This window comes from Miscanthus floridulus, chromosome 3 (assembly GCF_019320115.1).
Source record: "Miscanthus floridulus cultivar M001 chromosome 3, ASM1932011v1, whole genome shotgun sequence".
Classification (NCBI taxonomy): domain Eukaryota; kingdom Viridiplantae; phylum Streptophyta; class Magnoliopsida; order Poales; family Poaceae; genus Miscanthus; species Miscanthus floridulus.
In genome coordinates, this window is record NC_089582.1 from 47,786,925 (window position 1) to 47,859,013 (window position 72,089).

General features: G+C 45.9%; 1 pseudogene; it reads right to left on the bottom strand.

The window, feature by feature from the left end:
* Positions 1 to 2,574: 2,574 nt before the first annotated feature.
* On the bottom strand, positions 2,575 to 32,872 carry LOC136543689 (cytochrome P450 87A3-like; annotated as a pseudogene).
* Positions 32,873 to 72,089: the final 39,217 nt, after the last annotated feature.

Below are 72,089 nucleotides of genomic sequence, written 5' to 3' on the forward strand. Positions count from 1 at the left end.
GACGTTTAATCCATTTAGGCGAACACTGATCACAATAGCGCGGTTCACCAAGGACTGAAAGTTAGGGTAGGTGTTGGACATCAGCTGGAGCTGTAGTCCATCATAAAGTCCCTTGAGGAAGCGGCATTGCTTCTCCTTATCATTAGCTACATCATTTGGAGCATAGCGTGATAGTTGCGCAAACTTGTCACGATACTCTGCCACAGACATGGATCCTTGCTTAAGGGACCTGAATTCCTCCTTCTTCAATTCCACTAGTCCATCGGGGATATGATATGACCGGAAATTGTCCTTGAATTCCCACCAGGTGGCAGTAGGAGCATCGTTGTAGCGTCCATAATGGAAAGAATCCCACCAATCCTGACCTGCTCCCTGAAGTTGACCAGAAGCATACAACACCTTCTCAAGGTCATTGTATTGTGCTATGTTAAGTTGTTTTTCCACAGCACGCAACCAATCGTCTGCCTCTAAGGGGTCTGAGGTGTGGGTGAACACCGGAGGGTGACCCTTCATGAATTCTCCATGCTTGCCTCTGACCTAAACAGGCGGTGGTCCTCTTGCAGGTTCGTTATCCAAGCGTTGCATCATGGCTTGCATCAACTGCGCTTGCATTCCCATTAATTGCTCCATAGTCACTGGTGGCGGTGGTGGTGGATTTATGAGAGCATCACGTCCATGACCACGGCCTCTGCCTCTTCCTCCTCTTGCGGCCATCTGCTTTCCAACAAATGCGCAAAATTTTAGAGATTTCTAAATTATAGAGAACTTATAAAAGATAAGGAACAACGCTGAGGAATTTCTGGACAAGATTCAAATACAGCAGTTCAGTAAATCTGTCATAACTTGAGTTTCACAGACCCAACAGATGTGTACCAAGAATGGTTAGAAAGCTTAGGAGATCAGCTACAACTTTTATTTAGAACACTTTTACAGATTCTGATATATACATGGTCAAAAAACAGAGCTAAACCGAATCTGTTCTGGGTTCCAGTCTGCGTAGGAACATCAACTTGTGACAGCTAGATCTCACAAACCTGAACAGATATTGATGTGATTCCAGAGACATTTGAAAGATACAGAAGTCTAGATATCTCCACAGAAATTTCAGAATTTTTGGCAGCCCAGATTTCGAGATACAAGATAAAGAACACAAGTTGCTCCAAAAAACAGCACAACAGAGATAAGATAAAGCAACCCCTTTGCATTAAGATCTCATCTAAACTTAAGGTTCAAATCCATGGAATTTGTGGACATGCCCACAAACTTCGAGCAATCAAACAAATTCCAAATCATCCAAGTTCACAATTAAAAACATCTAATCACTAAACTTCACAAGACAAGACAAGACTAAACATGACTCATGAACTAACAACATCATAGCTTTAAACAAGGCACCTAACATCTATGGGGCAGTGTCAATCATGGTGAACGATCGGGGCTTCTTCTTGTAGATCGGTGGCAGCCCAAGTTGAGCACGTAGTTCATCAACTTGCTTCTGGAGGCGCCTCTCGGCCCTCTGTGATGCACACAGCTCTCCTTTGACCTCTTCATCTACCCCCTGCATGGCATGGACATGTTGCACAGTTGCTTCCAGAGTTGGATCACTTTCTGGTGGTGCCAGGACCTGCCAATTACCCTCATGATCATTGCGAGGAAGGAACCTAAAATGATCCTCCTTCATGGCCTCAAAACGACGACCATGGTAGTAGATGTAGGCGTCCTGCGCTGCATCTTCCATGCCATCCAATGCATGGGCCCGTCTGGCAGTGGCACTGTGGACAGTCTCCACCTCATGTGCATTCTTGATGTCATTCTAGGTGGTGACAACCAGCTCTACCTTTCAAAAAGTTGCCTCCAAAGGGTGCTGGTACTCCACACAGTAGTAGTTGATGGAGGCGTGTAGATCAGTGTAGTAGTCATCCAGCACATGAGTAAGGAGGGTGTGGTAGTAGGCTGTCTCTGGGGCTTGCTTGAAGTAGTACTTGCACGTCCATCCCATCTCCTCATCCACCACAGGGACAGCTGGGGATGGCACAGGCGTAGGTGAAGTAGCTGATGACTCCGCTGGTATAGCTGCAGCAGCATAGACAGGTGCAACGGCTGGAGTGGGAGCAGGTGCTGGTGCAGGAGTCAGGGTAGCCATCCACTCCTCATCATCGGAGATGACCACAATCTCCTTCTCCACCTGTGGAGCACGAGGGGTGAACATGGCACGGTAGCCTGCAGTGCTGAGACGGGCGGTCTTCGGGTTACGAGACATCTATAGATTTAGAGTAAGATAGAATTAGAATCAACAATTTTATATAATAGATTAAGGTATGAAAAACATAAATATTTTAATAAAATAACAAGAATGAGACAGTAAGCAAGAAACCAGTGGAGCAAAGATGCTAAAACGGCCATTTCTAACTAGGCTTGCGTCCTACAGTCAACACGGCTCCGATACCAATTTGTCGCATTCAATTTTATCCTTAAAATTGGGTGTGACAGTATATATGTATATGCAATATTCAAACTGCAATAGAGGCATACTATTGTATCCCCATATCACACTACATTCACCCAAGATGGTACATATAGTCCATATGCTCATTCATCAATTTTATTACAATTAGGACCTTGGGAATAGCTGAATGCGATAGTCTTGTAGGAATACAAGGTCCGAAATACGAAACTTTTGACCTCCATTGATCTCCTTCCATCTACATGACCAGAAAAAGGACATGAATAAATATAATACCTCTAATTCCGACAAGACAGTTGAACTAATTATATTGCAGGAGAAGAAAACTCTTGTCTAAGACATCAAACAAAAATGATCAGAGGTATTAATGCACTTATAACACCAGCAATAACAAATTAATGGAAGGAATAGCTATGTTTGTATCTGTGGTTGATGTAGTCCCATGCGAGTTCCATGTGACATATTGGTTGAGATAAAGGTTGCACAATGTTTTCTCAAGGACACATATGTGTTTATAACTTTGTATGCATTTCATCAAAATAGTAACTTTGTATGAAACATAAATGTATATTGTAGTCAATATATATTTGTACCTGTATTTTGTGACTAATTCATGGAGGAACATTGCCATCTGAAGCTTAGTGAGGTCAGCACCCATGCAATACCTTGCACCATCTCCAAATGGTATGAAATTCTTCATTAAGGAGCTCTCATGGGGCCTCCTATAGATTTTAGCAGTGCATTTATCCATGTTCAGAACTATTCCAAAGTTAAACAACTGCTATCTAGGCGCCTAGTTAATTATTTCATGGTTTAACACATATTTGTCAGTGTGGGTACATATAAAGTTAAATTTGCACTGTTATGATATTCAGAAGAATTTCTAGGTTTTGTTTTTGGTGATGTTGTGGCATAATCATAGATAATATTCTTCTGAATTGAACTAGACTGTCTTTGATATTTTTGGGTTATGTATAAGAGTTCATATATGTGATAAAATATGCTTATCAACTCCTCAAATACTAACTGAAATTGTTTTACCTTAAACATGAGGATGAAAATGACATAGGGAAGCGTCAAGGTGATCTATTTATTCTATGTATTGATCAAGTTAGTAAAATATATTGATCATGCTTGACAAATAGGGTTAGGATAAAAACAAAAATGTGCCTTGTGACTATTGACTAATACTAAAGGATACATATATGGATGAGTAGCATTCCAATCATTTTGCACTTCCTGTCTAACATATATTCATCAAAATCAACTTGATAGATCTTGTTTATTCGGTCTATACTCTTGTGATGTAAAAGTGTAATTTAAGTAGTGATAAAGTCTAAAGTTTTTGACCCTTTAAGTTCCTTCTCCATTCACCTTTTGTGAATTTATTTTTTATTGATATGGTAAATTTCAGTTAGCATCCAATTTCCCATTTCAAGGTTGATGCACCCATAAAATTTACACAGTTCAATGGACGGAGTAGTTTATTTTAAGAAACACTCACTAACCTGCCATCTCCATGGATTAAAAGTGAGTGGATCTTTGAAATTTGAAGGATGTAGATGAACTGCCATGGGGTTTATCAAGACCAATCATCCCTCTGGAATTGTGTAGCCTGAATCATGAATATATTAAATGTCAAACGGTCTATATACCTAAAATGGTAACGAAAATGAGTGGATATCCGATGTGGGCCCACTAGAAAAACTTCAGCCATAATTAAATATGGTTTCTTTTGTTAATGAAGAAACTGAGTTTATTGTCATGCAGGCCATATATCACAGGGAAGACAAAGATACCATTCACTTGGACATCCTTCAATGTCTTTCTAAAAATTCCGGGAGCATGGCTAGTTGCACGAACTATCTCATTGATAACCTTCAGATGGAAGAAATTACCAGCTTAAGTTAAATAAACCAATGCATATGAATAGTCAATTAGTGCACTATGAAAGATGAAAAATAATAAAACTTGGAGAAAATTACCAACAATAGCTATCTTGTGTATGGTATTTTGATGCATGTAAATTATGTTAAAGCTCATGAGTTTCTAAGAGCCACTATAACGTAGACAAAATCTTGAGGTGGATTGAAATATTATTGTTTATGTTTTATTTTGTTCCTACATGTAGATGTGTCACACCTAGTTTTAAGAACAAAACTGAGTACCAACTATATGTGTACCCAGGAAGTCAAATCACACATATAGCGATAAATTACAATAGTATCAAAAGACAATGCTTTATTACTTAATGAAAAATAATATAATATTATCACTTACATAAAAACAAAGCTTTCATCAAAGTAGCAGAATCATAAATTCTAATCTTCAAGCGAAGCCTCTAAACACTAGAGGGACGGTCGACTGGGGGTATGTATGCCTAGCACTTCTCAGAAAACTCACTAGCTCCATCATCTGGTACCCATCCAGGATTTTCCAAAATTTGAATGTAAAGCAAGCGTAAGTACATGTCGTACTCAATAAATATAACATGGGGTTTATGAGGCTCAAAAGATTAACACTGGTTTACTGCGATTAGCTTTTAGTGAGTCACAATTTTAAGCAATTGAGTAGCATCAATTTTAACATAAGCCCATAAAACACATGATCAGGTAAACATGAATAATGAATAGCATAAACAATTAACCATTAATGATCATCTATTATGTAAAAGTTCCAAGGCCGCTCGTGACCGTGAGCACGGCTGTTATAACAGTTTTACACTCTGCAGAGGTTGTACACTTTCACTGTGAGTCATGGTACCCATATGTCCGGGTTTATAACTCCCAAAACACTTCCAAGGTGAGCAGGCAGGGGTCACTATGAAGTCTTTCAAAGGTTCGTCTAACAAGTTAGGGCCGCTAGGATTCTAATTGGCAAACAGATGTAGAGCTTCCCTTCCAAATGGCACATTCTGCGCAGACTATACACATAAGGGCAGAGGCTGTACTATACCTGATTCGTCAAGCCCCTCTTGCGTCATAAAGGTAACCACTAACAAGCTAGAAAATGTCCTCATACTTGACTAAAGCTAGAGCCATATGGCCCTCATAGTTGTACTGTAAGTCCCGGTGATCACTTACAGATAAGTCCTTAGGGAGAGGAATCTAGAGCATCTGGAAAGTAGCCAAACACTCCAGCCCCCTTTATGCAATGTTGCTAAAAAGTCATCTTTTAGTGTTTATTGCATATACCATTAGTCAAGTTACAAGATCATGGTCTTTAATTGAGCGCTAGCATCATACTACCCAGTGCATAAACCCATAGGTAACAAGGTACAAGTACAAAGCTAGGATATCCTTAGTGGTAGACACATGCAGTATGAATTAAATAAAATTAATGGTGAATAGGTAACAAGGATGATCCCATGCTATACTTGCCTTTCACTTGCGTTACAACTAATGGTCAACTTCTCGTAGAACCTTAGATCTTCTGTTCTTTCGGTCTCCAGTGCTTAAGGATAGCTCTTCTACTCGCATATCATAGCACACCAATAAACATACAAGCAAACAAATAGAGATAACTAAGAGCAGTATACCACACAAGATGAAACAACGTACTAAAAGAAAGCTAGGTGCTACGGTCGCAAGATCATAAGAAACGCCGAGAACGGAGCTACGATATAAAAGAAACGACTACCGAAAAATTTATATTATAAGAGAAAAAACAACTAAAAGCTTGATTTGTTTTAGTTAAATAAACAAAATCATAGAGAAGTTATTAATTCAGATTAGACAAATCATGATTTAATTTAAAAGCCAAGTTAAATCTAGTCATATTTTACTTAAAAATATTGTTGTATATTAAGCAAATTAAACACTAACTTTGCCAAATAAAAGGATAGGTGAAACACCTACTTGAACTGCATATGATGCGTGGTTTAAGCTAAACAATTTTTAAATCAAAAACACGTTGATGATAGCAACTAATCATATTAATATTTGTATATAAAACACCATATAGAAGCTATATTCTTTTAATTATGAAACTAATTGCATTAGCATTAATTAATTTAATATTTAAGTATGTATGGAGAAACATGTGACAAGAAAGACATTGACACTAACATATATATAGATCGCGTCGATACGAATCTAACGCAACTTGAACAAAGCAAAACGGAGTTAAAACGATCTTTGTGTGAAGGATTAGAGGTCCAAAGGACCCATGAGCATATACACGTACATCGACTCTGCAGATCACGATGTCTGATATATGGCTCCATGGTGTGTAGATGTAAACAATGAATTTCTGGAATTAAAACATAATATAAGTGGAAAAGAATTGTTTACTGTGCAAGCAAGATATAGGGCCTTGTTTAGATGCCATCCAAATTCTAAGTTTTTTCACTCTCTCTCCGTCACATCAATTTTTAGCCGCTTGCATGGAATATTAAATGTAGGTAAAAAAAATAACTAATTGCACAGTTTAGTTCGAAATCACGAGATGAATCTTTTGAGCCTAGTTGGTCCACGATTGGACAATATTTGTCAAATAAGATGAAAGTGCTACTATTTATCGGGTTGAAATTTTTTCGCAATCTAAACGAGGCCTAGGTCTGATATCAATATAAAACAGTGCACGAGGACCGTGGCGTTGGGCACTGAACTCACCGAGAGCCAAAACAATATCTGTTTTTGCTGCAGGACGCAAATGTTGGGCGACGGCGACTTGCAAGATTAGGAAACATGCAACTCGGCTTGCAGGCAAGCACGTCCTGACTTGCGGCAGCCGGCTGATTTTGTTGGAGGAGATGGATGGATGGACAAGCAGACACGGACCAACGCAACACGCATGGGACAGCCGTACGACCACCTCACACAAAGACCACATCAACGTGAGAGCGAGCTGACAGATGAGAGTTAGGAGAACAGGTTGACAGATATAGGCTCACCAGGTACAGAAGCGGACGACAATGAATGGGAGCACTGCCGGTCTTATAGAGGGGATAAGAGCGATCGTGAAACTTGAATACCCGGTGGCGGTGCTTTGCCAAGCGGTTGATACATATTCATTGGGAGGAAAACTCTCCACATCTACATCAACTGGCAATATAGTACTAATTAATTAATGTTACACTGTTCACTTTTACTAATAGGCATAAATAATCATTAAAGCCCATTAGTAAATAAATGCATTAGCCTTTGAGATCACGAGCTTTGAGCGTTGGGGTAAAATGAGAGATCTTATTATTTTCGGAATTAATTAATTTCATGAATAAAATAATTCTAGAAAAGTCCAGAATTGCTTTTTAAGCCATGAAAAATACCCCGAGGTCTCCGAAAATTTGGTAGAAATTCTCTTAGACTTTTTGGAACATGAGGTAGACAAATAAAGTATTTGGGGCTAATGAAAAGATATTTTGGAGAATCTACAAATAGATTATACTTGCGGAAAAGTGGGAATAAGTTCTGGAAGAAGCAGGAAAAAATCCCGAGAAGTTTTGAGAGATGGGTTGATGGATGATGAACTCAAAGGAATGATTTGGAGCAGAAGAAAAGGATATAGGGATTCTCCAAATGAAAAGATTAAGATCGAGAGAGCAGGAATTTGATTAAAGAAAAAGATTCGATTACAGAAAAAGACAGAGACACGGTGGAGAAAGACAAGCAACTTACTAAACGTGTTTTGAAAATTTACGTACTCACAACACACCAAGTCAAGCAACAGAAAACATCACAACAACAAAGCCCTTCGGATTATTTTAGAAAAAAAATTTGAAAATCACATTTTTTTACATCTAAAATTGTGGAAACTTAAAATAAAATTGGAAAATTTTATCTTAATATTGAAATCATTAAAGGGGTGTATGGTTGCTCCTCCTAAATTTTAGTCGTTGTCCCATCGGATGTTTGGACACATGCATGAAGTATTAAATATAGACTAATTACAAAACTAATTACATAGTTTGCGACTAATTTGCGAGACGAATCTTTTGAGCCTAATTAGTCCATGATTTGATAATGTTTGCTACAGTAAACATATGCTAATGACGGATTAATTAGGCTTAAAAAAATCGTCTCGTGGAGTACTGACGGATTATGTAATTTATTTTTTTATTAGTATCCGAACACCCCATGCAACGTCCTCCCGACACACCTCCTAAATTTTAGTAGCGGGATCCAAACACCCCCTAATTTTACTTAGTGTTCTCTATGTACAACCCAAATTTCCAATTTTGGGGTGTGACAATATGTGAAATAGTAGTGTGACGAGAACTTCAATAGTGCTAATCAGGGTGGTCAAATTCAGGTGTTACCCCACATTGAATTAATAATGGCATCTCAATTCTGTAGTATGCTAATGGCACAATAATGTTATGGAGCACGATATTGAACAAGCAAAAAAACATGGAAATATTTTGTTATGCATTTGAGCAACTCTCATGATTTAAAATAAACTTCCACAAAAGGGAGCTATTTTGCTACGAGGAGGCAAAAAAATTATATGGAACAATACTCATAGATTTTTGGCCATGGTCTTGGACAATATCCTTTTGGTACTTAGGCATTCCAATGAATTATAGGAAGTTAAAAAACAAGGAATGGAAAGCCATTCAAAAACATTTCGAAAACAAACCTAAGCAACTAAAAACAGAAAAAATTGTCTTATGGCTGCTGACTAGTATTGGTAAACTCTTTTTTTGAACAACCTAGTATTGGTAAACTCTGTTTTGAGCAATTTGGCTATGTATATGATGTCTTTCATTGGAGTACCAAGGTGTATTCTTATTAAGAAGCTAGATTTCTATAGATCTAGTTTTTTTAGGCAAGGGGGTGACCACAAGAAATATACAGATTAACGAAATATGGGGTATTTTGTCTTCCAAAGGAGCAAGGCATTTTATAGGAATTACAAATACTGAAATACAAAATTTCTTTGTCCTTAACAAATGGTTGTACTATTGGTGAAGATGGAGCTTGGAAAAAATTCTAAAGAAGTACATGAAAAACAAAACCTTGGGAAAAAATATTGGAACGTGGGAGATTTACATTTTTGGTCAGGCCTTATGAAGGTCAAAGACTACTTTCTTGGAGTTACCTTCCTTTAACCTTCCGAATGGTGCTCAGATTAGTTTTAAGACTAGAGGACAAATGGTTAGGAAATTTACTCTCAAGGTGAGTATCTATCTTTATATAGTATTACAAGAAAGAATTATATGTAAGTTGCTAAGGATTTTAGTGCCACGCTTATTAAATTACAAAAGTGGAATGAGTTGTCACAAAAGAGTAGCATTTAAGCAATTCGATGACCAACCTGATTCTATCAAATGGAGTGTTACAAGCCAAGGGTTTTTACGGGATGTATAAGGTTTTAGTAAACAAAACTAAAGTGCCTTTAAATAAATCAATTTTGAACCTTTAGTTACCATAAAAATTAAGATATTTGTTTGGTTCTTAATAAAGGTTGTCATTCTAACAAAATAGAATCTCCTATAGAGAATTTGGAAACATGATGACAACTCTTGTTTTTCTAACAATAAATAAAGAAACCATACAGCAATTGTTCTTCAATTTTCATGTTGCGAGATTTATTTGGATATTGCTTCAAGTTGCATTTTACTTAAATATGGAACAATTTCTTTAAATATGGAACGCTTTCTTGCAAAAGTGAACCATATATTGCAATCTCAAGTTCGTGTGGGAGAAACAATCCTTTGTTCTATATGGCTATCTAGAAATGATGCAAATTTTGATAATTAAGTTCTATACTCTATTTACATGTTATTTTTTAGGGCTACTCATTGGTTGTAGTCATGGTCCATTCTACAGGAGGAGGAAAAAACCGACATTGAAATGGGCAAGTCGAATTTTGGAGATTGCAACAATGGAGATCTTCGCCAAGTATGGCTAGCTGTCTTCTAATATGCTTAGTGCTTAGTATGTTGGTCTACGGTTTTATTTGATTTTTGTGAACTCTTCAAATCCAGCCGTAAGATGAAATGTAATAATGAATGGTTGAGTAGTGCAAAACTCTTGCAAAGGCCATAATATAATTTCCTTTTTCTATTTACATGTATAACAAGTTCACCAAAAAAATCGATATCAGTATTCCTTGAGTCTATAATATTTGCATGAATGCATTTCCCATTGTAAGAGAGAAGAAAAAACTGAACTTAAGAAGAGAAGAGTATATATTACTCCTAAATGGCACAAAGACTGACATCAAATATATCTTGCAAAAAGCCAGAATGTTAGTTTATGGATCTATATATAATTAGTGTATTGTATTGATAAAAGAGCTCATGAGCATCTAAATATTTATAGCATAATAATATCGGTTTGGGGCAGTTGGAAACGGCAGTCGGTTTGGCTTGTCACTCGCACACGAAACCATGGTAGGTTTAGGCTGCTCCCATTTTGCTCACCGCTACTATGGGAATCGCTTCCCACCTGCGTAATCTTGTACCTCCGTAGCTCCCTTCCTCTCAATGAAATACGGTCAAAATTGCACACGTTCGCGAAAAAAGCATAATAATATCTGATGGCAACAGAATACAAATAAATACATCACAGACAAGTTACTTGATTAGTGAATTTCATCGATTTGCACTCATCCCATGTGATTTTAGGATTCATCTCTTCTCGTTTTTTCAGTATTGCCTCGTGCTCCTCCTACAAAACAGCAAATTTATTTCCTGACAGCCTGTACCAAGTCAACTAGTACTCTTGGAGATATGCTAAGTACTGAATCGTAATTGGATCCTAGTTGTAATAACTAAAAGCTAAAAGCGTTAAAGTTAGATTTTTGCAATTGTAATACAAAATAAAATTGATACCCAGGGCTTCCATAAATGAAAATTATAGAATAAAAAAGCTTAAGTATTTCCTATTGGAAGAGGTACCAACCGTGAGTGCTTCCATGACATTTGGGTTTTCTGAGAGAAATTTCATGCCTAGGGCGAGGGTTGTCGGTGCTAATGCAATGCCAGCAAATATGAATCCTGCAACTGCATCCACCATGAAGTTCTCGTCTACTAGTGCTTCTCCACTCTGCAGATCTTCCGCAACTATCTCCAAAAAGTCCCTATTTTGTCTTTGTGGTGCACTAATCCGTTGTTTCAGCAAGTCTTAATGACCTTTTGCACGTATTTTCTTGCCTGTATAAGTGTCAATGGATAAAGCTCGCAAAAAAAGTATCAATGGATAAAGTTACACCGTCCAATATAAGAAATCTTGACACAATATGAAAAAGTTCATCGTTTCTTGGGGACGTGTCGATAGAATGTCGTCGGCAGTCCTCCGAGGGATATCCCACGAAGGTAGATTGATCGGCAGAGTAGCGTGAGATCAAGAACAAGAAGGCAACAGAGACACACGGGTTAGACAGGTTCAGGCCGTCAGTATGACGTAATATCCTACTCCTGTGGTCTGTTGGTTTGTATTAGCTATCGTAGATATTATGTGAGTTTGGAGGGGGTCCCTGCCCGCCTTATATAGTCCGGGGAGCAGGGTTACAAGTCTTTTAGATCTGAGAGATAACCGAAAAGTAATAACTGATTACAAGAATCTTGGAATCATACATATCCTAACAGATCTCGTAGTATCTTCAGGATATCTTCCAGATGTCTTGCGGGAGGCGCCGAGTAGAGTCGTTCCCCGCAAGGCTTCGTCTTGTGGGCTGGGCCGTCCCTGGGGCACAACCCATGTGGTCTGTCGTGGGTATCCGGGGTCGTACCCCCCACAGCTAGTCCCTGAGCACCTTGTACCCGTTGTGTAACGCCGTCTTGAGCTTGTCCAAGCAGGTGCGAACAAAGCCAAGCAGTTAAACTCATGGTCCGACCACCATGATGAGTTGCCGAGCAGTTGTGAGCAGTTGCCGAGCAGCATGAACCGTAACCGAGCAGCATAACCCAAGTACGGCTTGCCATAAGGGTGTAAGGAGCTCAAGTTCAGAATCGAAGATTTCTTCGCAATGGACCAAGTGTGCCCACTTAGAGTCTGACCACGAGAAAAGGAGATAGTCTTTTTCAGCTTCAAGAGACGTGGAGTCTTCCAGATTCAAGCAAACACTCACCGCTAGGTGAAGTGTGCCCACTTAGTCCCCGAGCCTGACAGTAGATGACGTAGTCATGTGGTGCTAGGGTCCAAAGTAGAAGAACAGTAAAAGACCAGCCGAGCAGGCAGCCAGTCCCCGGGCGTAGCCCCGAAATGAGAAAGAGCACATTCACCGCAAGGTGAAGTATGCCCACTTAGTCCCTGAGCCTGACAGTGTGCTAGGGTCAGAAACAGAAAAATAGTAAAAAGATCAGCCAAGCAGGTAGCCAGTCCCCAAGCCGTTTGCGGAGATATCTGAAAAATCCAACCGCGAAGAAAAAAACCGGAGTAATGGTTGTACAGTAACTGTTACTGAGCCTCAATAAATGGCGGAGAAGTCAGCGATTATTCGACGAGTGATAATCAACGGTGGCGATAAATGAGCGACATGGGCCGCGGTTGCGTGAAAGCCTAGGTTATGGCCCATTAAGCCGCGTCGGAGAATTTAGAGAGGCACAAATCGCGGGAACGGTTTCCCAAAAACCCTCGAATGCAAAAGGGTGGGGAAAGTGCTTTATAACTGCGCCGCCGCATCCCACGTTACCACCTTTGCCACTTTGCCATTTCGTCTTGATCCTCAGCCCTCGTGTTTCTAGATTCACATCCACATTTGCTTCCGCCACCAAACCCCAATCACATATGAGAGATGACGCCAAAGAAGGGAGCTACCAAATCAAAGAAGACAAGCCCCAAGAAGGTGAGCGCCGGCGCCTAGCATGACCAAGAGTGGGCGCCGTCGTGAACGGGAGAGGCGGAGCTTAACAGATTGGTGGAGGCTGGCGTTCTTCCTGACCGTGCTACCGCCGGATGGCGGCCGGCCCTCGGTGAATCCTTCCCAACACCTCATACTGATGAAGTGGTGGTATTCAAGGATTATTTCTGGCGCGGGTTGGGATTTCCTATTCATCTGTTCCTCAGGGATCTATTGGAGCTCTGGGTGGTTAGTCTGTGCAACCTCCATCCCAATACCATTCTGCATATCTCAATCTTCATCCATTTCTGTGAGACATATCTTAGAATCCTCCCCCACTTCAATCTCTTTCGTCACCTATTATGGCCGAAGAAGAGAGGCGGTGGTGGTTCCAAGGTGGTCGGCAGGGTGTACCTTTAGCTATGTGATGGGATGGCGGGCGAGTACCTTACTGTGCCGCTGAACACATAAGTGAAGGGGTGGAACGCCAGGTGGTTCTACATGAAACAGAGCCACCCAGCCGTCCGCTGTGACGCCGACAACATCCCAGAGAGCCAGAGGAGCTGGTCAGAGACGTCGAGCAGCACTGATATGGAGCAAGTGAGGGAGCTCCTTGCCTTAATAAGGGGCGTGAGGACCAACGACGGATTGGTAGCGGCGAGCTTTATAGTATGCCACGTGCAGCCCTATAAGGGGAGGGCGCACCCAGCCTTCAAGTTCAAGGGGAAGACCGATGGTACTCGGGAGAGGCCAGAGATGCTATCGAGGGATGTTGTTGAAGGGCGGGATGCAGAGCTATTCGCTCTGTTTGCCTCATTCAACATGTCAGGGTATACGAAGCCCTTTAACTGCAAAAATCTGCCTCCTCAGGTAAATATCTCAGTTGTGTATTCCTAATGCTTTTTATCCTTTGTCATTGTCGAGCAGTGGATTGATTCACTTATGCGAAGATCCACTCGTAGGATAGGGTGGTGTACTTTTTAGGTGTGCCGAGGGGCGATTGGTCGCCAGCAATGGATGCACGACCACTGGTTCAACCTGAAGAAAGTGTCGTCGGCGTCTCTTCGGAGTCCAGAGGTACGGATGCTGGTCGAACAGAGAGTCATCCCCCAGTGTTGGAGAAAGCCTAGGGGAAGAGGGCAGCGGCAGATGAGCCGCCCCAAAAGAAGAGGAAAACAGTGGCTGCTGCTCCCCTCAAACCAGGCAACATCTCACTTGGCGATGATCAGACCACTCGAACACGAAGGACCGCGGTGTTCGATTGGTCTGATGATGACGAAGTTCCGATGGCTCCTCCATCGAGCATGAAGGAGCCTTCGCGCAGCACGTGCGTGGATGATCAATCAAGGGGAAGCGAAGAAGTCCTCGAGCAGCAGACGAGGGAAGTCCCCGCACAGTAGACGACGGGAGTCCCTGCGGGGCAAGCGACGGAAGTCCCTGAGCAATAGGCGAAGGTAAACCCGGAGCAGCAGGCGGAGAGGGTCCTAGAGCGGTAGGCAAAACAGAGGTCGACTGTGGAGGAGGCGGGACCTCCCCCCCAGAGCACGGGAGCCGACCCCACGGCTGCGCCTGGGGGCTCGGGCAGGCACCGCCGATTCAAGAAATTGAACCGGCAGACCAAACCATAAATACCCTTGTCTTGGAGTTACTTTGCTGTAGTTTCTTAACTTTTTTGGTGACTGACGAGCTGATCTGATGTAGTGCAAAGCATATAGAGGATCTGACCCCGCTAGTCCAGACTGTCGAACAACCAATGGCTGAACCCGGGGTGGAGGCAATGCCGGTGGCTCCCGTCCTGGAGTCCCCGAGTGCTCGACAGCCGGAGGAGGAGTCAACCGCCGCTGCTGGCGGACTTGGCGACAGTGAACAATTAGCACCAGCAGCAGACGAGTCGGCGATGATACCCAAGGCAACGGCGGGAACCGTCGGGTTTTTGGGAGCAGAAGCTGGAGTTGCTGGCGGTGTGCTAGAGTTTGGGGCAGCAAAGCCGATGGCGGCCGAGGAGCAAATGGCACCCCCTGAGGCATCACTAGGGATGGTCGGACCTGCTGTCCGGCCACAGAGCCCCCCGATGGTGCCTCAAGCTACGACGGAAGAGGACGAGGTGGAAGAGATCGAGCATGCTGAACCTCGACTCTAATCCGTCCGAATCCTCCACAAGCGCGGCGACGAGGTGGTGGTTATCAAGGAGGAAGACACCACTAGGGAGATGAAGAGACTGAAATCCACCATCGCTAGAGTAATGAAACAAATCGAGGTCAGTACTACATCTAGAATGCTCGTCTATGATGTTGGAGATCGAAGTTCGTCATTAGCATTGTACGTTTACAGGGGATAACTCAGACTGCCGAGCAGCGACACCAGCTGATAAAGAGGATGGAGCCCCTCACCGAGGAGAATGAGAAACTCAGGGAGGCGATGAACCTCTCGGATAGAAATATCCAGAAGGCCTAGCGCGAGCGAGACCTTGCAGAGTCCAACAAGTGGGACCTAGAACATCAGAGGGGGGGGGGGTCCTGTCTGAGCAACTGGCGGCTGCGTTCGAGCAGCTACGAAGCAAGTCCGAACAACTGGCCACTGTCTTCGAACAACTGAGGGGTGCCTCAAAGCAGTTGGAACAGAAATCCAAACAGCTAAGAAGTGTATCCGAGCAGAAAGCAGGTATGGTATATTGGCGAATGTACTTTGTATTGCTGAACAACCATATTTTTGGTGATAACTATTGTGCTTGTAGAGCAAGACATGGAGCTTAGCCAACTGTGCCAAGCCATCGAACAACTCCGACAGGAGAAGGCGAAGGAGTCAGAGCAAGCAGACAAACTGTCCGAGGAGCTGAAAGGTGAATACCTCCTAGTCAGAGTTACTGTTGAAGCAATTTCCTTGTATGATGGAACATTGTAACGCTTGCAGGCTACCGTCATAAAGCCAAGGCACAGTTTGATGTGCTAGTGCAGGAGGCCAGGACCCAAAGGGATAACTTCGATGCTATAGTCGCTGCAATTAAACCGGTGCTCGACTACGTCGACCTAGAACCGTCTCCTTAGCTTGTCAGTAGGCGGCAACGTTCGGACACCATCATCTAGAGGTGCAAAGCGGCATGGGAGAACTTCAAGATCTTCAACCGTGATGCCATTGTGACCGTCGCTACTCACGCCCTTGTGGTGGTTCGGTCCCACTACCCAGCCATCGACCTTCAGGCGATAGGGGGCGGGTTCACCGAAGGGCTGAGCGAGGTGGGGACCCAATAGCTGGAGGATGAGGTGGAGGACGCAGCGAAGAAGCTGGCCGGTGATATAGACTTGTTCGGCGAGACGGACGGTGATAGCGGAGCACAATGATCTGCTCAGAGGGTATTGTCCGTAACATCTTTAGAGGGTAGTTAGGATGCGTGAGAGCACAGAAAACATTTATGTATGCGTATAAATGTTATAAAGTGCATGTGATGCAGCTTGACTGTATTTGTGTCGAAAAATCGTTGTAGTAATAGCCCTAATGCAATTATACGTAGTATAAGTAGCATCCGAGTAGTTAGTTCATTACTAAGCCCTATGGCCTCGGCTAGCCCATAGTCTATAACGTCGAGCGTGGAGCCCATGGACATGTAGGAGGAACAGGCGTGACCAAGGAATACAGCCAACCACCCATAACGTAGAGCGTGGAGCCCATCGCATGTGTAGAGAGAGATTAGAGATTGGGTCTTCTCCATAGAGCGCAGAGTGGAACGTGTGCTGCTTGGTGGCTGGCGAAATAACTTGGAGATAAACGTAGTATAAGTGGCGTCCGAGCAGTTAGTTCTTTTCTGAGCTCTTGGCCTTGGACAGCCCATAGTCCATAACATTGAGCGCAGAGCCCATGCACGTGTAGGAGGAACAGGCATGACCAAGGAACCGCATCCGACCACCCATAACGCAGAGTGCGGAGCCCGTAGCACGTGTAGGGAGAGATCGGAGACTAGGTCTTTTCCATAGAAAACAGAATAGAACGTTTGCTGCTCGCTGATCGGTGAAATATCTTCAAGATTTGGAGAAAAATCTTCGGCGATTTGGAGAAACACGTGGCGAAGTACGTTGGTGATTTGGAGAAAACATGTTCGGCGATTTGGAGAAAACGTTTTTGGCGATTTGGAGAAAACGTGTTCGGCGATTTGGAGAAAACGTGTTCGGCGACTTGGAGAAACTCGTTCGGCGAAAATGTTGGAGATTTGGAGAAACGTGGTCGGTGCAGTTATGGCGATTTTGTTTTGGAGTTCGTCATGGAGTGGCGTAGAGCTCGGCGACCGTAAGTGGAGATTTAAACCGTAATAGAGAAAAATGGAGACAAATTATGGAGACCAAAACTTTATTCATCATAAAGTGAAGAGTACATATCTAGGGCATTTCAAGGATAGAAACATATGAGGTGCTCGATGTGCCAAGAGTTAGGAACATCGATTCCGTCTAAGTCACATAGGCAATAAGACCCTAGTCGGGTAACCTCTTTGACGACGTAAGTCCCTTCCGAGGGGGAGGAGAGCTTGTGCATCCCTTCGGTTTTTTGTTTCCTGCGGAGAACGAGGTCGCCGACAGCAAATGAACGACATTTAATGTTGCGGTTGTAGTACCTCCTCAAGCCTTCTAGATACTTGGTTGTGTGAACGCAAGTGATTAGGCGTTCTTCCTTGGCCCTATCAACGCCCTCTGTCTGAACAACTGCGGCTTTCTCTTCATCATAATTCACCACCCTAGGTGCTCGGAAGGCAATATCTACTGGTAGTATGGCTTCTGAGCCATAGACCAAGAAGTATGAAGACACACCAGTGCTGCGACTAGCTTGAGTGCGCAGTCCCCAGACTACAGCTGGTAGCTCCTTGAGCCATCTGCCCGAGTGCTTTTCTTCTTTCTGATATAGCCGCTTTTTGAGGGCATCAAGGATCATGCCGTTAGCTCGTTTGACCTGGCCGTTGGCTCTAGGATGGGCAACAGAGACGTATTTGATGGAGATGCACTGGTCCTCGTAGAAGTCCTAAAAGTGATGGCTGGTAAATGTAGTTCCAAGGTCGGTGATGATGCTGTTCGGGAGACCAAATCTGTGGATGATGTCTTCGAAGAGCTCGACTGCTTTCTTTGCAGTAGCCGAGATGAGCAGTTTATACTCGATCTACTTGGAGAACTTATCAATGGTGACATATACATACCAGAAGCCACCTGGCGCTGGCTTAAAAGGACCAATCATGTCCAGTCCCAGCATGCAAAGGGCCAAGAAGTTGGAATGGTCTACAGCTCTTGTGCCGGCACATGTATTTGCTTGGCGAAAAATTGGCATCCTTCACAACATCGGACAAGGTCTTTTGCATCGGAGATGGCCATGGGCTAGTAAAAGTAGCTCAGAAAGCTTTGCCGACTAGTGTTCTCGAGGCCGCGTGGTTGCCGCAGGAACCAGAGTGAATTTCGAGAAGTAGCTTCACTCCGTCTTCTTGGGTGATGCATTTTTGCAGAATCCCTTCCTTGGCACTTTTCCTCATCAAGTTGTCGTCCACCAGCACGTAATGTTTGCTTCGACGGATTAGGCGTTCGGTTTTAGTCTTATCGGTGGGTACTTTGGCGCTGGAGAGGTACTCGATGAACTGTTCCCTCCAATCAGTGGCCGGCAAAGGTACCATAAGTACCAACTGCTCGGCGAGGGGAACTTTCTGAATTTCCTTTTCTTCCTTAATGGATGACGCTAGAAGATCTTGAATGAAGACCCCCGGTGGAATAGCGGCGCGAGAGGAGCCTAACTTGGACAAATGATCGGCGAGTTGATTTTGATTGCATACCACATGGTGGTACTCGATACCATAGAACTTCCCTTCAAGCTTCCTGATTTCGGCGCAATATGCATCCATCTTCTCACTGGAGCAGGACCTGTCTTTGTTGAGCTGGATGATGACCAGCGCGGAGTCCCCGTATACCATGAGGCATTTGACACCGAGCTCAATGGCTATACGGAGTCCGTGGAGACATGCTTCGTATTCAGCAGCGTTGTTGGAGGCTGGAAAGTGTATCTGGAGAACGTATCATAGTTTATCCTTGGTCGGTGTAATGAATAGGATGCCCGCACCAGCACCATTGATGTTAAGGGCGCCGTCGAAGTACATCACCCAGTGCTCGGGGCAGGTGGCGGCGATGGGCTCTTGGATCTTAGTCCATTCAGCGATGAAATCAGCGAGCGCCTGAGACTTGATGGTAGGCCTGCTTCTGAATTTAATGGAGTAAGTGCCAAGCTTGATAGCCGACTTGATGAAACAACCATTGGCCTCTTTGTTGCGGATGAAGTCCCCCAGAGGGAACTCGGTGACCACGTCGATCTTGTAATACTCGAAGTAGTGATGGAGCTTGCACGACGTGATCAGGACGGCGTACAGTAGCTTCTGGACCTGAGGATAATGAGTCTTGGGCTCGTTAAGAACCTCGCTGATGAAATATATCAGACGTTGCACCATATAGGCATGCCCGGCCTCCTCGTGTTCGACCACAATGGCTATGCTGACGACACGAGAAGTAGCGGCGATATAGATCAAAGGGTTTCGTCTGGCCGTGGCACCGTCATGATCGGAGGCTTTGTTAGGAACAATTTGAGTTGCTCAAAAGCTGTGTCTGCCTCCTCCGACCAGGAAAAGCGCTCGGAGGCCTTGAGGAGTTTGAAGAAAGGTAGACCTTTTTCACCGAGGCACAATATGAAGCGGCTTAGGGCAGCCATGCAGCTTGTAAGCTTCTGTATATCTTTGACACATGTTGGCTGTTTCATGTTGGTGATGGCGGAGACCTTGTTAGGATTGGGCTCGATGCCTCATGCGCTGACAATGTAGCCCAGGAGTATACCGGATGGAACTCCAAAGATGCACTTTGAAGGGTTCAGCTTCCATCGGTACCTTTTTAGGTTGGTGAACATTTCTTTGAGGTCGGTGATAAGATCATCAGCGGTCTTGGACTTGACGACCACATCATCGATGTAAGCTTCGATGTTGTGGCCAATCTGTTGATCGAGGCACATCTGGATAGCCCTTTGATAAGTCGCCCCGGCGTTCTTGAGTCCGAAGGACATGGTGGTGTAGCAATACGAACTGAAGGGCATGATGAACAACGTCTTGATCTAGTCTTCTTCCTTGAGGGAGATCTAGTGATAGTCAGAGTAACAGTTAAGGAAGGAGAGCAGTTCGTAGCCGGCGGTGGAGTCTACAACCTTGTCTATCCGAGGCAAACCAAAGGGGTCTTTAGGGTAGTGTTTGTTAAGATCAGTGTAATCAACGCACATTCTCTATTCTTTATTCTTTTTTTGAATGAGAATAGGGTTTGCTAACCACTTAGGATGATACATTTCTTTTATAAATCCGACAGCTAAGAGTCATTTTATTTCTGCCCTAATAGCTTCTTCTTGTTTGGCACAAATCGGTGGAGTTTCTGCTTGATCGGTTTGGCGGTCGGTGAGACATTCAAGGAGTGCTCGATCTTCTCTCGTGGTACCCCTGGCATGTCTACAAGTTTCAAAGAAAACACATCGGCATTGGCACGTAGGAAGGAGACGAGCGTGCTTTCCTATTTGGGGGTCAAGGTGAGCCCCAATCTTCACGGTCTTGGAGGGGTCGTCGAGGCCAAGGCTGACCTCCTTTATTTCCTTGGACTTGGTGGAGGCACGGGGAGGCTCCAGCTCTGGGATCTCCATGTCGTCGGCGAGCAACGTCTTGGCTTCGGTGACCACACTGGCCATCTGGATGGAGAGGTCGATGGCTTCGGTGAGGGCATGACTCTCCGTCTCACAGGCGTAGGCGATGGAGAGGTTGGCCCACAGGGCCAGAACTCTTGCAGGCGAAGGAATCTTCAGCACCAGATACGTGTAGTGTGGTATAGCCATGAACTTGGCTAGAGCTGGCCGACCAAGTATGGCGTGGTAGGCAGTGTTGAAATCGGCGACGTAGAAGTTGATGTGCTCGACGCGGTAGTTGCTTGCCATGGCGAACTATACTGGTAGGGTGATCTCTCCAAGCGGTTTGGAGGCCCTGCCAGGTACCACACCCCAAAAGGAGGAGTCGGAGGGTGTGAGATCTGCTAATCCAAGGCCTAGCTCCTTTAGGGCTCCGGCGAAGAGGAGATTTAGAGAGCTCCCACCATCGACGAGCACTTTTTTGAAAAGCACCTTCTGGATGGTTGCGTCGAGGACGAGGGGGAAACACCCTATGTAGGGAATGTATGCCCACTGGTCGGCCCTGCTGAAGGTGATGGGGACCTCGGACCATGGGCGATAGCTGGGGTTGGCGGCGGCATCCTCCATAGTGATGGCGAGCACCCAACGTGCAGCGAGCTTCCATTCTCTTCTACTCTCGGTGGAGACGAGGCCCCTGAAGATGGTGGCGACTACCTTGTCATAGTTTTGGAAAGCATTGTCATTGCCCCCAGGTGGTCGGTGACCTTCGGCTCCATCATTGGCGTCGTCGTCCAGCTTTTTGTCCTGGAACTCCTTAGCCAAACCAAGGCAATTCTTCATCTTATGCTTGGCGTTCTTATGGAGAGGGCACGGGCCATCGAGGATCTTCTTGTACTGCTCGTCATAGTTGCGCTTGGCGCAAGGTTCATTGACGACAGCGACAATGTGGTCTGGCCGGCAGCGGTGATTTTGACCAGTCTTGGGTCCTTCTAGCTGATCATGGCTGCTGTCACGATGGTAACTGCGATCGTCGTGGCGTCGGTCGTTGTGGCGGCGGTCATCGGGGCGGTCATCGTAGCAGCGTGTTGGGCGATGAGTGCCCGCATCCTCTTTGAAGCGCACCTCGGCTTCCTCGGCATTGGCGTACTGGTTGGCGGTTGTGATCATCTCGCCGATCCCAGTGGGCGGCTTACGGTTGAACTTGGAGCGAAGCTCGTGGTGATGGAGTCCTCGGATGAAGGCAGTGATGTCCTCGGCTTACGTGATGTTTAGAATAGAATTCCTCATCTCAAAAAAGCGTCGGATGTAGCTACGAAGGAGCTCGGATGGCTTCTGGTTGATGCGGTTGAGATCATGCTTGTTCCTGGTCGTGTACACGTAGCCATATAATTGTCGGTGAAGACTTTTTTTAGCTCTTCCTAGGATCCGATGGAGTCTGGGGCAAGGCTAGTGAACCAGTTCATGACGGTTGGCACGAGCATGATGGGAAGATAGTTTGCCATGACACTGCTATCTCCTTCGGCGATGCGAATAGTAGTGACGTAAGCCTGTAACCACTGTGTTGGATTCATCCTCCCCTCGTAGGGCTCGACCCCAGTGATTTTGAAACCACGGGGCCACTGAAGTGTTCGGAGCGCCCTTGTGAATGCCAGGTCCCCTCGGGGTTGTCGGCGCCATCGTCTGCAGCGTTGCCACCGGCGAGTGGCTCGAGAGCTGAGTCTGGGTTACTGTACTCTTGCTCATACTCCTGGCGGCGGCGTACTTCGTCTTCATGGCAACCAAAGAGGCGTTCGTCGATACGTTGTCGTGCATCTCAGAGATTGTTGAGGTGCACCTGGACATCCTGGTCGACCTCCTGGTCATGTTGGCGGTGATGTTTGGCGTGGTTTCCCCTAGTTCCGCCCTAGAGGGGTTGCCTATCGTCGCGGTGCTGGTCGGTGAAGCGACTTTGGTGGCGATCGGTTCATGTGGCGACTGATCAGCGAATTGAAGTGGTGGAGTATGAAGGTCTCTGATCCTGGCAGATCTCATTGACCTGGCAGTGTGTCGCTTTAAGCATGGCAGTGACCTTGGTGAGCTCGGGCGTCTGCGGGAGGCGGGCGAACTCGTTGGCGGCCACTGCCAGATTGGCGCTTGGAGTCTTGAAGACATCGTGGCCGTCAACGCGGAGAAACTCTTCCTCGAGGTTGCGTTGGAGTGGTACTCCTTGCGAGTCAAGCTGTTGCTCGGCCCTCGCAAGGACATTCTCGTTTGCTCGGCGTTGTGTGCGTTTGACGTTCCAGTTCTCACGAGCGGCGTGTTTCTTCTCGGTCTCGCTGTTCCGAGGGGGGCTATCGATGCTGACGTTGAAGATCGCGCCACCCCGGAAAGGAGGGAGAGGAAGTTGCTCGGTGAAGGTTTCGGCGATGGTCTCCGTAGAGCCTTGGGACTTGGAGTCTGGATTCTCCTCCGGGATGGTCTGGAGGGACGCTCCAAAGCATCGGCTGACATGGAGCATGTTGACGGCCGACGGAGGTTGGTCGACGATCTGGTCGGCGAGAGGATGGATGTCTCCCACCTGGTTGGCGAATTTACCCCTTAGGGCGTCTTGGAAGGTGGTGGCGGCGTTGGCGAGCCCGAAGGGCAGAGCCGCAACTCCTGGAGTCTTCCGAGCAGCCTCCGGCAGATCTGGATCGGTGGGTGGTCGGCGTTGGACCAGTGTCCAGAGCCGATTTGGCGATGGAGAGACAATCGGCGAGCTTCAGACCAACCCGATCGATAGATGCGATCAGATCGTCATTGTTAATCTACCTCCCCTGGTAGTGAGGAAGCGAGTGGCGAGTCGTCGATGAAGGCGACCTCGGAGGCGGTTCCGAGATCAGATCTTCTATCGCAGGTGCGGGGGTGATCGACGCAGAATTGATCTGTGCCAGCTCAAGGAGCTCTCTGACTCTGTCGACGTTGATGATCCACGAGATCGATCCGACCGTGAAGATCTGGCTGGGCTGCGGGAGGGACGAAGAGCCTGCGGAAAAAGCCATCTTGTTCGACAGGGAAATAGCACGCAAGCCCCTACCTGGCACGCCAACTGTCGATAGAATATCGTCGGCAGTCCTCTAAGGAGTATCCCACGAAGGTAGATTGATCGGTAGAGGAGCGTGAGATCAAGAATAAGAAGGCAACAGAGACACACGAGTTAGACAGGTTCATGCCGTTAGTATGACGTAATACCCTACTCCCTTGATCTGTTGGTTTGTATTAGCTATCGTATGATATTGCGTGAGTTTGGAGGGGGTCCCTGCCCGCCTTATATAGTCCGGGGAGCAGAGTTACAAGTCAGTTAGATCTGAGAGATAACCAGAAAATAATAACTGATTACAGGAATCTTGGAATCATTCATATCCTAACAGATCCCGTAGTATCTCCAGGATATCTTCCAGATGTCTTGCGGGAGGCGCCGAGCAGAGTCGTGCCCCGCAAGGCTTCGTCTTGTGGGCTGGGCCGCCCCTGGGAGCGCAGCCCATGTGATCTGCCATGGGTATCCGGGTCGTACCCCCCACAGGACGGAAACTTGAGGATCCTCACCTGCTGAGGCTCAGCTTGTTTAAAGACCAACTGCATTTCTCAGTGCAAAAAAATTGACTATATGATAGAATTTTCGCTTAGCATGAGAAGCCAATTTAAGCTTTCCTCAATGATCCTACGTGAGTAGTGTTCCCTAAAGTGCTCAGTCACACAAGTATGTGATGTGCAACGCACAACGGTCTACCTTTCAGCACCATCTGTGGAAATCGTACCATCTGTGTTTTCCAAAACCAGGTTACTCGGCCAGTTTTGTCAGGACATGAGCGCCCACACCCAGGATGAACCCCATCAGAGAAAGCACACCTTGGGTTACCCTAGCGTCAACATGCTAGCTATGGCACCAGAAATGGAGCCACTTTGTGTTCCTTGGGGGAGAATCTTCCAGAGACCGTAGTTCTCTCACCCGGTCTCCAAATTGGTCATTCACATATACGTTTTGATCATCTCAATGAGAGTCACACAATGATGGAGTCCATTACGTGATTTGGCACTTCCCTAAAACTGAATATTCCGGCTTGGTAAAACTGGGTTACCCAATTGTCGCAGATTGCACAACACTGCCAATTTCGATTGCAAAAGCTCACTGCAAAACCTACACATAATCTTGAGGCTTTTGTGTGGCTTGGACTTCACATGTTTTAAGCTCAGCACTCAAACTAGCACGGTGAGAAAAGCTGGGTTTTCCTATTTGCTTCATTAAAAGGCAATCAGCTAAACCACGCTAAACAAAAACTCCAAACAACCCCTATCACAAAGACGTCTTGTGGTGAGGTCATTTGTGATCACACAAACTTAAAGATGTTTGTCTATGGACTGAAACATTTAGCAAAATAAAAAGTACAACCTAGCCGCTGTGCAGGCATGTGCACCCACCTGTATGCTTTGATAAAATTTTGTCCCTGGAACACAAAGTGGGAAGGATATCAGGCCTTTGAAGAACAAGTCATAATTTTTTCTCAATTCCTTTGTCATTGGGCTGTCGGGTTCAAAGCCAATAATCTTCTTCACTGTAATATCAAACAACACCTACAGCAACGCAAAATAAGAAGTCATAATTGATAGGTGCATGATTATATGTAGCGACATTAAGGCTAGCACGAATGCATGATCACAAATATACACAATTACATGAAATCCAATGCAAAGCAGAACAACATTCAGGTCACTTGTTTTGGTGCCCTGATGACCCATGCTGTCACATATTAATTACTTCCCTTAATTTGCCCTTTATTTTGGAATACTGGAGAACATCACTTAATTAGATATTCCCACATGACTTGCTTGGAATCCCTGCTGTGTGGAATTTCAAAATATGCACCCCCCGCCCCCCCCCCCCCCCCCCCCCCCCCCCCCCCCCCCCCCCCACCCTGAGTTCAATTTTTTTTCCTCTGATTACTTTCCAAAAACAAAGTTTTAGCCAGAGACAATTTGAGTAAAAGACAAAAACTAGAAGATCTTTCCTGCTTATTTTGTAGTGATTTAGAGTCTGTCCACCACTTATTGTTTGAATGTGCTGTTGCCATGAAGCTTTGGAACATCATTTCAGATATAATAGGTTTCGGTTGTGGGCAAGATTTCTTATCTATTGCCAAGTTGTGGCTAAGCAATAAGAATTTTGTCGCTATTAATATTGTGAATTATATATGCTGTCCTATGGGGCTCTGGAAGCTAAGGAATAGTTTGCTTTTTCAGGGTATAGGATGGAAAGATGTGAATTTGCTCTTGAGGAAGGTAGCTAGCTGTGATGGTCCATGGTTGGGCTATCCTGTGACCTAAAAAACACAGACTCTTGCTGGATCAATACCTGACAAAGCTGAAGGACTGGGCTTCTTCACCAGGAAGGATTGCATGGCCGACAACCTGATGGGTCCTGAAGCTTATCTCTATCAACATACGCATGACTGGAACATGGTCTCTGTTCCTCCTGAAGTGGAAGTGCTGCTGAGTAATTATTCAACCTCTTTAGAGTTTAGATGAAGCTGTTAGAAGTGGGAAATGGCTACATCTTTCGCTGTTAGGTCTCTAAGTTGGAGTGGTTTCTTTTTCTTTTGGAGACTCTGTGTTCTGGTGTTGCCTTCTTTGGGCTCGAACTGGTTGTAAGATGGAGACTCCATGTTTGTCTGTTTAAAGCCAGGGGTTCATCCCTAAAACTCTAAAAAAGAAAGACTGACGAGGGTTGTTATTTTTTCTTTTTATAAAAATAGATGTGCGTGGATGCAATAATTGTGCAGCCAAGCTGCTTTTGCACTGCTAACTTTATCTATGAAAACCTAAGTTGCATCGACAGATGTACATGTTTTCTCCAGCATATAAAAATCATCATGTCTCAATCTGCCATAGTACCGTTGACAAATGCCAAGTACATCCACTATTTCAGTGGACATCATTAGAGGCACACATCAAACGTGTTTAACAGTTATCTCAGAAAGATATACTATGCACCAAGGAATTGAAATCTTGCACTTACATCCGTCAGAGCCTCTTTCATGTTGATGCTAGGCTTAGTAGCCCATAGTCTGATGGACTCTGCAATGATGCGCTCTATTTCAGAAATGAAAGCTTCCTCGAGTTTTTTTGGTGCGTACAGCGGAGCAAGGATGGTTCGCATATGCTTGTGAATCTGACCACAGCCTGTGGCCATGGTCTTCTTGCCAAATATGGTCATCGCTGTTTCAGGGTACCATGACTGAAACAGCTTGTCGTTTTGACGAAATACAAAATGGTTGAACTCCATGTCCATGGAGACAACCATAGGCGTCCCCCCAAAGCTGGTTTTGAATACACTGCCATACCTGAGAAAATAGATGATAACTTTTTTTTAGATAAAGGAATGTGAAGATATTCCAGCCTCCAACATTCACGAATGAATGAATACACATCCTTAAACCAAACAACACCAAAAGGCGCTATAACCGGCATACACCAAAAGCCGAGCAACATAAACGGTTGTTGTTTGGTTCACAGTTCACACAGACAGACTTAAACCAAACAACACCAAAAGGCGCTATAACCGGCATACAACTTAAACTAGGAGAAGCATGATAATAATAACTAGCTAACTTCCGATACAATCTTGTACCTGGTTTAGTGAAACTAACACACTATGTGGGCACAAGACAGTCAAGAATCCGTCAATCCACACCCGTGTGGAACACCTATGTTATGCTGTTTGACCACGAGTCATGAATCAAGTTCTTGTATACATACACATTGAAACATTCTGGCAACTCATCTCCAACTGGGGACTATATATTAGCTCCATGAGGTATAACTTGACTGCATGACAGTTGCAGGAAAATGGTCTCTATATACATTTCATATATATTTCTTATTCACGTTAATTGCATGCCTTCACTTTGAAATCAAGGAAGCATAAGAGGCCGTACTTGGTACTGTGTGTTAGGACATGAGCTTCTAGCACTAGTACAGAAACAAGCTTTACTCCTGGTTGGGAAACCCCTTCAGTCTCGGTTTCCCAACCGGGAGCACGAATCCGGGACTAAATGGCCATTCCTTCAGTTCCGGTTTCTCGCCCGGGACTAAAGGTCCACAATACCAACTGGAACTAAAGAGGCCTCCCGGTCTAGCCACGTGGGCCGGTCCTGGTGTTTCTATTTTCAATTGATGATTCGTTTTGGTTTTCGAATAGGTTTTCGAATACGCATTCTACGCTGCTAATAATATACGTATTCTACACACTTATAATGTTCGAACATTTTGTACAAACTAAAGTATGAAACTAACGTATATATTACATGCATATACATATATTGTACGTTATTTTATGTACATATAATAAGTATATATATTATAAATAAAGCTTATATTGTATATTCTATCATATCCTTGGCATAACAAATTCACTCCATCTGGTTTGACTTCCATGTTTGGTTCACGTCATTGTAGATCTCGTCGACGGGGTTTAAGACCTGGTCATTAAGAAATCCTGCTATAGTCTCTTGAATTGCTTTTAGTTGATCACGTCGTATGACTTTTTCCTTCAACCATAGAGTCTTCAATAAAATTTAAAGGAAAAGTATATATATATATGTGTGTTGGTCACATGATTACTTATATATATGAGCAACAAAAGAAATTATGAATATATGAATATATTTATATAACGTACTCTGAGGGTCTCTTCAGGAGTTCTTTTTGCGTACGCCATGATGAACTCGCAAACATAGTATTCGCAGCAGTTGTTCCCCTGTTCTTGCCTCAGAACCCACTTTTACGACAAAAAAGATCCGGTGAATTGAAAGCATGCATGGTGTTAATTGAATTATATATATATATAGCTCGTACTTACTTTATGTGCGATTACATCCCGTGGCGCTTTGCAATGTTTCATGTGGTGTTCCTCAATAAAACTTTTTCAAACACTACGCCCAATAAAATAAAAAATTAATTTGGCCTTTAATAATTGTTGCAGTTAAGAGATCGGGGTATATATAGTTGCTAGAGAGACTAAATTACCCTTGGATAATATCTATCATGTCTTGGTACTATGTTTGCTCTTTTCTTAATGAGTCTAAAATGCTCAACCGACTATTGGCTATATCGATGACCATCAATATCCAGTGATTACTGCATATGTTTTTATACACAAATATGATCGACATTAACTTGAGTCAACATATATATATATATATATATATATGGGAGATAGCTTAGCTAGTAAGAAAATAATTGAACAAATGTCCATATGACCGACATTAATTATTTAACACTCACTTGAAGTTGTAGGGGAAGAGTATGTCCTTGTTTTGTTCATTCACTAAGAACCCCATGAGATTTTTCTTGAGTTCAGCTTTCTATTGAGGTGGGGGATTAGGGTGTTTGAATATGACATTTGGGTCAACGAAACCAACATCATTATCCTTTCTCTTTCTGAGTTCTGTCATCTCATATCTGCATATATAAAAATATAGTGTGAGGATATATAATTTATATATATACATGTAGCTTTATATATATACACTTTAATAGTAGAAAATAATCACACTTACAGACAATAGCAGCTAATGAGACTTTTGTCGAGAGAGTCTAGGTGGCATAGTTGGTGTAATTCTAAAAACTCGACATATATAACATCATCGTCACGGAAGTAATGTTGGTTTCTAACTCTGACAGAAACAAAGTTCTTTCCCCGTTCACACGCCACCATGTACCACTTGTTTAGCAGGTATATTTGCGTACCCAGTTCACCTAAGGCCTCAGGGTTGTATAGACTCTTTCCATGTTCAAATTTCTTCCAAGGATCCACTTTCGGAGCAGATGGTCCTTCAGCGAGCAATTGGGCAAGGTCCAAACCGGTATCCTCGTAAAACTGAGCTAGGTCCTCAAAATTGACGTCTAGTACGTCTAAGTTTGAACCATATTCATTACGAATGACAAGAGGGGGGACTGATTGTTGCCATTGTTGTCCGAGTTGTGCAACACCTTTCCCTGCTCTAGTCTTTTTCTGCGCTGCCTCAAATGACTTAGTGAGAGAGCAGTCGTAGTCCAATTTTGGCAAGGTCTTTTGAGATTCCCACTTTTTCTAGTCCACCTTCTTTCTTAGAAGATCTGGAGGTAGGTAGAAGTACGGTTTCTCCGGGTTCTCCCTCGCTTCTCGTTGCTTTCTTACTTTTTCAAAGAAACTGCTCACATCTTTTTGTACTGCAGCATTTAATTCCTTTTCTCGTAAGCCAGTTTTTGGGGAATAATAGGATTAGAGGAGGCTTTCTTCTTTTGCCGGTTGGTGGGCCAACGACTTCGTTTGCGGGGTGGACTTCTTAGGAGCTGGCTGCTTCTTGGTCATGAAGGGAGGCGGGGCAGCCGTTGGAGACCTCCTTGGAGGCGTTGGAGACCTCCTTGGAGGTGGCGACAGTGGCGGCGTTGCATAATCATTGCCTGGAGCACTATGATGATCTGAAGATTGAATAATTGGACTTAGGTTGGTGGAGGCCCTGTTGTGTGAGTACAAAAAAGAATAATTAGGTATAAGAAATTATTATTATTAATCATGCATGTCAATAGAAAATTAGTGAAAAAATTGTTCGTTCACTTTTGTCCGCACCTATTGTCTGGCAGTTGAGGAAGCGTCGGTGGACTAGAGACCCCAGGAATAATGATGTAGCGCTTGCGCCATAGTATGAATGTCTTCTCTACTTCTCCTAGAGTCTTCTCCCCATCACCTCCTAGAATGTCAAGAGCGAGATCACTAAAACCTTTGTTAACTCTATCCACTGAGACGCTAACATATCTAGGTGGTATTATTGCCCCATGGATTCTTGGTGTCTTGGTAGGATCTGGAGGAGAAAAAACACCGAGAGCCACCATGATTGTGGCATTCCCTTTTGGAATATGTAGCTCACATGATGTAAACGGTGCAGTGATGTCATCCATGGGGAAACGTAGCATTGCGTCATCTTGATTTGGCAACTTTGTGGAAGCGCAACTGCTTTTCAACTGATCAGGGGGGCTAATATTAATGTTGATTCCTAGATCTGATGCCTGCTTTTGGGCACTCATTGCTATTTGCACTTGCTTTATGATTTCGTCCTGCATTCTAGCTTGCATGTCTTTTTCGCGCTCCTGTGCTTGAAGCAATGCCTCTCGTGACTCACGAACATATTCCTCCAACTTGCTGATCTGCGCTGCTTCCTCATCCTTCCTTCTCTGCCGGCTTCTGTAGGTATCTCTATAGTTAGGGAAACCATGCTCCCAAGAAATGTTCCGTCCTAAACCTCTCGTTCGGCCACTGTGTTCAGCAGTCCCGATGGCATACGTCAGTTCACCCTTCTCTCTATTGGGCCTGAACACATCAATAGATTTAGCTTGTAGAGCATAAGAAAATCTTTGTGTTGCTCTTTCGAGTTTTGGGCCATGAACCAGCTTCCTGGTCTCTAGGTCCAGTCTTTCCCCATGAGCGAAAAACTAATTCTTCGCGCGTTTGGGCCAATTGAGTGATTCTGGTGTGATACCCTTGGCAAGAATGTCCACTGCTATTTTTCCCACTTGGGAATGGCAGTCGCGTAGCCACCTGATCCCATGCCATAGTGGTATACTTTCTGTCGGGCATTCTCTTGGTTCCTTCTCACCCATTCCTCACAATCTTCTGATGTCTTGTACTGTACAAAATCATTCCAGTAGGGCCTCAACTTCGAGAGCGGGCCACTAGTATTGAAATTGGGCGTTAGGTTCTTCTTGACGTATTTCGTGTATAGGGATTTCTTTCAAGTCTGGAATTGTGTGGCCATCTTCTTCATAGCCCACTTTTAAACTAGCTCCTTCAATTCATCATCGTTGATATCATCATAATCATTCGCTTGCAACGTGAAATGTTGAAGGATATCATCCCAAATTAAATTCTTATGAAGATCAGAGACAAAACTAACATAAGGCTCGTTGATCTTTTGCTTCCAATCACGGACACTGATCGAAAGTCTATCCCTTACAAGGCACCCACAGTGTTGCACGAATTTCCTTGCATGTGGACCAAGTGGTTCGCCTGTCTCGATATTGAATTCTGATATTATGTAGCGCCCCTCCAATGGCTTTTTTAGGCCTCGAATATTTTTGCTTTTCGCCGTTGTGGTCGTGAGATCCGGCACTGATGCACCTCCGGGGAGCTCCCCGTCCCCGCCTCTAGCGACGCCGGGCCCCAACGCCGCGGCGTCCTTCTCCGGCAGCGGCGGCATCGAGCCCGCCCCTGGATCCGGCGAGGAGAACTCCCCCAAACTGCCACCCCTGGCTCGTCTCTCTCCCCCTTTGCTGCTCCATGGGCACCGGCCTCTCCTGCAGCAGTGGGCCCGTCCACCTCCGCGGAGGACACGGGGAAGGCAGTCATCGTCCTAGGCCGCGCTAGGCGTCGTCATCGTCCGCGGCGTGATGAGGGGTGATTCATGGCGGATGCCCGCCGCCAGCCACCACCGCGTGCCAGTCGCGTCCACTCCTCGCAGAGGACCACGGCGCAGGCGCCTTGCACCCGGCAAGGTGCGCCTAGGTCCTCCACGCACTGACGGGGAGGGAGGGGCCGGGAGATGGAGGGAGGGGAGGGGCGGTGGAGGGGTGCGTTTGTGCGTGGGTGCGGCGGCGGGGTGCGTGAGTTATATAGTATAGGAGCTTTGCCGAGTGTCCTAGATCTGACACTCGGCAAACTTAATTCTTTGCCGAGTGTTTTTTTTCAGCACTCGGCAAAGAGTTTGTTTACCGAGTGCAATTATTTTGCCGAATAGTTTTTCGCAGCACTCGGTAAAATGCTTCTTTGCCAAGTGTCCGAGAGAATGCACTCGGCAAACATAAAAACACTCAGCAAAGAGCCGGTTTCTGGTAGTGAGGCAAACCCATGGAGCTAGGAGGAAGCCTCCCATTGCATGCAGGGTTCCTCCACCTGTAGATCAAGTGAACGAGCCGTCCCAGGGCTACTGTAAAGACGCAATACAGAACAACGTCTAGCACTTGCAGCTCCATCTATCTGTGTGATGATCAGATTCAGTTGTACTTGGCGAATGCAGAAGATGCACCCATATATATAGCAGCTGAATTATTCTGAAGTTCAATATCTCATGCATTCGTCAAATTAAATGATTTGGTTGGGAGATCACCTGCACCCACAACTAATTCACTGTTGCATCAGTACTAAAGAAAGGTTTTCGAAGAAACCCTCTTCTTATATATATATATATATATATATATATATATATATATATATATATAAAAAATTGGTACATAAAAGGTTCTGCGTCTGTGTGTGCTGTAATTCTGACATACAAGGGGAGGTTTTGATGTTCATTTTCGTGAAGGAGTTGGGTTTAAATGATAAGATTCAATTCCTTTATTTTTTAACATTTGCTTCTAAATTATGGTTTAATTAGTGATTGAGGCCAACCCCAAACAATCAAACAAGGGGTGAGAGAAAGAAGAGTGGGAACGGGTTCTTCTTCCACTTGATTTTGATGGTCAGGGTTCCGTGGTCCTTTAACACATCCTTGATAGCCTAGTTTTATTCCTTGATGTGGCCCAAAAGCCAAGCATCACAATTACAAGGTTATTCCTCTAATCAGAAGCAGTTTAACATATGGATCCCAGTATACACTGGTACAATTCTTTGGGTTTGATTGTTTCATAGTTCTATAGTTGGAATTTGGTTTGTCATTGGATGAACTACATTACTAATATTGATCCCAAGAAAAAAAAACAGATATCTTTTGACTTTGACATAGAGTTCGATCCTTAGTTATTCCTTGCACTATCTCCTTAAAAGTTGTTTTAGGTTCCTAATTCAAAACAAAACAAATGGCCGATAGAAATCCTATAAACAAAATTATTTTGAGAAGAGGTTATGCCTATGCAAGACTAGGTTCTCACCTTTGTGGAACTGATGCTTCTACTTGCCAGGGTGGAACAAATGCTCAAACAGACCATCTGTCCGAGGATAGAAAGCAGTATACTTATATCAAGTTTCTTGCCCAAAGAATTATGCAAACTTTGCAAAAAACTATAACAAACCTAGAGTCTCGATCAGAAACAATAGACTTGGGCATACGATGCAAACTCACAACCTCTTTAGATACAAAGTGTCGGGTTCATAAACCCGGGATCCCTAATGGGCCTGCTTCCGAGCAAAAAGCTCGGCCCAGCTGACGACATTGCGGACAACGCGCAACTCCTGGGCCGGCCCAGATACCTAACGACAGGCCGGAAGAGTGATCTCTGACTCCGACCCGCTTCTCCGACCGGAAGGCCTCTGACTCCGACCCGCTTCTCCGACCGGAAGGCCTGGCCAACGAGGGGCGACGCTCGCTTCCGACTCCGACCCGCCTCTCCGACCAGAAGGCCTGGCCAAGGAGGGGCGACTCTCGCTTCTGACTCCGACCCGCGTCTCCGACCAGGAACACACCAAACCTCTGCCTGTGGCTCTTCTCCGACCAGCGCGGTCGGAGAAGACTGGGAACGACCGAACGGGGACACCCGCTCGGTGAGGACCCGAGAAATCAGGTGGACCAGATAAGGTAAGGCGATCAAGTCAACCGCAATACCGAGGACCGTACCCTGCACACCTGCAGGACAGTACTGTCAGGCCATGTCAGAAGGATACTTTGCAACCTTCCAGACATGTCAGGACATGAACAGTATTGTGGGCGCCGACATTTGTCCTACAGTATGGTAGGCGCCAATATTTGCCATACTAGAAGAACACGATGGAACCAACCACATGCATCAAGGCGTCAACAGTATTGTGGGCGCCGACAAACCGTCTCGTACCCGACGGCGTGGGCAACAAGACTAGGTAGCACGCACTCCCTCTCTCTCACTTGTAAGGCCATCCACTTCATCTATAAAAGGGGATGCGCTCTCTCCTAAAAAAGGGGGATCGAAATGATCGAACACAGACAACAGACGGATCATTTCGACTCACTCTCTGCTAGCTTTAGATATTCTAAAGCTACACAGAGCATACGTTCCAATACTTAGCGCATGTTGGAGCTCCCGTCACTCTCGGCCCTTCGGTACAGAGTCCGACCGGACCTCTAACACCCCCATCTTACTCCTACTCGTTTGTAACCCCACAACAAACTTCGAGCACCTGGGCTCCGGAATAAAGTCACCGACTGACTCAAACTAGACATAGGGCATGTTGCCTGAACTAGTATAAACCCTGTGTCATTGATTGCTAGGCCACATCCAATCACAACGTACGGCAAAACAACAAATATTTACTTGTTGGTCACTTTTCGCACCGACAGTTGACGCCGTCCGTGGGGAGGACACCGTACGTTCACGCTTTTTGGTCATTGGATGGCCCACCTTTCTGCCATCCTCGGCATGGCGGGCTCAAGCGATATGACTCGCTTTGGCTCGCTGGAGTTTCCTGCACTCTCACCTGTTGGGATGTGGGTTCCTCCCATCTTCGAGCCATCCCAGACCTTCCTCTTCAGAAGCCTGGACTTCATCACCGACCGGCTCGGTGTGCTTCGCCTTCACGAGGAGGCACTTGTCCCGGAATCCATCAGAGGAGGAGTGCCCCCCCATCGGCTCTAGGACACCCAGCGACCTCAACGACGAGGCACCTGTGCTTTGCTCCAAGCCTACGCTGGGCTCAAACCCCAATGTGAGTAACGTACATATTGTTCTTTACTCGCTATTTACTATCTTCCGCCGATTCTCCGAAGGGACCCCGTTGTCCCTGTCGTGATCGCCATGCGACCGGTTCCCCTATGGCCTCGCGTCCCCTACGAACGCGTACGCACGGGGGCTCCAAAAGATGCTGACACCACCCCCTCTCACATCCAAATTTGTGGGGATGGCGGGCTATGCTCCCACCTCTTTTCACGACCTCATGGATGACGAGGTTGAGAGCGATGGCTCCAGCATCGACGACGTCGTGGCACCTAGCCACCCTCTGTCCTAGGACTACGCTATGGCAGATGTCCTAGGACAACCGCCAGTGGTAGCGAAGTCTCTACAGACCCACACCCCTCCGGACCCTTGCGTGTGTGCAGGAGCACGACAAGGAGCTACGACAAAGGCGGCAGAACCAGCCACCACCTATGCTGGTGCGCTCGGCATAGCACACTGCGCTACGTGCGTGTAACCCAACGAGCGACGCCCGGGGTCGCGCCCGCCAGGTCCAGCACGACATCATGGATAGGGGGCACGATTTCCCATAATTTGCTCAGGCTAGCTAGAACATCACCTCTGTGGCGATACTTCTGCGCGGCCTTCCAGAGCCTATCAACCCCTAGGAGCAGGCAATCCACCGGAACCTCCGGGCGTTGGTGGAAACTATCGTCGTTCAACTAGCGGAGAGCTCCGTATCACAACATCGACTCATGACCTCTCTCCCCACTGGGGGAATGGGCCGCACCAGTCGAATCACTCCATTCGCTCACCACTACAGTCGCCGGGCGTGGAACAGGAGGCCGCAGCTGCACCATGGCCTGACCCAGCACCCGCTCCACACCGACCACCTATGCATGAATGCCTTGGCCCGAACCGAGATGCTCTCAGCGTCATCAACAACCAACGTCAGGTCTAGCATGATGATGACATCCATCGAGGGGCAGTGAGAGTAGGGGACATGGGCCCTAGCCAGTCCATTGAGGGGAGCGGTGAAATGCACCCTAGTCATGGTTGCCGACCCGTCGACTGGAGTCCCAGCCCGGATGGCCCGGGACCATGGGCCTTTGGCCGACGCATCCAAAGAGCGTTGTTCTCGCAGCGCTTCCGACCGCATACCAACATCGCCAAATATACCAGGGAGATGAATCCCGGTATATGGCTCAAAGACTTCTGGCTCGCCTGCTGAGCCTGAGGAGTGGATGATGACCACTTCATCATTCAATACCTCCCCATCTACGTAGGGGAGCATGTTCTAGCATGGCTCACTTTTGATCAGAGGGACCATCCTTCCCACGTCGCCAGACCAGGTCGTTACCCACTCATCGTCGACCCCATTGTCCACAAGAAGCGCCTCACCAAGGTGCTAATGGACGGAGGCAGCAGCCTCAACATCCTCTACGTCGACACCCTCGACGCCATGCATATCCCCTGGTTAGAGATCCGCCTAGTGAGCTCTCCCTTCCACGGCGTGATCCCGGGAACATAGGCATACCCACTGGGATAGATCAATCTGCCCATCACGTTTGGCGACTGAGCCAACTTCCGCTCGGAGGTCCTTACCTTCGAGGTGGTGGACTTACTAGGGATCCTACCACGCCATCTTGGGGCGGCCATGCTACGCCAAGTTCATGGCGATCCCCAACTACACCTACCTCAAGTTGAAGATGCTGGGACCGAACAGCATCATCACTGTGGGTAGCACCTTTTTGCTTGCCTACACGTGCGATCGCAAGCATTATGAGCTCACCACTTCCATCATCAACTCAACCGAGCTCCCTCAGCTCAGAGAATCATCGACCCTAGTAGTCCCAGACTGCAACAAGCCAACCTCCCTGACTGCCTTCTGCCTACTCGAGGAGACTAAGGCGGTGGGGATCGACCCCACCGACCCAACCAAGACGGTGCGGATCGGGACCTAGCTCCCGACCAAATAGGAATGCGAGCTCACCGACTTTTTATGCGCCAATCGTGATGTCTTCGCATGGAAACCCTCTAACATGCTAGGCATACCATGGGAGGTCGTCGAGCATGCATTACGCCTCATCCTAGGCTCAAAGCCCACCAAGCAATGCCTGCATCGCTTTGACGACGAGAGGCGCAGGGCCATAGGCGAGGAGGTTGCCAAACTCCTAGCAACTGGATTCATCAAGGAGGTATACCACTCCGACTGGCTTGCTAATCCTATTCTAGTTAAAAAGAAGACCGAGAAATGGAGAATGTGCGTTGATTATACTGGCCTCAACAAGGCGTGCCCAAAGGACCATTTTCTTTTGCCACGCATAGACCAGATAGTCGACTCCACCTCAGGATTTGAAATCCTCTCCTTTTTGGATGCCTACTCAGGCTATCACTAGATCGCAATGAAAGAATCCGACCAGCTTGCAATCTCATTCATCACCCCATATGGTTTGTATTGTTACATAACCATGCCTTTCGGTCTAAAGAACGCTAGTGCCACCTATCAACGGTGCATGCAGCAATGCTTCGCCGATCAAATCGACCTGCTCGATCAGCCTGACCAAGTTGAGCGGCCAAAACCAACGATCGCTGTCTATGTTGATGACATAGTGGTCAAAACGGCTCAAGCTTGCGACCTGATCGCAAACTTAGCCGCAATGTTCGCGAACCTCCAAAGGTTCATCATCAAATTGAATCCTGAAAAATGTGTTTTCGGGGTTCCGAAGGGGAAGCTGCTTGGATACATCATGTCCAAATGCGGTATCGAGGCCAACCCTAAGAAAATCACGGCGATCTCCAACATGGGCCCTATACGCAACGTCAAGGGCGTACAAAGGCTCACCGGCTGTTTGGCCGCCCTGAGCCGGTTCATCTCCTGGCTGGGCGAGCGGGGAATGCCTCTCTACAAGCTCCTTAAAAAGACAGACACGTTCATTTGGACTGAGGAAGCACAGCAGGCTTTGGAGAGCCTCAAAGCGTCACTAACGTTGGTCCCAATCCTCATCGCTCCCGAACAGGGAGAACCCCTCCTCCTCTATGTCGCGGCAAGCAACAATGTGGTGAGCGCCGCCCTAATCATCGAAAGGGAGGAGCCAGGACACCACCTTAAGGTCCAACGACCCATATACTTCATCAGAGAGGTACTCACCGATGCCAAGGTTCAGTACCCCTAGGTGTAGAAACTTCTATACGCCGTGCTGATGGCGACCCGGAAGCTCCTACACTACTTCACCGACCACGAAGTCCTGGTCGTCACTTCATACCCACTGGGAGACATCGTCCGCAACCGCGATGCCGCAGGATGGATCTCCATGTGGGCACTCGAACTAATGGGCCACAACATCAGGTTTATCCCCCCGCACTGCTATTAAATCTTAGGCTCTCGTGGATTTTGTCGCCGAATGGACGGAGGTCCAGCTACCAACCCCAGACGTCATCCACGAGTACTGGACAATGTACTTCGACGGGTCCGTAATGGCACCCGGCTTAGGGGCTAGAGTGGTTCTGATCTCCCTGGACGGGAGTAGGCTCAGCTATGCGATCCACCTCCATTTTTCGGCCTCAAACAACGCCGCGGAATATGAGGCCCTCATCAACGGACTGCGCTTCGCCATCGAGCTCGGCGCTACGTGGCTGTACATCCGCGGCGACTCGGAGTTGGTCGTCGACCAAGTCATGAAGGAGTCCTCTTGCAGAAGCCCCCTCATAGCAGCTGCCAGGAGGTGCGCAAGCTTGAGGATAAACCCTGTTCCCTGGTGCTGTTTGGAAGCAGAGCAGGGGAGATCACCCTGCGTTGCTGCTATTTGAGCCCAGGGAAGACAAGTACGTTTCTGCTATCTGGTGATAGAGCGCTAATAATGCATCAACATAGAAATACACATAGAAATATGACAAAATCAAGGAAAAATGAAAAATTCAAAGAACGTAAGAAAGATAAAAAATCAGTTAATTTAGAAAATAATTGCATGCTCTGTATCATCAGTTTCAACATGGCACTAAACATACAGAACTTGGCTATCAATATACAGAACTCAATACTCCATATAGAACTTGGCTCTGAACGTAGGTTTCAACATGACGTTCTTCAGTTTTTGTCTAAATAATGATGATGCAGTATTATTAGTTCTGAAGCCAACTCAAATAGAGCAACAGACAAACTAACAATTTGATTAAATTCATAAGTTATTTTTGCCATCTAATCCAACAAAGCTAATCTATGGCTTTCAAATGGTCATCTCCATCCGCTTGCCAAGTTGAGGTGAGGTTAAATCCCTTGTAGCAACACTTCCTATCATCAAGAAGGCAAAATTTCAGAATCATATGCGAAGAGTGTTTCATATCAGTGCGTTTGTGGAATCAATTAAACTTGTATGTTGCAGGAGCTAGTAATTCCTGTGACAAAAACAAAAACACAAGCTGAAAGCTAGGAGCCAGTGACCACTGTGTACTTGCTGGTCATAGCACATTAACCAAACCTTACACCATTAAATTTAATACAAAAGTTATTACCAATTCTACCACTGGGCAGATCAAATCTTTACCATGGAAATACAGATAAGAATATAGATAACTCTATGTTGGTAGCACATCACCACTACAAGTCAATCCAATGAAATCCAAAAATACATAATTGCACCGCAAGTACACTGCAGTTTCATAACAGATTAAAGCTTGCATCTAGGCCAATGCACAAACAATGCAACTGTGGAAATGTAAGCTCTCATAGTACTGAAGTTTCAGAAACACTTGAGCTCTCAGGCTACACTAAACCAGGAAATATAGACAGAAGTGCACTGAAACATGGGTGTACCTTTGAAACAGAATTGCACTTCTGCAAGGACATCTGCAATTAATATGAAGCTAGCATCATCTCACAATACAGGTTTACTTTAGATGATCTAATGCTACAAGAGAAGAACACTAAGGCCCGTTTAGCAGGGCTTCTCCATCAGCTTCTGGAGCCGTTTTCTGCCAAATGGGGTAAAATGAAATGGCTCCCTTGGTGAAGCCCCTAAAAACGTGCAGAGACAAAGGATAGACTGAGGGCTGAAGCCAAACACCTCATCCACATGGACGCCAATTAGGACCGAGCCCAATCTACCCCTATGGAGATAGAAAAGCACGCGGAGGATAGCTCGCGTGGCTGCCGGGGCGCGGCCACCTACGAGCGAGCCGTCTGGGCGTGCGGCCACCGGAGCAGGCAGACTTCGAGGGCGCGGCCGTCGGGGCATGTGGCCACCGGAGATGCAGCGCGGGCTCGCATGACGGGAGCGGTCACTAGGGAGGGACGCAACGCTGGCCGCGGTGGTCGGGGAGGGTGTGACGGGGCGCGCTGACGCGGGCGCGAGGGCCACCAGGGCGCCGCCGGGGCACGCCGGCGTTGGTGCAGGGCCGCCGTGGTGTGCGGCGTTGGCCGCAGGGGTACGCCGGCACCGGTGCAGGGGCTGCCTAGACGCGCAGCACTGGTCGTCCGGGCACGCCGGCATGGCACGGGCCACCGGGGCATACCGACACGAGGGCCGCCTGGGATCTGGCCACCATGGCGAGGACATGCAAAGATAAAGTCGAAGGGAAGTAGAAGAACGAAGATACGGGAAGAAAACAGGAGAGGAGAAAAAAATAAAAAGGGGTATAATGGTCTTTTCATCTCTTTTGCCTACCCTAAGGAGCTGTTTTGCCAAATGGAGTACTAGGCCCCGTTTGGCCGGGCTCCCATGGGCTCTAGCTCCTGCAATATAGCTGGGTGTCGGCCGCCCAGCGGCCGACAGGTGCCTACAGGAGTCGGAGCCGCGGAGCCAGAAAAACGAGCTTCTCCGGTTCCAGTTGTGTCAGTGAGAGAGGAAAGGAGGAGAGAGAAAAATGGCTCTAGTGAACAGTTACTGGGTGTCGGCCGCCCAGCGGCCGATAGGCGGGAGCCGAAGCCACCGGAGCCCGGCCAAACGGGGCCTAAAACGGCTCCAACTCCACCGGAAGAGTCATTAATGGAGCTGAAGCCAAATAAAATGGCTTCACTAGTGAAGTGAAGCCCTGCCAAATGGGGCCTAAGACAACAAGCAAACATACCTGTGAATTTTTTTCTTTAACAAAATTAGTCGAACAGTTGGATTTTTGGTCATCATAAATATTTGTCGATTCATCTTAGTTGAATGAGCTCATTAGCATCTGCCTTCTGCACATTAGTTAGGTCTTCCATGCTATCCACTACACAATGCACTTTTCTATAGAGTAGTCATCTTCTTTTTCTTCTTCTCATCTAGTTCTGAATACTAGAAAGTTATTCAGCACCAACGGGTAGCTGGCCCGACCAACCTAGATAATAGATGAAAAAGTCCAGGTGTTTCTTTCAGTGGTGGTGTTCCTTCGACCGGCTTCGCTAAATGTTTCTTTTCATGGGGAGACTCTCAAACTCCCAAAATCCTCATGCCCCACTTCCCAGTCTAGTGACCCTTCCCTCCTATGCCACGCCTCTGCTCTGATGATCACCAAACTCCGCATCCGCTCTGGTGATCACCGTGCCCCGCCTCTGCTCCAGTGATCACCTCGTTGCATCCACTCTAGTCATCACCTCGCTCCGCCTCCATAGTCTGGTGACCCTTCTGCTACGCATCAACGAAGCCCCACCGACACACCTGCATTCGCCCGCTCCCCTTCGCCGCCTTTAGCTGCACATCTACGAAGCCCTCTTTGCCGCCCCTCCCTACATGTCGTCGCCAGGTGAGAAAAAGGTTTCTTGCTAGCTGGGGCATAGCTATTTATGGGTCCCCATGGCATTGTGCTTGATCATGTGTGTTTGTTTGAATCATAAATAGTCATCTTTTGTCACTGCATTATTGTTTGTGGTCAAGGCACTAGGTGCGCATTGATCATTTCCACAAATTCCAAGTCCTTATTATGATTCTTTTATGAGAAAAAATGTCCAATGATTTAGATTATCTCATTACTAACCCTGAATGTACTTTAGTGTTTCTAATCCCTCACTAACTTTTGATGGATTGTTGTCGTGGGGTTGAAACCGCGGCAAGCATTGTTGTTCGTGGTAGTGTCAGAGTGCGCATCTTCGGTGGCTCAGGTGGACTCAAGAACACAAGAATCACAGAGGAGACACAACGCTTTATCCTAGTTAGGGCCGATCAGTGCCCTACGTTCAGCAGCTGATGATCCTTATACTCAAGAGCACCCAAAATCTAGGGGTTATAGCAGAGTGTAAGGGAAAAAGAGAGAGATTTAGTAGGGGATCGCTCGGTGCTGATCCTAGGGATGCCTCGCCGCTGGTGGAGCCTTCCCCTTTCCAGAGAGGAGAAAGACAATGGTGTGATGGAGGAGCTCTCAGTGCCCCTCTCTAGGTTGCTTTGCCTCGATGCAGAGCTCGAATGGAACTGTGAGGACTCGAATGATCTATGTGGAATCGTCCTCCCCCTCTTAGGATCCAACCTCCCCCTTATATATCGAGGTAGGTTGGGTACATAGTGGTTTGGGGAGTTGTGCTTATGGTCTACATGTGTCGGAGTCTAGGAGGATCTTGTAGCGGCACCGTGTGGACTGTGGCGCGTTGTTGAGCCGAAGAAGCTCTGGAGCCAGCGGAGGAGTTTCTCTTCTTGCATCGCACCCCATGCGTTACCCTATCGGAGGAGTGGTTGATAGAACCATGCCCGTAGGGCAGCGCTCGGGACCGCTCTGAAGCTTGGTGTTTCAGGGCACACCTTCTCGTGCCTTGGCCTTGGCTGGCACTAAACGCTTGGAGGGAACCAAGGATCGGGCCTAGGCTTCCGTTGATCGGGAGCCTGAGGCCCGAGCCCTGAGCAGTGGCCGCGGGCGTGCTCGGGCTCGGCTGAATTCCTTGTCCCAAGGTTACGCATGAGCGTACCCGATCGGTATAGCCCCCGAGCCCCCTGAGCAATCTTGGAGGGGTCAGCTGGGGGGTCTCTCGGTCGGGAACCATTGATCCCAAGGCTTAACATACTCCTATGTTAGGATCTCATCGGGAGCCCTTGAGCCCTTCATGGCCTCACTTGGCCAGATTCGCGATGGACAAAGGGCTGAATTAAATCTTCTGGTGACTGAGCTAGCCATGGTAGGGATGACTTATGCTGGCGAGAGTGTGATGCCCTTCATGGGGCGTTCCCCAAATGTGATGGGGGTGCTCGGCTATCGGGGATGAGCTAAGGTGATGTTGACCCCTTTTTTAGCCCATGTTGCATAGGTTTGTGGCCCGAGCGAGGGTATGGTAGACTCATCTAGGAGTTGCCGGCCTTAGGCCCGAGGGCACCTGTGGCAGAACCGCCTAAAATAACTCACTTCTGGAGGTGCTTGTCTTCCATTAGACACTAAAAACCCCAAGAGTGAGCTAATTTAAATAGTTCTGTCGAGCACACCCCATGGGAGAACCTAAAAATCCACATTTTTCAATAGGATCATAAATGCGAGAATAAAGCTTACAACATTTTAGCCATTTCTTACATCACTTTCTATGCAATATTAGAGTATAATATTTATTGTTTATAATAGTGGAATATAACCATGTTATTAGAGTTTCAGTGGAAATAAAATCATTTAATGACAAGTCAAATATTAACATGATGATCCGTTATATATATCATGACATATTATTAGTTTTTCCATTGTAAAACATTTTGGGTGGAAGTTTTAAATAAACTCTATGTCCACAACGTTGAGGAAATCCTTGCTGAGCCCACCAGGAGGTTTCCACACACAAGTGTTAGCTCCACATTTTTCTGTCACCTGCAACAGGGTAGAACAAATCCTGTGTACTCAATTGTACTCCACAAGGCTTACTCGTCAGGAGGAAAGAAAAGACTCCAAGGATATGCAAGGCTATCTGGCTTGTGGGTTATTGCATCTGTGGAAGCATTACTAAATATGCATCCTTATATTAAATTTTATTAGCAATCATCATTAGTCCATTACTAACCATTTTATGTAAGCACCTGTGCTACTTTCAAGCAGGTGGTAAGCAATCAGAACCATTTTATCATCTTTCATATTCCAGTTCTTACTATGGTGCTAGATCATAGCCAAGTCGTACCATATCACACGACGATTCATGAACCAATGTATCCTAGTTGGGTACCCTAAAACACATGCCCCGCTTGTACCATAGGCACAAGCAGGACCAACCCACCACTCTCCTATCAAGGGGTCTAGGTCCCCATCCAAACTTGGACTCCAAGCCCCCACACTTGAGCCCCAGACTCAATGTGATGCTTAGACCTCCACCATCCCCGCCTCCAATCAGTCGGTCCAAAAAGAGTTGGAACCCATGACAAGAGAGCAATGAGCCTTCCTACCCCATAAACAAGTATGTGCTTAGGATAATAAGTCTGTGATCAGACTAGAATCCAATGCAATGGCCGATCCTTAACCAACACAGGCGGAACAAGTGCAATCCAAGCCTCGCTCGAATGCCCAACCAAGTCTAGATCCAAAGTATCATTCCGTCTGGTCTCCAATTATCATTCATATATATATATATATTTCATGTGACAGTAATATAATAACAATAATATCTTTCCTATTTCTCGTGAGTGGCAGGCAATCACTCGACTTCTATCGGAGTCCTATAGCATAGAAATCTACATGATCCTTTCATACTAGTAATACTCATAGGATAAGGATATATATATGCAAGTGGGTTTCATTCAACTCCTTAAACTTAGTGCACCAGCATAAAATAAAGTGCATAATAATACGGGTTATGCACCGGGGCTTGCCTGGGTAAAATATAACCAAGTCAGCTTTTCATCATGGTGCCACGATCATCAAGTCACCATCTGCTTCCGCTACTCCAGACAACTCCGCGATCCAACATCGCTCCTATCATGAAATATGTGGATGCAACGCAGGGACGTAAATAATGAACGGCAACCGCAACTCTAAAATACGATTACGTCTCGCAAGTTAACGAGCTAGCTCTAATGACTAACATACTAAGTCATGTATCCACATTGTCAAGTGAGGCTCGTTTCCAAAAAATGTTTTCGTTCTACAAACCCCCAATTATTTTGGCATTTAATTGATTAAATATATATTTTCATAGTAGGGCTCATTTAGTTACCTTAACAAACTAATTCATATAGATCTACAAAAATTACAATGAGCACCTAATAATGTTAGGAATCTACTGTAAAAATTTCAAAGCCAACACTACTGTCAATTTATCACAACAATTCCTACAAGTTTATATTTTGATAATATTAAGTATCTCAAATTAATTATATAGCTCCTAAGAATATTATAAAACTATGTGAACAAAATATACTAGTAGATAGATCATAATTTTAGGAACCTGACAAAATTGGTTTCACAATTTTTGGCCGACTACACAAATTCATATTGAATTTACAAGTTGCCTCATAAACTAAATTAGAAAATACCTAGAAAAGAAAAAGAGGCCGGCAGCAACCATATCGGCCCCAGCAGCCCACGTGGACGCGGCCCAAGCCGAGGGAGCTCGCGCCCACGCTACACTTTTTGCAAAATAGCCCCTAGCCTACCTAAATATTATGTGGCGCCTCCGAGTACTATTGCACTAGAGAAACCCTTTGTAGAGAGCAGCCCCAACAAACCTATCTTTTCAACAAGCGAGCCCTCGACACCCCCCCGCGCATGGCGATGCGGCTCTGGCCATCGCAGCGCGCCCTCGTCGGCCATTAGAGCGAAGCACCCGCACTACGAGCAAGCCTACGAGCACCATGGGGCCAAGACGAAACCTAGAGCGGTGATTTGAAGCTAAACGACGACCCCTAGTGTGCTGCCCACATAGGTGGGCAAACCCCATGGTGGCGCACCTTCTCCGATGAACTAGGGCTACAACGAGTATAACGAATCAGGCGAGAGAAACAGGAGCTTACCCCGAGGCTAGTTGCGGTGATGGATAAGACAGGGAAGCGATGAGGTGACTGGGCCACATGTGCCCACGCCGCATGGCAGCGCTCCGGGCATGGCATCAACGCGTTAGCCTATCACCGGTGAAGGTTTTGGCCAAGCTGAGGCGAGCACCAGATAGAGGGGTCAATGGTGAGTTTGTACGGCCATCAAATGAACTACAACGGTGACAAGAGACTCACCGTAAACCAAACCAAGACACGACAGTGAAACGGACCGGCGGTGAGCAAAACTCAAAATTGGCCAGCAATAAAGCTTGGCTATGCCATGGTGTGGGACGGGCTGTTAGCTAGCTTCCACACCTAGCTACTGGGGCATTGAATCGAGGTGCGGTGCCTCATGGAGTGCGAATTTAACTCGTGCAGCGGTGCGGTTCTGTCGACGGCGATGGCAGGCCGGTAGCAGCTCCGTGACAAAGGCAGCAACGTGACGGGACAGTGGAGACTAGTAGTGGCTCGGCAGTAGGTGGATCGAGTGGTCAAGATGGGCGCCACATTGGCTAAAGCTATGGCTCTTGGCTGGTAGTAGCCACCGGCCTCGCGTGCGGCAGCGCACGTGCAGTGGCACCGCAACGCAGCAGCACGACTCGGCGCGCATGGCTCAGGCATGGACATGGCACAGCACTGAGAGCGGCAGCAACCGCGATAGCCCGCGGCGCGGTGTGCAGCCAGAGCCACCGAAGGAGGTTAGCGGAGCAGCGGCCACGGCTAGGAGCGGCCAGCCCACGATGGCGTGCTCACGCGGTGACCGGGGTACTCAGGCCGAGAGCCTAGAATGACATCTTGCACGCTTCTTAAAGCAGCCCAAAGTTCACTTACTAGCTCGACAAAAACTCCACCAAGTCCACGAACCCCAAATTGGCACTATCGACTTGCTAACGAAGCAATTGTCGTCGCCACTAGATGCCCGAGAGGAAGTTGGAGAGGCACCAAGGTAGGTTTGTCGCACTGAATGGTAGTACACAAAGAGAGCGGCAACGGCATAGCTAAAATGCATTCTGACGTAGTTCGGACACTACTTGCGTGAACATCGCAACTCAAATGCAACCACACCCTTCACCACGCTCAAGTTCACACCTCGATGCACCCAATTGTGCAAAAAACATAGGTGTGTCGCTTAACCAATTTTGTTGGAATTTAAATGCCAAAAACGTCATTGTCTATCATTTCTGATTTAGAAAAGTTAAGGGTTCAGTTTGATCTACAACTTTTAACACTTCAGCCATAATTTTCAAAGGGTCTAAACCTTGTTAATTTCAACTAACATACCATGACCTAGTCCATATTTCATACTAACTCGTAGGAACAAAATATTAAAGAACTATTTAAGCATGTTCCACTATATAATTCACCAAAGATAGCACTTTAAACATAATCATTTGTTTGCCGACTTAACCGTGAAGAGTGGATTTAATTTCAATTCAATTTCCGAGCTTCCCAAAAATACTACCAGACATTATTATTCTCCAAGATTTAAAATTGCATGCACAGCAACGTAACTTGCCCTCAAATCTTTATTTCCACACTATACTCCAGTTATAATTAGTCATTGTTCATAGAAATTATTTTCATGCCATCAATTAGCAAAAACTCATTCTATTCTTTTTGTTAGGAGTTTTAATCACCACCTCTTTATGCTAAGTAAATGAACTCACTATATTATTGGATCTATCTCTCAGGCCATAATCTCGGTGCTTAGCGAGCTTGTAACACCAAAGGTGTTACAACACCCTCCTTACTAAATTAGGCCTGCCGTGGGTCGGGTCATCGAGAGCATCTGGGCTCTAGCTAGGGTCCACCTGATCACCCGGCGTGCCACACCCTTCTGGGGGCTTCGGTAGCAGGCCCTAATCCTCTCAGGCCAACCTTAGCAATCATAGGTTGGGGGTGTGGGGTGCGTGCCAAGCTTGGACGGGGCCCTCGTTGGGCCCACCGCTCAACGGCTCCCGACCCAACTTTGGGGATTTGGTTGGTTTTGGGGGCGTGCCGCCTAAGCATCCATCGATCAGGGGTCTAGGTTCTCTATCTGGGGAGTTGGCCTAGTCCCTGAGGCTATCATGGGGCCTCTTTGCCAGTGGGCAAGGTAGTTTCTAGATGCTCCTCTCCCTCTAACATCCCGCGCAGGCGATTGATGGTGCATGGGCTGCCGTGCCTGCCTAAGTAATTATGGCATGCACTCCCATGTCGTCCCACTTCATTTGGGAGATGGGACGTCAGGCCACATGGAGCAGATCTAGCAGAGGAGGGGTTGCGGCACTTGGTGCGCACGGATCCTAGCCATCCATGGTAACCGGTGAGCCCAAGAGGAGTCTGATCCCCTCAAGTCACATGAGAAGACATGCTCAGAGTGGGGACTTGACTCATTGTCAATGCCCTCCCTGGCTCCACCTTTACTGCATGGCCGCCACCACGCAATCGACTAGGGCGTGTTGCGGGGATTGAAGGGGTGCCTGGCCAGCCCCCGAGGCCCCTTTAGCCATAGATGGCTGATTGGAGGGCTATAAAGGGGAGCCCCCAGGGGTGTGGCACCTCTATCCATTTTCTGACTTATTCTCTTCTTCCTCTCAGATCAAACTCTTGGCGGCCATGGCGATGATGAAGTGTGATGTCTCCCTCCGACTGAGCATGCCCCCTCCATCGGGCTATCGCTCCCATGAGAGTGGAAGGATCCCAGCGAAGGGAAGTCAATGGGGCGGCATGGGGGAGGTTGCAGAACTACGGTGCTATGTGGGGGATCGGTGCCTCCATCGCTATTGATGGCCTGAGCGACCATGGTCTTCCCCTCGAGCGCTGCCAGCGCTGACGCTTTCCTTGTGTCGACGCCCTATCCCGCTGTCCTTCCCAAGAAAATGGAAGGATCCCAACAACATGGGTCACTCGGGGTAGTTCCTTTTTATTAGTGGAAGAACTAGCAGTCCGGGGACTCGCTGGGTCTTTGTGCCAGCGAGTTCGGCCAAGAGCCCCTGGCTTGGCATGGGGGTTGGCCGACGTGAAGGTGCCTCTGACCTCAGAGCATTCCTGAGCACCGGTAGGGCAGGGGCTGGCCTAGCCCTCACTATGCCTATCTGTGTGCTGCGAAAGCTTGGTCAGGAGTCCCGACCGAGTGACCATGGCACCCTCCACCATGGCATTGGCGTTGTAGCAGTTTTTGCCACTATATATTGTAATCAGGTCATTCCCAATTAATGAATAAAATTACTTTTGTTTGTAATCTCATTGCTCACGAGTCATGCTCGGAGACTTAGGTCCCTCATTATGATGGGTTGTTACGATAATGGCCTCGGTGGCCAAGATTGCCGCACCCGTGCTACTAGTGGGTACATCCTTGAGAACCCTAGGTTTATGGTTGTTTAGTGCCCTGGTCATGTCCCCCAGAGGGGAGATCCTCGGCTTCCCGATTGAGCTACTTGTATAGTTCCTGATGTCGTCTTTCGATGCTCGAGGGCTCGCTACCTGCCTCAATGGGTCACCATGAGTAGCTCAAGGTCGGTACTCGGACATCATTCGATGGGTGGCCTATTTTGCTTCTGAGCACCCGACTAAGGCCTCGTGTGTCCACCCATGAACATCCCTCACACTTTAGGTGCTTCAAGCGGCCTTGAAGCCTGATGGGCCAGCTTTAAGACCCTCAGCGATGCCCCTTCTTGGGGGCCCCGCGCCGTCATATGGCTTTAAGAAGCGATCCATTGAAGGATCAGGAGATAGAGAGATAGCTACAAATGAAATGAGATGGAAACAAGAGAAGGGAAAGATGGCATAGCTGGTAATGCGACGGTAGGGGGCCATGTTGTTAGTGCTTGCTGATCCTTCACCTAGTTCCCTCATCGCCCAACTCGTTCCATCTGTCCCAACCCTGTTCACCCGAGGGCCTTTAGAAAAGGGGCAAGAGGTGATGAGTTAGTTGTTCCTTTGGTGTAGCCAAGCATTCACCAAAGTTGCTTGGGAAAAGGGAAACAATTATGAGGTGGAGAAAATGGAAAGGTCTGGAGAATGAGACTTATCTTGTTTTTGTTGTTGGCGAGGTGTGCCGACGAAGGATAGAACTCACCTCGATCAGGTTAGCCCCTTTAGGGGGGTGAGCGCCTAGATGGAGGGGCTAGCCGTGCCATCGCTGCCGCCAGTTGTGTCAAGTGCCTCATCGACACTTGGTTGGTTGAGTGTCGCTAAAGCCTTGACTCCTCCATTCGTCAACGCCCTTCTTGCATCGTGGCTAGAGCCAATGGGGTCATAGGGGGTGGATAGTGTGGCCGCTTGGGTGATACAGTCTTACTCACAGTGGTAGGCTTGCTTGAAGGAGCCCTCGATGGTGAGACCCTGTTCGGGCTGGGCATCTTCAGCTTCAAGTGGGTGTAATTGGGGATAGCCATGAACTTGGTGAAGCATGACTAGCCATGAAGACCATGGTAGATGCTGGGGAAGTCCACCACCTTTAAGGTGAGCAGCTGCTTCTAGAAGTTGTCTAGCTAGCCGAAGGTGACGTTGAGCCGGATGCACCCGACGGGCATGGCCTCCTTCCCCGGGACGATCCCATAGAATGACACATTCCTAGGGCGTAGGCTACCCATGGGATGCCCATCCTATTGAGGGTGCTGCCATAGAGGATGTTGAGGCCACTGCCCCCATCCATTAGCACCTCGAAGAGGTGTGTGGTGCCCACGATCGGGCTGAGCTCGAGCAGGTAGTGTCCTAGATGAGGAACGTGGTTAGGGTGGTCTCTCTGATCAAAGGTGATGGCCATCTATGACCACCAGAGCCGCTTTGGGGTGGCGAGGGTGTGGATGGCTATTGGTGTTTTATAAACTAGACTAGCAAACTTATACGATTGTTGTGCTGCTCTACGAAGACGATGGTAGCATCCAATAGACACGAGGATTTATAATGGTTCAGGCCAGAGCCCTATGTCCAGTCTTAGAGATGATCAAGTGCGTGTTCCTCGCATGATTGCTCTGAAGTTCTTACAATGGGGGTGCAAGAATGGTGGAAGATATGGATGGACCTATGCTTGGTGAAGGGCTGCCTAAAGAGAAGCTCTAGGAGCCCTACTACAATGGTGAATGAATGGAATGGTAAAAGATGTGAATCATCCTCGAGATGGGTGCCCTGGCTACCCTTATATAGAGTTCGGTGCCAGGGCTTGTACAATGAGGAGGTTCTCCCGACCGAAGGGTCGAGAGGCTAAGGAAGGGCCTAGCTAACTTGGCTTGCAAGCTACGCCATCTTCTGGTGCGCATCTTGGTCGTGGCTATCTTCATGATCTTCTGGCAATGTTGCGACAAGATGTGATGTGGCACTACTGTGCCTACCATGGCATCACTATAGCCTCAATGGTGGTTCATCAGCCATTATGTGCAATGCGGTGTCCGTCGTGGCCTTCGTCATCATCTCCTGGTTCCTAGGGGCATCGTACCTGAAGTAGGTAGCCGCCCTAGGTCATTGTTCGCTTGGTCACTTTGTGGGGCCAAGGGCCACAATCCCAAACATTGGGGTAGTGGCTCTCATGGGCCCTGATGGCCTCTAAGTCAAAGCCCCATTATGGATCCCATCCCATGGTGGGTGAGATCGTGCATGCGTCTTGTTGGGCCGTATCTAGCCGGTGGTTGTCGTGCCTATCATCACCACCTGGGTCACCGTATTAGGGTTGGCATCTGACTGGACAAACGTGACTGCTATCCCGTCGGTCCTTGTGGGGTTAGTGAGGCATGCCTGCCCTTGCCATAGTAGGTGTGCTGAGTGGGGCTCGACCTCTCCCCATCCCTCTCAGAGGTCATGGCGGGGGTGAGGTCACGTGTCTTTCGAGTGCTATGTGGCTAAGGTGAGAGGAAGAGGTCGTGGCCGACCCTAGCCCTAGCGTTCGGTCTGGCTTGTTCGGCTTGGTTGGGCCTCGATCGTTCGGGTTGTTGCCAACTAGCATATCGCAGGCCACGTGGCCTGCTAACTAATCAGTGTCCTGAGACTGTAAAAGAACCGACCAAATCATAAGAACGTAAGTACAAAAACAATCACCGAAGCGATCAAATTCCTGTACTTAAGCTCCCATAATCCCGGTAGTCCGGAAATCACGAAGGATTTCAACCAACTCTCGACATACAAACCAAGATCATAGTGATTCAACACAACACATCATCCATTACAACATTTCACAAGTAGCATTCGGATTACATCCATCAGAGTTGAAATAGAATATTACAAACCAAGTTTGAGTGTGCGGAAGCAACATAGTTTGGTACAAACATCATAGTTTTCCAATACATTGCCAAGTCTGAGTCATGTCCCACAAAAGCATTATCAGGTACGAGAACTAGTAGAGACCATGACCAACGGTCTAGTCTTCATCCCCAGCTAGGAGAAGGCAGTACTTGCAGCAACCAAAGTAGAACTGGTCATCTGCAACAGGTGGGAGATAAACCCTGAGTACGAGAAGTTACTCAGCTAGACTTACCCATCAAAAACTAGAAATTAAAGACACCAAGGATTATGCAAGGCTTTTCAGGTCGGCTAGCTTGACACAGTTGTATAAAAGAGCTTACGATTATAGTAACCAATTTAAACTTAGCATCAAGCTTATCGTTATTTACCTGTCCACTAGATTAGCACCTGTACTAGAGCACTCACTTATTAGGAGCAAACAATATTAACCATAGCAGGTATAATAAGGCTGTCATCATCATATCATCATTTCCGAACCATTATGTTATTAAGTGTATCTACATTGGAGATAAGCCCGTCAAGTTCTCACTAACCGGGAGAGACGGCGACTCAAATCGAATTACAACTCAGCTGAGGGGGTATTCCTAACTCTCACCCTGGCATACTTTGCAAGGGTAGCCGTGGGTCACCTTTGGAACAACTCAGGAACCAAATTCGCGGGTTCGATCAGCGCCAGCACTCTCAGGGATTACCCTTCTGCCAGGACGATCAGGACTTTTAAATCACCTGCCCTTGGACTCACGCCTACGGCTCCCTTCTGAGGCGCACTTTATACTTATCGACTCCTGGCCTGAGGTGAGCTACTCGGCTTCGCGGTCGGTCTTCAGGCTGACCAACTAAGAGAGAGGCATGCGTTCAACATGAACAGGAAAGGCTCCAAGAATTAGTCCTTAATCGACACGGATGGAGTCACTGCAAACCGGCAAGCCTCCGTCCGATCTTCATTTCAAATTAAGACCGGTTCTTTTCCACGATAGCAAATATAGCCAACCGTGCCACATGTATCTTCCTATATCTCGCAGGTGACTGGAAATCACCTGACTTCTACCATGTTTAAGTAGGGCTAGGCACTACACGAGCCTGAGCTACATAGGATTCATGGTACAATATCTGGACAAGGATTGGGGTAACCAATGCAGCAATTGTTTGCATCCAACACCTAAACTTAATGCAACAATATATGAATATAATAATACTGTAACTGCAGTTCGGAAATTAGGAGGCTTAATATGCTCCGGGGCTTGCCTTTCACAAAGTTGCAAGGACGGTGATCCGGGCACTCAACGGCGACCTCGTCTGGCACTTCTCCTGAAGGCTGCTCCTCCTGAATCTCCGGTGTCGGCTGCTGCTGCTCGCTCGGTTCCTCGAATTCCAGCAGTGTTACTCCCTCCGGTACACCTATTGTATGCCGATGCAAAAGATAAATACCATGGATGCATAAGGAATGACATGATGCTCATGATGAATGAATCATGGTGAATGTTTAACAGAAACATCACTGGACACTCGTTTACCGAGTAAGACTAGCCCTATTCAAATCACTTTAAGCATGTATCTAACTTACTTAAAGAACAAGATCAACTTACCTAACTTGCATAACCTAAGATAAAGATGCTCATCTTCAGTTAAAGGCCTAACACCTAGGAACATTACCACAAACTTAGAAATAGTAAAGGTATACATAAATTAACAATTAAAGTTTCACATGCATACAAGTAGTCCCTTAATTCAATCACAACTAAAGTTCTACAATTCCAAATGACTTGCATGAGGACATTCTGGAAAGCTTATGAAATGTTCTACAAAACATTTGTAAACACCAAAGCATGATTCTTAAGTTAACTAAATCAAATTCCAGTAAACCTAGAATCTGTCCCGCAATGACAGGGTTGCTAACTTAATTATTTAATGATGATGCAAAAGCATAATTTGATCAAACCAAATTTACCAACTTGTTTTTCATACCTAAGAAACATCAAAAAGTATAGTGCCAACTTCTAAATAAATTATTTAATATCCTTTTCCAATTTAGTTAGTTAATTAGGTGATTTAAGCAATATATAGTAAAACTATTGATAAAAATCTACAAAAATTACAGTAGCTATCTCATGCTACACATAGACTACCATAAAAATTTCAAGGACATTGGGCAAGTAGAATTTGCTGTATCCAAAATAACAGGTGACATGTCTAATTTGAGCATAATTAGGAAACCTTATTAAAAAGTGTCAAGCAACAGATTTCCCATTTTTCCTAGCATCATTCTAGCATAAAAATAGCACTCATCAAATTTTACCTTCACTGGATCTATAGAAAAATTATGAAAATTCACACAAGATCCACCCATTAATAAAAGGAATTTCTATAACTTAAAAACTACACATGCACTAGCTCTGAAATTTTAACCTGAGCTTCTAATAAGCAATAATAGACTACCCACAAAATTTCATAATTTTTGGACCACAGAAACTCAAGATAAAATTCAAACAAGTTTGCATGTAGCCAAAAACACATTTCAAAGTCCTATTTAATTCATCCAAAATTTCTAAAACATGTGCACATATAATATTTTTATTAAATACTAGACATTACTAGGAACTCAATAAAATTAGAACCACATCATTTGGATCTACCATCTAAGAGCTACATATTTTTGAATATGTACATAAATCTATGAAATAATCAAACAAAACAAAATAGAAATCCTAACAGCTACTGGGCCAGCCCAAGAAACGGCGGCCCTCGAGCGCACAGGCGCGGCCCAAGACGCAGCCCACGCTGGGCTCCCGCCTCAGCCACGACGGTAACAGGGAGGACCCGCGCGTCAGCGAGAGAGAGCAGGGGAGGCGGCCTCGGCAACGGTGGAACTCGCCGACGGCGAACCCTCCGGTGAATTGAACAGCACCGGCGTGCTTCCCAAGTCCCCACGCTTCGATTTCCCTACCAAACCGAAGCTCTAGTGGTCCCTAAATGCTCCGACCACGGCGCACTGTGAATCGGCCGTGGCGCACGGCGGCGCTCGGCCGTGTCCCGGCGCGGCTGGACCGGCACTGGTGATGGCCGTTACACTCGAGCACCTACACGTGATGGAGACGACTAAACGCGAACTAAGAGAGGAGTAGGGGAACAGGGCCATGCTGGCCACGGTGAGGTCACCGGCGCGGCGGTGCGTGGAGCCGGCAAGGCATGCTTACCTAGGGTTCGTACGACTCGGAGAAGGTGTAGACGAGATCCGTGGGAGGCTAGCGGAGCACAGAGCGTGAGGGTGCAGGGCGAGGCACGACGGCGAGCAATGGCGGAGCGGTGGCTTCTCAGCGGCTCAGACGCGCGTAGGTTGAGCGAATGGAGCAGGGCCGAAGCCAGGGTGAGCGCGGCGCTGGCTTGAAGTGGAGGACAACGTGCAGCGGCTTCAGATCAGCCACGGCGCGTGGCAACGCGATCAGCCGGCCAACGACGCGCGGCGCACACGCGTCCGGTGTTTTCTGAAAACGGTCGGTCACTGTAGCGCGCATTCAGTCGACTTGGATCGCCTGACAGCGCGAATTCAACGCCTTACTACGGCTAATCCAATGATGCTTTGCAGAAACGGTGTACATGAAAAATGTAGAGGTACCATCCAGCTACATTTTCCTTTCAAGGACCATTCCCTAATTCACCATGGATCAGCAGTTATATGAAGCCCAAGTTGGCCTGATCCAACTGAAATTGCAGTTTAAGACTTAGACAATTTTTTTCAGTGAAATCAGCATGTAATTCTGACTTGTGGGCCATGTTTGAGCATGTTCTAGCCATTTTCATGAGATGATCATAAAATAACTTTTGTTCCTTAATAAATTAGCTACAACTTTTGTAAAGAGTGTACAGCCATGCAAAGTCTCTAAGTTGGACTTTTGAATGAGTCAAACAGTGGCACTCTAGGGTTCATTTCAAGTCAAACCTCCATTCAAGGGCAATTTTGTCATTTTGACCTACATGAACAATGTCCAAACAATTACTCTAAGTGTAGTTAAGGTGTATTAGACCATGATCAACCACTTTACAAAGTTGTTATACAACTTCTAATGATCACATGTGATACAGCAATTAAAATAAGTAATTCATTCATATGTTTCAATACAATGTTTCACATGTTGCATGACCTGTTGTCATTTTATAATTGCCACATTACTACCATATTGCCATGTTTCCAAGTATGAGAGTTTCATGTTACATTCACATGTTTCATTACTACCACTCTAAGCAGTCAAGCATGAAACACATACAATTTAAAATGTTGCATATGTATGTTTCAATGATAATGGCATGATGACATGGATAATGCACATGCTTATGACATGACATGCAATAAGTAGAAGCCAAACACCTAGGGTGTTACAGCCCTCCCCCCTTAGAAAAATCTCGTCCCAAGATTTGGAAAGCGTACCATTTAATATAGAAAGCCGGATAATTTTCTTTTAGATAATCTTCCCGCTCCCATGTTGCATCTCGTTCACTATGATTACTCCAAACTATCTTGTATAATTTAACTACTCGTGTACGAGTCACTCTTTCTTGAGTATCCAGGACTTGCACGGGCTTTTCTTCATAAGAAAGATCAGATTTCAAGTTGACTTTCCTTGTTGCTATTCTTTCCTTAGGAATACGAAGACACTTCTTAAGTTGGGACACATGGAATACCGAGAATATAGCTCCCATCTCACGTGGTAGATCGAGCTGATATGCTACTCTTCCACTTTTCTCGATAATGCGGTAGGGTCCAACATATCGAGGCTCAAGCTTCCTTTTAATCCCAAAACGCTTGACTCCTTTCATAGGGGATACCTTCAAATAAACATGATCACCTACTTCAAACTCAATAGGTTTTCTTCTCTTGTCAGCATAGCTCTTTTGTCTAGCCTGTGCGGCAGCCATATTCTTCTATATGGTTCGGACTTGCTCTTCGGCTTCTTTTACAAAATCAATACCATAGAATCTTCTTTCTCCAGGTTCCACCCAGTTCAAAGGAGTTCTACACTTGCGGCCATAAAGAGCTTCAAAAGGAGCTATTTTGATACTTTCTTGATAACTGTTGTTATAAGAGAATTCAGCGAGAGGTAACCAGTCTTCCCAAGAGCCTTTGCAAGAGATAAGACAAGCCCTAAGCATGTCCTCAAGAATTTGATTAACACGCTCAGTCTGTCCTGATGTTTACGGATGATAGGCAGAACTGCAGATTAGATGAGTGCCAAGATTCTGATGTAAGCACTCCCAAAAGCGAGCCATGAACTGAGGTCCTCTATCAGAAACAATGGATTTGGGTACATCATGGAGACGTACCACTTGTTGAAAATAAATCTCAGCATAATTGTGAGGATGATAGGTAGACTTGACCGGAATAAAGTGAGCAGATTTAGTTAGACGATCTATGATAACCCAGATGGAATCACAACCCTTTTTTGTAGTGGGTAATCCAACAATAAAATCCATGCTAATTTCTTCCCACTTCCAGCCAGGAATAGAGAGTGGCTGCAATAGTCTAGGCCTTATGTGAATAGCCTTGACTCTGCAACAGTTATCACACCTTGCCACGTAAGCTGCGATTTCTTTCTTCATCTTGGTCCACCAATAATACAGCTTGAGATCTTGATACATTTTACTGCTACCAGGATGGATGGACAATTTTGAAGAATGGGCTTCATCTATAATTTGATTTCTAAGTTCTTTATCTTTGGGTACCACAAGCCTATCATTAAACCAGAGAATTCCCTTGTCATCGACCCTAAAGTGCTTGGTCTCTTTCTCTTTCATCTTCCGCTTGATGTGAAATACACCCACATCCGTCTTTTGGAGTTCAATAATTCGACTTCTAAAAGAGCAATCCACAGTGATATTGTGGAGTACTACAGGATGAAGGAGGTGTGCCAGATGAAAGTCTTCACTAACTAAGGAATTGCAATGGGCCTTTCTGCTTAAGGCATCAGCAACCACATTTGCCTTACCAGGATGGTAGTGCACTTGAAGGTTGTAATCTTTGATTAATTCTAACCATCGTCGTTGACGCATGTTCAACTCGGGTTGAGTAAAGATGTACTTGAGGCTTTTATGGTCAGTATAGATGTTGCACACATTACCTAGCAAGTAATGTCTCCAAATCTTCAGGGCATGAACAACTGCGGCTAGCTCTAAGTCATGGGTAGGATAGTTGATTTCATGCTTTCAGAGCTGGTGCGAAGCATAAGCAATTACTTGGCCCTCCTGCATGAGAACACACCCTAAACCGGTGCCACATGCGTCACAGTAGACATCAAAAGGCTTCTCGATGTCAGGTTGTGCCAATACAGGAGCAGAGGTTAGTAAAGTCCGCAAAGTGTGGAAAGCCTCTTCACACTTCGGAGTCCACACAAACTTCTCATCCTTTTGCAGTAGTCGAGTCATGGGCTTGGCGATCTTTGAGAAATCCGGGATAAAGCGACGATAATAGCTAGCCAATCCCAGGAAACTTCGGACTTCTGTGACCGTAGTAGGTGCCTTCCACTCAAGGACTTCTTGAACCTTAGTAGGGTCAACCGAAATTCCATCACCAGATAATACATGACCTAGAAAAGGTATCTTGTTCAACCAGAACTCGCACTTGCTGAACTTAGCATAAAGCTGGTTGTCACGTAACCGAGTTAAAACAATTCTCAGATGTCCAGCATGCTCTTCTTCATTCTGAGAATATACCAGGATATCATCAATGAACACGACGACAAATTTGTCCAATTCTAGCATGAATATAGAATTCATCAGGTACATAAAGTGTGCCAGAGCATTGGTCAACCCAAATGACATGACAAGGTATTCGAACAAGCCATAACGAGTAGAGAAAGTTGTCTTTGGTATATCTTCAGGACGAATTTTGATCTGATGGTAGCCAGACCTCAAATCGATCTTGGAGAATACCTTAGCCTTGGAGAGCTGATCAAACAGAATATCTATGCGAGGAAGAGGGTATTTGTTCTTGATAGTAACAGCGTTTAGGGGGCGATAATCCACGTACATGCGTAGAGATTCGTCCTTCTCCTTCACAAATATAGCTGGACAACCCCAAGGAGATGAACTAGGCTGAATCAAACCTTTCTTCAATAGCTCATTCAACTGACCCTTCAGCTCAGCCAACTCATTGGGCAGCATTCTATAGGGCCTTCGAGAAATAGGGGCTGTACCCGGAATGAGTTCTATCTTGAATTCTACCTCACGGTCTGGAGGTAATCTAGGCAAGTCATCAGGAAAGACATCTGGAAACTCACAGACAACTGGTAGATCTTTAATGGCTTTGGCTAGGGTAACATTGGCTGTATTGTGGATAGAGATGTCACGAGGTAACTGCACTAGAAAACCTTTCTTATCCATAGGATCCCTCAACATTACCACACGGGTTGAGGTATCGATTAACACTCTATTCCCGCTCATCCACTTCATTCTTAGGATTATATCAATTCCTACCCCTGGTAGAACTACAAGATCCGTAAGGAACCCTCGATCCCCAATCTCAATCTTTACATCTTTAACTACTTGGTTAGTCAGGATATTATTTCCAGCAGCACTAATACAATAACCACCCTTGACAATTGTAATCACATTCATATTATGCTCAGATGCAAAAGCAGAACTCATAAAGGAGTGCGAAGCACCCGAATCAAAGAGCACAACTGCAGGGTGATCATTAACAAGAAACTTACCAGCGGTGACCACTTCACCAGCAGGAATTTCCTCCACTGTAGTATAGTGAACACGCCCCTGACGGACGTTTTCTTGAGCATTCTTGGGAGGATGGGGACATCTATTCGCCCAATGACCAGGCTGGTTACAGTTCCAGCACGACCTGTTTGCTGGTGGAACATTGGAGCTACCCTGCCCAGAGGTATTTTTTGGCAAGGAAATTTTATACCCCTTGCAGAAACCGGTTTTAGCTTGGTTCTTCTTCTAAGGTGGGCGGTATCGGATAGTAGCATTGGGTGGATGGTACGGGGCCTTAGATACTATTGGAACCTTGGACTAGGAAGCACCAGCCTCAAAGTTCCTTTTACGGTTCTTGGAAGCAGCATATATCTTGTCATTGTTCTCCTGAGTTAGAGTGTCACTGATAAACTCATTGAAGGTGACACACTTGCAGTTGCCTATTGACTTCATCAGTTTTGGGGAAAGTCCCCTCTTGAAGCTAGCTATTCTCTTGGCGTCAGTATCGATGAACTCAGGAGCATATCTTGCCAGGTTGTTTAATACCTGGAGGTACTCATTGAGACTCTTATTGCCTTGGGTGAGCTTCATAAACTCAGTATGCTTAATGGCAATGAGACCAGGAGGGATAAAGTGCCCCCTGAAAGCTGTCTGGAATTGGTCCCAAACTATCTCAACGTTAGTAGGGAAGGTGGTCCTGTGATGGGTCCACCAGATGCCTGCAGGGCCTTGGAGCTGGTGTCCTGCATACGAAGCCTTCATGCCTTCAGTTAAAACGGAGCAATCCAAACCTTTGCTCTATCGTGCTCAACCATTCATCCGCTTGTAAGGGTTCTTCTGCCTCACGAAAGATAGGAGGTTTTGTGTCCATGAAGTCCTTAAAGCTGCTGTACTGGTTCAGCTCGAGTCCCTGGCGGACATGCCGATCCTCACGGTTAGCCATCTAGCGCATAGCCTCAGCTAGCATGCGCTGACTTTCCACGACCGTCTGCATTAGCTCAGCTGGCGTGGGCGGTGGAGGAGGTCGTTGTTCCTCATCTCCCATGCTACGACCGCGACGAAGGTTATAAGCCATCTGAAAAAGGTATAGCCAATGAGCACTGATGATGTGGAAACTTTTGTAGATGAATTGTATAATTATGCCAAAACTGATTCCATTGGAGAGAATGCATTTAAATAATCAACAGAGGCACAATCATTCATCACAATCACACAACTCATCAAGCTCATCAATTGACATATAAATGCGATGAACTTAACCAGCAACGAGATCCATAGACCGCAAAGGCGAAATTCATCAAAAGCTCACATTCATGGAGCATAATACGTTCGATAGGTTACATCCAAGCCATAGTGGTTCCAACTTACATCAAGGGTAACGTAGGGTTCGATATTACATCCCAACGATTAACTTGCTACAAAGCTACTCGTTCATGCATAAGGATCAACAAAAGACTAGATCTAGCGCATTAGCTCAGTAGTAAGCTAAACTACGCATCGTCCTCAGAGTCAGTGTCGAAGATCTCTCCTCCATCTTCATCACTAGCAGGCTCTAACTCCTCATCTTCCTCCTCATCAGGTGGAACGTCCTTAGGTCCATTGACCTCCATGTCATCACCTTTAGCCATGATGACACCAGAACCCATCTCATCCTCATCATTAGGTGGCAGGAGAGGGTGAAGTTGATTGTGTAATAGGTGGACCTCCTCATGGAGATTGTCATTGTACTCTTCAGCAACTGCCACTTGCTGCTCTAGCTCCATCTGTCGCGCTCTCAACACATTCTCTTCGTGCCAGGCTTCATTCCGTTGGTTCATCACGTGAATCAACATGCGTTCACAATTGCGGTGAGCAACTGTCAACCTTTGAAACTCAAGGGTCTCTTGGTCCCTTTCCTATGTTACTTGCTCCAAACAGTGCTGAGCCGCATTCCTCTCAGCGGTCACCCGAGCCAGCTCTGTCCTCAGCCTTTCCGCCTCAGTAGGCTCAGGATAGGGCTCACGAGGAGCTAAACGGTGACGAGGCGCCCTGCCTCCAGCGGACTTGCGAGTAGTGAGTTTCGTGCGCGCCATCTGTAGCAAAAAGTTACAACGTAAGGGGAGAATCATTTAAGGGATACGAAATTTAATTAGTCGGGACAATCAAATTTTTAAGGGAGGGAATAATGCAGAATGCCATGTATGCTTGAACATGATGCATGCACGATCCATATGTCCTCACAAACCTAGAAAATTTAAAGGCTAGCGAAATATACGGTGGCATACATATGTTCTCTCATATACGGTAGCTAGTCGATCTACAACAATACGTTGTTAGTGTACCTGCAGAAAATTTCATTTCAACCCAATAATTTCCCCAACAGGCATGTAAAGTAAGCAGTAAACTAAATACTTTCATACATACATCCCCTGATGTATATACTCTAGTATCACAGCTACCCGTCCAAGATACCCACATTTAAGTACTCTCATAGATACATGATCGAACATGTAAGTATGCGAGCAACCACAACTACTCTCCCCTAGACCGACGGTTGGACGGTCATGCTCTCACAACTCTCCACTTACCAGAGCGTAGAGGTATTTGGATCCATACATTACCACCCAAGCGGATGGCATCCATACAATAGCACGCCATATAGACGACGAAATAGAAACAAGCAGGAACCCCCAAGTTAGTACTTTAATAAGCCACCTAAGAGTCCTTATTTGGGCATAAGGGATATGACCACTGGCAATACTTAGTATTTAATTTAGGATTTTCACAATTACTTTTGTTTTAAATACACAAATGACGTGTTTAGTGTAAAATCTTGCTCTGATGCCAGCTGTAAAAGAACCGACCAAATCATAAGAACATAAGTACAAAAACAATCACCGAAGCGATCAAATTCCTGTACTTAAGCTCCCATAATCCCGGTAGTCCGGAAATCATGAAGGATTTCAACCAACTCTCGACATACAAACCAAGATCGTAGTGATTCAACACAACACATCATCCGTTACAACATTTCACAAGTAGCATTCGGATTACATCCATCAGAGTTGAAATAGAATATTACAAACCAAGTTTGAGTGTGCGGAAGCAACATAGTTTGGTACAAACATCATAGTTTTCCAATACATTGCCAAGTCTGAGTCATGTCCCACAAAAGCATTATCAGGTACGAGAACTAGTAAAAGACCGTGCCCAACGGTCTAGTCTTCATCCCCAGCTGGGAGAAGGCAGTACTTGCAGCAACCAAAGTAGAACTGGTCATCTGCAACAGGTGGGAGATAAACCCTGAGTACGAGAAGGTACTCAGCTAGACTTACCCGTCAAAAACTAGAAATTAAAGACACCAAGGATTATGCAAGGCTTTTCAGGTGGGCTAGCTTGACACAGTTGTATAAAAGAGCTTACGATTATAGTAACCAATTTAAACTTAGCATCAAGCTTATCGTTATTTACCTGTCCACTAGATTAGCACCTGTACTAGAGCACTCACTTATTAGGAGCAAACAATATTAACCATAGCAGGTGGTATAATAAGGCTGTCATCATCATATCATCATTTCCGAACCATTATGTTATTAAGTGTATCTACATTGGAGATAATCCCGTCAAGTTCTCACTAACCGGGAGAGACGGCGACTCAAATCGAATTACAACTCAGCTGAGGGGGTATTCCTAACTCTCACCCTGGCATACTTTGCAAGGGTAGCCGTGGGTCACCTTTGGAACAACTCAGGAACCAAATTCGCGGGTTCGATCAGCGCCAACACTCTCAGGGATTACTCTTCTGCTAGGACGATCAGGACTTTTAAATCACCTACCCTTGGACTCACGCCTATGGCTCCCTTCTGAGGCGCACTTTATACTTATCGACTCCCGGCCTGAGGTGAGCTACTCGGCTTCACGGCCGGTCTTCAGGCCGACCAACTAAGAGAGAGGCATGCGTTCAACATGAACAGGAAAGGCTCCAAGAATCAGTCCTTAATCGACACGGACGGAGTCACTACAAACCGGCAAGCCTCCGTCCGGTCTTCATTTCAAATTAAGACCGGTTCTTTTCCACGATAGCAAATATAGCCAACCGTGCCACATGTATCTTCCTATATCTCGCAGGTGACAGGAAATCACCTGACTTCTACCATGTTTAAGCACGGCTAGGCACTACACGAGCCTGAGCTACATAGGATTCATGGTACAATATCTGGACAAGGATTGGGGTAACCAATGCAGCAAGTGTTTGCATCCAACACCTAAACTTAATGCAACAATATATGAATATAATAATACTGTAACTGCAGTTCGGAAATTAGGAGGCTTAATATGCTCCGGGGCTTGCCTTTCACAAAGTTGCAAGGACGGTGATCCGGGCACTCAACGGCGACCTCGTCTGGCACTTCTCCTGAAGGCTGCTCCTCCTGAATCTCCGGTGTCGGCTGCTGCTGCTCGCTCGGTTCCTCGAATTCCAGCAGTGTTACTCCCTCCGGTACACCTATTGCATGCCGAGGCAAAAGATAAATACCATGGATGCATAAGGAATGACACGATGCTCATGATGAATGAATCACGGTCAATGTTTAACAGAAACATCACTGGACACTCGTTTACCGAGTAAGACTAGCCCTATTCAAATCACTTTAAGCATGTATATAACTTACTTAAAGAACAAGATCAACTTACCTAACTTGCATAACCTAAGATAAAGATGCTCATCTTCAGTTAAAGGCCTAACACCTAGGAACATTACCACAAACTTAGAAATAGTAAAGGTATACATAAATTAACAATTAAAGTTTCACATGCATACAAGTAGTCCCTTAATTCAATCACAACTAAAGTTCTACAATTCCAAATGACTTGCATGAGGACATTCTGGAAAGCTTATGAAATGTTCTACAAAACATTTGTAAACACCAAAGCATGATTCTTAAGTTAACTAAATCAAATTCCAGTAAACCTAGAATCTGTCCCGCAATGACAGGGTTGCTAACTTAATTATTTAATGATGATGCAAAAGCATAATTTGATCAAACCAAATTTACCAACTTGTTTTTCATACCTAAGAAACATCAGAAAGTATAGTGCGAACTTCTAAATAAATTATTTAATATCCTTTTCCAATTTATTTAGTTAATTAGGTGATTTAATCAATATATAGTAAAACTATTCATAAAAATCTACAAAAATTACAGTAGCTATCTCATGCTACACATAGACTATCATAAAAATTTCAAGGACATTGGGCAAGTAGAATTTGCTGTATCCAAAATAATAGGTGACATGTCTAATTTGAGCATAATTAGGAAACCTTATTAAAAAGTGTCAAGCAACAGATTTCCCATTTTTCCTAGCATCATTCTAGCATAAGAATAGCACTCATCAAATTTTACCTTCACTGGATCTATAGAAAAATTATGAAAATTCACACAAGATCCACCCATTAATAAAATGAATTTCTATAACTTAAAAACTACACATGCACTAGGTCTAAAATTTTAACCCGAGCTTCTAATAAGCAATAATAGACTACCCACAAAATTTCATAATTTTTGGACCACAAAAACTCAAGATAAAATTCAAACAAGTTTGCATGTAGCCAAAAACACATTTCAAAGTCCTATTTAATTCATCCAAAATTTCTAAAACATGTGCACATTTAATATTTTTATTAAATACTAGACATTACTAGGAACTCAACAAAATTAGAACCACATCATTTGGATCTACCATCTATGAGCTACATATTTTTGAATATGTACATAAATCTATGAAATAATCAAACAAAACAAAATAGAAATCCTAACAGCTACTGGGCCAGCCCAAGAAACGGCGGCCCTCGAGCGCACAGGCGTGGCCCAAGACGCAGCCCACGCTGGGCTCCCACCTCAGCCATGACGCTGACAGGGAGGACCCGCAAGTCAGCGAGAGAGAGCAGGGGAGGCGGCCTCGGCGACGGTGGAACTCGCCGACGACGAACCCTCCGGTGAATTGAACAGCATCGGCGTGCTTCCCAAGTCCCCACGCTTTGATTTCCCTACCAAGCCGAAGCTCTAGTGGTCCCTAAGCGCTCCGACCACGGCGCACGGTGAATCGGCCATGGCGCACGGTGGCGCTCGGCCGTGTCCCGGCGCGGCTAGACCGGCACTGGTGATGGCCGTTACACTCGAGCACCTACGCGTGATGGAGACGACTAAACGCGAACTAAGAGAGGAGTAGGGGAACGGGGCCATGCTGGCCATGGTGAGGTCACCGGCGCGGCGATGACGGCCATGGCGCGGCGGTGCGTGGAGTCGGCAAGGCATGCTTACCTAGGGTTCATACGACTCGGAGAAGGTGTAGACAAGATCCGTGGGAGGCTAGCGGAGCACAGAGCGCGAGGGTGCAGGGCGAGGCGCGACGGTGAGCAATGGCGGAGCGGTGGCTTCTCAGCGGCTCAGACGCGCGCGGGTTGAGCGAATGGAGCAGGGCCGAAGCCGGGGTGAGCGCGGTGCTGGCTTGAAGTGGAGGACAACGTGCAGCGGCTTCAGATCAGCCATGGTGCGTGGCAGCACGATCAGCCAGCCGACAACACGCGGCGCACACGCGTCCGGCATTTTCTGAAAATGGTCGGTCACTGTAGCGCGCATTCAGTCGACTTGGATCGCCTGACAGCGCGAATTCAACGCCTTACTACGGCTAATCCAATGATGCTTTGCAGAAATGGTGTACATGAAAAATGTAGAGGTACCATCTAGCTACATTTTCCTTTCAAGGACCATTCCCTAATTCGCCATGGATCAGTAGTTATATGAAGCCCAAGTTGGCCTGATCCAACTGAAATTGCAGTTTAAGACTTAGACAATTTTTTTCAGTGAAATCAGCATGTAATTCTGACTTGTGGGCAATGTTTGAGCATGTTCTAGCCATTTTCATGAGATGATCATAAAACAACTTTTGTTCCTTAATAAATTAGCTACAACTTTTGTAAAGAGTGTACAGCCATGCAAAGTTTCTAAGTTGGACTTTTGAATGAGTCAAATAGTGGCACTCTAGGGTTCATTTCAAGTCAAACATCCATTCAAGGGCAATTTTGTCATTTTGACCTACATGAACAATGTCCAAACAATTACTCTAAGTGTAGTTAAGGTGTATTAGACCATGATCAACCACTTTACAAAGTTGTTATACCACTTCTAATGATCACATGTGATACAGCAATTAAAACAAGCAATTCATTCATATGTTTCAATACAATGTTTCACATGTTGCATGGCCTGTTGTCATTTTATAATTGCCACATTACTACCATATTGCCATGTTTCCAAGTATGAGAGTTTCATGTTACATTCACATGTTTCATTACTACCACTCTAAGCAGTCAAGCATGAAACACATATAATTTAAAATGTTGCATATGTATGTTTCAATGATAATGGCATGATGACATGGATAATGCACATGTTTATGACATGACATGCAATAAGTAGAAGCCAAACACCTAGGGTGTTATAGAGACACCCTAGGGTTATAACCCTAACAGTAGCCCTCGAGCGTTTTTGCGATCGCGTAGTGGTGGCAAAAGCGCTGAGAGGCATGCGCTTTAAGCATGGGTTCGTAGTCATGGCTTGTTCGAGCTTCGTTGCTCGACCCCTCATGGGTTGGTGCATTTAGTGAGGTAGGTGACCGTTCTGTTTTGCCCCATCAGGATGCCCTGATGATGTGGTATGTGATCGCTGAGCCTTGTCGTGTCAATGTGCTACGCATCGAGGGCTCGTGACCTAGGCGGGGCTGAGCAGTCTCATCGATGTTGTATTAGCCCTGCCTTTATGGAAGTCTCAATTTTCTTGACTTTATGTGGGCATCTAACATTGGTCGTGACCTCCTGTGGTTTTGCCACACGGCACGAAAGTTTTAGGCTGTTCGGTCTGCCCTTAGGCCCATAAATATGTGCCTTCCTTATGTTTGAACCACTAATTGTTGTATCCACAAACCGCTCCCGTCCATCCTGCTAAGAGGGTGAAGGAACGAGAGAGAAAAGTTTGAGAAGAACCACGTGGTTCCCATCCTATGTCCCTATCGGTAGTGCCCAGAAGCTGGTGGCACCCCTTCGACTACTAGTGCTAGAAGGGATCTTGCGAGTGGGGGAGGATTGAGGTGGTGTTTAGGCCAACCACAAGCCCTCAGGGTTTTAATGCATCCTCGAACCTGTAGGTTTTGGGTCGCTAAAACATGAGCGCCATGGGCAACAATCAACTACTCCTAGAGCCCATGGGCTACTCCTAGGAGTTGCCTGTGGTTCGGGGGAGGCATTGACATCCCTTGGTATCCCCATCATGCTTTTCAAAGCATGATGGTGGTGGCCTATGGGCTCGATCCTGCTCTTGTCTCACCCTCCCAACGCCTTTCTGCCCTAGAGGTTGTGATGCTATGAGAAGGGGAGTGAAATGATTTCTTGTCTTCTTCCTCCCGCACTTGTAGCAGGCACCTCTGGGGACCCTGACAATGCCACATAGGTAGCGGTGTCGTGATTCAGTACATTTCCAGGGATTTGAATGAAAAAATGATCTTTTCTATGCATTTGGGTTTTCTTTTGAGCCTATCGTGTAACACCCTAGGTGTTTGGCTTCCACTAAATTGCATGTCATTTCATAAACATATGCATCATCTATGTCATCATGCCATTGCCACTGAAACATACATATGCATCATTCACATATTCTGTTTGTTTCGTACCTAATTGCTTATGAATGGTAGTAGTGAAACATGTGAATGCAACATGAGCTTCTCATACCTTGAAACATGGCAATATGGTAGTAATGTGACAAGTGTAAAGTAACAACAAAGTCATGAAACAGGTGAAACATTGCATTGCAACAAATGGGTGAATTGCTTGTTTTAATTGTTTCATCACATGTGATCAATTGAAATGGTATAACAATTGTGTAAAGTGGTTTATCATGGTCTAATACACCTTAACTACACTTATGGTAATTGTTTGAACATTGTTCATGTAGATCAAAATGACAAAATTGCCCTCAAGTGGAGGTTTGACTGGAATTGACCCTTAGAGTGCCACTGTTTGACTATTTCAAAAGACCAGCTTAGAGACTTTGCATGGCTGTGCACTCTTTACCAAAGTTGTAGCTAATTTATCGAGGAACAAAAGTTGTTTTATGATCATCTCAAGAAAATGGCTAGAACAAGCTCAAACTTGGCCCACAAGTCAGAATTTCATGCTGATTTCATACTTAGAAATTTTCTAAGTCCTTAAGTGTTTTGCAGTTTTGTGTACCCAACTTTTTCACCTTGTATCTCCCTAACAAAGCCAAACCAGCTCGAGCTCCAATAGTAAGAGTTGTAGCTCACATATAGATGATCAACTTTGTTAACTATGGCATAGTCTAGATCGTCAAGGATTAGGAGCTAACCACCGTCAAACTTGCTCTGTCAGTCATCGTCGGTGATCACTGAATCGTGATTTTAGAAAACGTTCAGTGAACGTCATGGCCGACTGGTGCAGGAGCCACTCGCCGCATGGCGTTCATGATCTGCCGAAGCCACCACGTCACGCGTTCGCGCTCCTAAAGAGGGCCAGTGCCTGCCCGAACGCACCACCTGCCCCATTCGCTTCCCTCTCGCCTTCTCCGCACGTAGCGCCGAGTCCACAGCCGTCCGCCATTGCTGACCGAGCGTCGCCATCATCATGCATGCTCACCACCGTGAAAACGCGTTACCCAGTTCGCACTGAGCCTCGCCGTGATCCCCTCTACCTTCTCCACCCCACCGTCGACCCAATTGTGCCGTGGTAAGGGCGAAATCGCCGTTTTCTTCCACTGCCGCCGTGGCTGACCTCGCTGGAGATGGCGCTCCACGTGGCCAGCTGTCCTCACGCCCTTGCCACCCCTCCTCTGCCTTGCGCTAGGTCCGGTGAACACCACCGAAGCTCGTAGAGTCACCCGTTTGGGCAGTAGCGCCGTAGCCTCACCGGAGCCAGACATGCCGTGGCCGTGCTCGGCCATGCTCGTCGCCAATCCCGGTAGCCGCTACAATATCATCGATTGGGGACACCGCTAGATGCGCATAGGCAAGGCGAATGTCGTAGCACCGCTGACCTCGCTGGAGTAGCCACCGGCGACGAGCTACGCCGCCGTCTCCTTCTCCACCCCTGTCTGTCTCTTTGTCGGGGGGGTCCTGGCTGTCAGCCGCTGAGGCTGAGGCAGGAGCCTGGTCGGGCTGCACCGCGTTTTGGGCCGTGCCTATGCCTGCTTCGCGGGCCACCATCTCTTCGGGCTGGCCCACCAGTCGTTGATTGATTTTCTTATTTGTTTTTGTTTATTCTTTTCACAGATTTGTATAGATATTCAAAAATATATATCTCCTAGTAGATAGATCTAAATAATGTGGTTCCAATTTTGTTAAGTTCATGATAATGTCTAGTTTCTATTAAAAATATAATCCATGCCATGTTCTGTTATGAAAATGGGAGTTTTTTTTTATCTCTTTTAATCATGCAAGAAATAGGGGTAATTATATCTTTTCTAGGTAGCTCCAAATGGCATGAAATTTTTATGGGGTACTGCTCATATCATGAATAGCTTGTAGTTAAAGTTTCATAAATTTTGGACACTGTTTGTAGGAGACAGAAAATTATCTTGTTTGCATGGATGGATCTTGTGTGAATTTTCATAATTTTTATATAGATCAAGTAAAGGTAAAAATTGGTGAGTGCTGTTCTTATGCTAGAAAGAGGCTAGGAAAAATGAGAAATCTGTTGTTTGACACTTTTCAATAGGGTTTCCTAAATATGCTAAAAATAGACATGCCATCTGTTATTTTGGATACAGCAAGTTCTGCTTGCTCAATGGCTTTAAAATTTTTATGGTAGTCTTTGTGAAGCATGAGATAGCTACTGTAATTTTTGTAGATTTTTATGAATAGTTTTACTATATATTGTTTTAATCACCTAATTAATTAAATAAATTGGAAAAGGATATTAAATAATTCATTTAGAAGTTGGAACTATACTTTTTAGTGTTCCTCTGGTATGTGCAACAAGTTGGTTAACTTGGTTTGATTAAATTATGCTTTTGCATCATCATTAAATAATTAAGTTAGTAACCCCGTCATTTCTGGATAGATTCTAGTTTACTGGAATTCGATTTGGTTAACGTAAGAATCATGCTTTGATGTTTACAAATGATTTGTAGAGAATTTCATAAGCTTTTCCAGAATGTCCTCATGCAAGTCATTTTGAATTGTAGAACTCTGGTTATGATTGAATTAAGGAACTACTCGTTGCATGTAAAACCTTAACTTTGATTTAAGTATGCCTTTACTATTTCTAAGTTTGTGGTAATGTTCCTAGGTGTTAGGCCTTTAACTGAAGATGACCATCTTTATCTTAGGTTATGCAAGTTAGGTAAGTTGATCTTGTTCTTTAAGTTAAGTTAGATACAAGTTTAAAGTGATTTGAATAGAGCTATTTTACTCGGTAAACGAGTGTCCAGTGATGTTTTCGTTAAACACTTACTATGATTCATTCATCATGAGCATCATGTCATTCCTTATGCATCCATGATATTTATCTTGTGCATCGGCATGCAATAGGTGTACCGAAAGGAGTGACCCTGCTGGAATTCGAGGAACCGAGCGAGCAGCAGCAGCCGACACCAGAGATTCAGGAGGTGCAGCCTTCAGGAGAAGTGCCAGACGAGGTCGCCGTTGAGCGCCCGGATCACCGTCCTTGCAACTTTGTGAAAGGCAAGCCCCGGAGCATATTAAGCCTTCTAATTTTCGAAATGCAGTTACAGTATTATTGTTACATATATATA